We start from the raw sequence: 72,089 nt of genomic DNA, 5'->3' as shown, positions 1-72,089 counted from the left end.
CCTAAAAACCTTGACTACACTATCTGAGAGCTCAAGCTTTGCTGTATTTTTCTACTCACAGCAACAAATTATAGGAGACAAAAGTAACTTGGGCTTGGAAAAAAAATAACAGACAAAGCTGTGAGTGGTGGAGAGAGGTAGCAACCATCCTCCTCTTCTCCAGCAATCTGCTTTTCCTGTCTACCAGTCCCTTGTCCAAGGTGAAAGTGGTCACAGTTTGGAGAGGTCCATTTTCAACTCCCTGCAGATGAGCTGTTGTAGTTCTTGTTGTTCGAGCACTGAAATTGCACATCCATGGCCATCCAGTATAGGGATTTGCTGTCCCTGTAACTGTCCTCCCACTTACATGCTCTCCTCGTCTTATACAGAGTTGCCACCAGCCTTCTGCACTAACCTCCAGTCCTTTGCATTAATACAGGCTCTCCTACCATGATATGATTGCTACAGTACATTGGGGAATCCTCTCTTCTTGGGAGTGGTGAGAAGCAAGGTGTTCACCTTAGATGTTTAAAGTCAGCTGCTTTTTGTAGTGTAATTGTGGGCAGGAATGGGAATACCATGCAAAATCCTCCATCCTACATATAATCCCATATTGCAGCCTCTGTTTTAAGCCTGAGATTGTGTGTCTTCTCTGTTTTTCTTCTCAGGGTCACTTTGACTGAGAGTGCAATTCCTAACTTTTAAGAAATTCTGGGCACCCTTAATCATCATGGACTTGTCTCATAGACTCTGGATACTTACTGTAGAAAAGCTGCAGTAGCTCAGCCCCAGTAGCGTGATAAGAGCTTGTCAGAGGGAGTTGAGCCAGATCCTCCTGCATCAGGCTAATGTGCACTACAGAGCAATGCAAAGTAACTCAGCAAGACCCAGCACACCCACTGCAGAACCCAGAGCCCTGTGTAGGACCCTGCACTCTGTCCTGCCTGTCCAAACTACTAACACTTTGAGCAGTGGGGAAGGCAGAAGAGACCACTGAAATTAGCTTGTACAGGGCTGCAAAACCTGTCTTTTAATAGTAACTGTCTAAGGGAGAGAGTTTGGATTATTGGTCCCAGGCCTTCTGGAAGGTGTTCTCACAGTTGGAGAGGATCAGTTTCTTCTGTGCCCTTTCCTGACTCTTTTACTCTGACTTGTAACCTGCTGGGAGCCTTGGACCAACACTCCCATGCAATAAGGCTCCGAAAGGTAAGGGGAACCCATCAGTGAGACAGACAGTCTTCATAAGCATAGGCCAGACCCCAATGATCCAGAGTCTGCACTCTGAGAAACAAAACAGCACCTATCACAGTGGACTGGAATATGAGATGGGATAGTTGCCTCAGGTGCTGCTCCTGCTTGCACAAATAAGCCAGATACAGTGAAAACGATGGTAAAGATGTGGTTAGACCACAGCTAGACGCAAGGGGGAGATGCTCTGCCACAGATGGTCATCTCGCAAGCCCTCGACTGCAGCAGCTCCCTGGAGTGCTGGCTGCAAATCCCAACTCTGCCACTTCCCTTAGGAAGGGGTATTGCTTTCCTGGAGAGGTGTGAGAACAGACAAACAAACAAACAAACTCATTTTGACTTCATTCACTGATTTATTAACATGAAGAATAACGTTCTTTACACCTGTTCCAGGAGTCTGTTCTTTCCAAACATTAAAACTTTTTTCTTCTTAAATATTTTATAAAAATCACTGGAGGTTTTGCAACCAAGAACATTTGAGAAATATTCCCCTTCCATACACCACTCCAAAACAACCATGTTAAAGACCTTTTCTCCAGCCTTCTGGACAGAAACCAGAAGGGCCAGTAAAATCTGTGCTGGCAAAGCCCCCCTGGCTGTATGGCGCCAACAGAAACGGCAAAGGCAAAGATTAAGAAAAAGCTTTAAAGAAACTTTGGAAAAAAAAAAAAGATGTGGAAGAGAAAAAAGTAGGGAGGGACAAAACAAAACAAAACCAACTCTTCTTCTCTTTGAGCTATTCAACACTGTGTAGCATGGCTATCTTCACACTGGTGCTGGATCCCACTCAACTGTAGATGAAAGAATCACAGATTATCTCTGGAGCAGCCTTCCAGCTTCAGTGCCCCTCAGAAATGTTAGGCAGAGCTGGCCTAAAGAGGTAGGCAGGGAATTAAACTCATTGTCACAGAATCACAGAATATTCAAGGTTGGAAGGGACCTCTAGAGATCATCTAGTCCAACCTTCCCGCTCAAGCAGGCACACCTAGAGCATGTGGCACAGGGCGGCATCCAGGCGGGTTTTGAAGACCTGCAGGGAAGGAGCCTCCACAGCCTCCCTGGGCAGCCTGTGCCAGGGCTCTGTCACCCTCACAGGGAAGATGTTCCTCCTCACCTGGAGATGGAACTGCCTGTGTTTCAGCTTATGCCCATTTCCCCTTGTCCTATCGCTGGCCACCAATGAAAACAGCGTGTCCCCTTCCTCCCTGCATTCTCCCTTCCTGAACTTATACATGTTAATCAGATCCCCTCTCAGCGTTCTCTTCTCCAGAGAAAACAGGCCCAATTCACTCAGTCTCTCCTCATACGAGAGATGTTCCAGTCCCTTAGTCATCTTGGTTCCTCTTCTCTGGACCCTCTCTAGGAGCTCCACGTCCCTCTTGTCCTGGGGAGCCCAGAACTGCACACAGTACTCCAGGTGCGGCCTCACCAGAGCTGAGTAGAGGGGCAGAATCACCTCCCTTGACCTGCTGGCAACACTCCTCCTGATGCAGGCCAGGATCCCATTGGCCTTCTTGGCCACGNAGGGCACACTGCTCACTCATGGTTAACTTAGTGTCAACCAGGACTCCCAGGTCCCTCTCCGTGGAGCTGCTTTCCAGCAGGTCGAGCCCTAATCTTTACTGGTGCCTGGGTTATTCCTCCCCAGGTGCAGGACCCTGCACTTGTCCTTATTGAACCTCATGAGGTTCCTCTCGGCCCAACTCTCCAGCCTGTCCAGGTCCCTCTGGATGGCAGCACAGCCCTCCAGAGTGTCGGCCACTCCACCCAGCTTGGTGTCATCTGCAAACTTGCTCAGGGTGCATTCCGTGCCTTCGTCCAGGTCATTGATAAATAAGTTGAACAGCACTGGGCCCAGCACTGACCCCTGGGGGACACCACTGGCCACAGGCCTCCAACTGGACACGGCCCCATTTATCACCACCCTCTGAGCTCTGCCATCCAGCCAGCCCTCGATCCACCGCACCGTGCACTCGTCTAGCCCACTCTCCCGGAGCTTCTGTATGAGGATGTTATGGGAGACAGTGTCAAAAGCCTTGCTGAAGTCAAGGTAGACAACATCCACGGCTCTCCCCTCGTCCAGCCAGTCTGTCACCCCATCATAGAAGGCTATGAGGTTCATCAGACATGACTTCCCCTTGGTGAATCCCTGCTGACTGCTCCTCTACACCTTCTTCTCCTCCATATGCCTGGAGATTCTCTCTAGGATGAACCGCTCCATCACCTTTCCAGGGACGGAGGTGAGACTGACCGGCCTGTAATTGCCCGGCTCCTCCCTCTTGCCCTTTTTGAAGACTGGAGTGACGTTGGCTCTCTTCCAGTCCTCGGGCACCTCCCCTGCTCTCCAGGACCTCTCAARGRTGATGGAGAGAGGCTGAGCAATAACCTCGGCCAATTCCCTCAGCACTCTTGGGTGCATCCCATCTGAGCCCATAAATTGTCCTTGCAAGAGAAGAGAGAATGGCAAGAATATATGTGTTAAGTTTTTCAACAGATGGGCAGGAGCAGCAGGGAGACTCCTCTGCATGGTCTTTCTGTTTACAAGCCACGGGACTAGTGACAGAGGACAAGGCAGTTGCCTCACTGATGTGGACAATTGGTTTGCACCGGTAGTAACTTCCATGTAGGCTGTCACTGTTGAAAGCAAATTGGATCGTCTGGGCATTGAGCAAGTTCTCCCATCAGTTTTCACTGCCCACTGCTGCCAGTTTGACTCTTCCCCTTCATGCTGCATGTGCCAAATGTCTCACCAAGCCAGCTGAAATGTCTCCTGGAAGGACGCAAAGAACAACCACAGGTGGGGAGAGGAGGTGGGGAACAGGGGCAAGGTTGTCCTGCCTCAGTCTAGGCAGAGCACGGGGTTCTCCAAGAAGACCGCCAGCTTGTTGGCCACCAGGTCCAGGTCGCTGGTGTTGGTGTATTTGAGCAGGTTGGTGTTCTTCACAAAATAATGCTTGAGGAAGTGCTGGCTTACACACTTGTGCAGCTTCCGTACCAGCCTCAGAAAGGCTTCGCGAAAGCAGCACCAGTCCTTGGTGCGTGGGTATTTTTCACACGTCCAGAATAGCACCGTCTGTAAGAAGCAGATGGGAGAGAAGAGGTGTTAGAGGTTCTGTTGAGGGCTCACACAGCTTACTAAGGAACTGCTGGTAGATGGTTGACAGGCTTTAAAATTGGAGATTCACAAGTGCAAGCTTCCTGTGTTAACTAATGTTCCTGAGGTAAAAGGATCACAAATAGGAGCCTAAGGCAAAGCCTTCCTACCCAAAGCCTCCCATGGCTGTCTCCTCATTGTCTTTGTCTTGCGACCTTATTAAGGCAGAGAGAAAGTCTCCTCCAGGGATCAAGCAGGGCAACTCTGAGATGTTCCTGCTTTCTTTCCTCAGAGCTACATTGAGCCCAAGAACTCTTGTCTTGCTAAGCTAATGTTAGCCTATTTGCCCAGCAGCGGCATCAGTATAAATGCCAGGTATTTTAGACTGCAGAAAATGGCCAATTATACAGGTTTAGAAGTCAATATGTGCAAGGAGGAAAGAAGAATCAGACTAACATAATTCCTTGTTAGCTTCAGTGCACTTATGCTGACCTGTGTCCCCTGCAGATTGAGATCCCAAGCAACTCTCGCGGTTATAAGGCATGTTTTCTGGTATATATTTATGGCATATGATAACTTCCCTGTCCCTCCAAGTTTATTTCACAGAATTTTATACTTGAGACTATCCATAATTACAATAATGAAATGCAGATGAGCATTCCTTTTATAGTGCTTTTCTTACACTGCCCATGCTACATTTTTACAAACATTTATATGGCTGAGAAGAATCCTCTGGAAGTGCTTACAGTTACTGTACCAAAAGTGCCACAATAACTGTTTTTGTCAAACTGCAAGTCAGTTTTAAAAGGAAAGAATCATCCATCATGGGTGTAAGGATTCCATTAAGTTGCCTGTTCTCAGTCCCAATTTTATTTTGGAAATTCAGTACTCCAAAGAGACTACCAAACCTTGTGTGAAGTGGTCAAGTCCCTAACTAGAATTCCATCAAAATAACTCCCATGCTTCTGGATTGCCTATATTTTCCCTCCAGCTGGCCTTGCAATAGTTGTGGTGCTGAAGAATTTCTTCTCAGACAGCTCTTGAAATGTGAACAAGTTTTTGTTTGCAGCTGCAATAATGACTCTAATGTTGCCAGGTAACAAAAGATTTAATGCGGAATTCAGGATAAAACTCAGTGAAAAACACTCCTTTTTGGTTTGCAGACCAGCTACCTTTCCTCAGTACTAAAACTATCTCAAAGAGCTGCAGGGCCAGCCATTATAAAGGAAGTTTTGGAGGTGAAGAAAATAATGTTACTTTTTCAGTCAGGTCACAAATGGATGATCTATTCCTGGCATTTATTTAAATACCATAGTATATAGGGGACATGGAGTTGCTTTTTAAAGTCATGTAGGTCTTTTGGACACTCAGATCTTGAACTTTGTTCCTATGGAGGACACACTAAGTGTGTTTACTCTGTCCGCTGAAGCTTTCTAACTACTAGGGGAAGGTTTTATTCTGTCATAGAATGCCCTGTTTTTCAGGTGAAGTCTTGTTTCATTGTCATTGTTGGATACTTCAGATGGGAAAACTTAATAATGAGGAAAATCTAACACAGCTTCTCCTCAGCTGCTGATTTATTTGTTGACTGTATCTCCTCATAGTTTCTTTTATAAGTGATATTGAAACATTCCTACCATTTGGTCAATCAGTTGTCTCCATAACCATCATAACCAGCCTAGACTTTTTTTTTTCCTTTCAAACTCTACCTTGATTTAGATTGGTCCCATAACTACTACAGCATTTGATGGTCGCAAGGTCTAGGCAGCTGCTTGGCATTGCACCTGGTTTTGGGCACCAAAATATTGCAGAATAATTATTGCAATTATTGCAGAAGCCTGGTAATTATTGCAGAAGCCTGGTGGCTTGAGACTTGAAGGACAGGATAGAGCAGCCTCTTCCTGTCAACTCCAGGAAGATGAAGGCCCAGAAAACAGGATTGCTTTAGCAACAGACAAAAGGTGTTGCTTTTCGTCCATTGGTTTTTGTAGCTGTAATATGGAGGACACAACCTCCTATACATTCCTCACAAACACTGTTTTAGAGTAAAGCCATCCTAAACCCTAAAGTATGTGTGAGGAGGATGCAACTGTCCCATAACCTGCTCCTTCATCTCTCTTCCTACATAGAACAATACTTGAAATGTCAATTTGCAGTTCACTTATAAAACCACATTCATTTAAGAGAATTTTGCTTGGTGTGCACCCAGGAAGAAAAACAAACAAGTTTCCTAGAGATGGATCCATCTGCTGTTGGCTGTGCATGGCTAGCATTGTCAGGGAGAATGGCACCATACAGTTAAAGACTGTACTGCAACACCTGTGTGAAGTACAACCAGAGCAGGTTCTTCAGTTCTGACATTACTTACACTGCTGACACCATAATGGTCCTACAGGTTTCTTGTCGAAGTAAGGACCATACCTTTACTAAACTTCCTACCACTGTAAAGCAAAGAAGTGGCACTGCAGTTTTAGAAGTTATCTTAGAAGTTGCATAGGAGAGACCAGAGTGTTTTTTTGCTATGATATTACAACATTGTTGGATGGAAGTCCTGGAGTCTCTCCCTCCCAATATTCTGATGATGCCTACCTGAAGGTGATAGGCTGTGATGACAGGCTTATTCCCAGCACACCAGACATCTTCCTTCATCTGCCTCATGACTCGGAAGCACTTCATGCGACAACCACCATCTTCATCGAGCCCCTGCATGAGTACGTGCTCAGCACGGAAGAAGCACAGCTGCCAGTGGTAACTGGAGCGGGCCAGGAGGTCAAAACCAAGTGACTATGGACAAAAGGAGAACAGGAACGCAAAAGGATGTTATGAGGAGGCTGTGTGATGTCTTTCGAAGTGGAGCACTGTATTTTAAACAGCTTTAGCTGAGGCAGCAAACTTGGGTTGTATTCCCATCCTAATTCCTAATTAAATGAACGTTCGATTTATCTTGTTTCCTCACATTCTGGCATCGGTTGCTCCCAGGAGATGCGGCCCTAGAGCTGCCAGATTGCAGCACAAGAGGTACTACCAAAGCAGAGGCACAACTCTGTGAGCACCGTGCCATGGAGCAGCCCGTCAGGAGTGAAAGGACAGTGGGACTCAACGGAAGAAATGGACCTGCTGAGAACATGGCAAATGGGACTAAACTGGAGGGGCAGTATCCAGCCACAAGACTTGTAGGGAGACATGGGACTAGGCTGGAGGGGAGACTGCAAGACAATGAGTGGTCCATTTACATGCATCTACATGGGACAAACCAGAACAGCAAGAATGATCCAGGTCAGCACGGAGCTATATTGTGTGGAAGCAGCTCATGCAAGAGAGTTAATTCGGTTTTCTTCCACAGAATTTACCACCACTAGGGAAACGAAAATCCCAGTATTTGGAAATATTACTTTTTGAGCGAATACGTCTTCCAGAACTGTTGAGCGGCAAGGAAGGAGCACTGGCTTTTATTACTTAGCCTGGGAACAAACAAATTGATTCAGAAATTCTGAATCAAAGAAGTTTGGAAACATGCAGATGGCACAAAGAACCATCTAGCTCACTTGGGTACCATTTCTTATGTTTTTTTAACTGAAGCACCCCTTTCCTGCACTGATATTTCTAAGGTATTACTCTGCACTGTGTGCAAATTATTACACAAAATAAATATTTTCAATTGAAAGATATTTTAAAAAAATGAAATAAGCTTTAATTGAGATAAAATTCAGGAACCACTGTCAGACATCTGCAAGGTTAAGCTCCTGCACAGAGATAATAGTCAACAAGTAAACACCGTTTACCTTGATGCACTGCACTTTTTCCTGAGAAGGCCAATGCTTAAAGCAACGGGGCCACTTGGATTTCTTGGGCCAGCAAGTTGGAATCTCCACAGCGGGGGCCAGCTCTACCTCAACTTGCAATTCGGATGTCTCCACAGCCACCCGGACCACTGAGCTGAAGCTCTCCAGCATTGTCACTTTATCTGTGAAGGAACAACAGGGTAAGATCATAAAGGGGAAGAGATCATTTTCTACAAGCCAAGAAAGGGGCTGGCTACTGCCTGCATTCCAGAAGGACTTTGCAGTTCCATCAGTCTATCTAAGCACTCTCTCTTCAACAACATGAAGAGAATGGAAGAAAATCATGGGAATGAGAATAAGAAGATGAACAACTAAGTTCTTAATTTTATTTTCACTTCCTATCTAAAGATTCCTTAATCCTTAAGAAAATCTGTGATCACTGGTCAATTGGGATGTTACATGGGATGTATACAGGTTTGTTTCTGGAGAACTTGCACAAAAGCGGGTGCCAGAATTTATAGGCACACCTGTTTGATGTTCTTTGTTGGCAGAGCAACTACACAAAATGGATTAACTGCTTGTCTGACTATGATTGCTTGATGATGTCAAAAAGAAGAGTTAGTTCCATATTGACTTGGAGAAACAAGATTTCCTCAGTGAAAGATGAATGTCTCAGTTCCAGGAACAACGTTCTTTGAGAAGGAGAGCAAAAAGGAATGAAACTCTATCTAATAGATTTGACTGGATGTTTCCTGTTGGCCCACTTGTGTTAATGGAATAAGTTTCCATCCTCAGCTTTCCCAGTCACTCCGGCAGGATCGCTGTCCCTTCAGCTCTGCCATCTGAACTACTTCTGTACTCGTGTTCTAACCCACTGAATTAAAAGATGGAGCAGATTAGCATAAAGAGTTTAAATAGTAGGTATGTTAGCCTATGTAATTTTAATTGACATAGGCTGGGAAGAAATTCCTGAAGGAGTTCACACAACAGGCTTCAGGGACTGTGACTAACTTTTAGGACAACAACCTCTTCTGTCTTCACAGAGTAAATGCCTGCCTGCTACCAATGGCAGATATAGCATCTCCTCCAGGAAACATGGCTTTATGTGGGCACTGGAGTGAATTACCTTGCAACAGTAGAGTCCATCCCCACAAGAATTTTACAATCCTCAATAGGGATTTCTGGAAGCTAAAAAGCACCACAGCCAGCACTATGTCAGAATGAAAATACAATCACAGCACTTCCAAAAGCATCATGATTGTGCTACCAATTTTTCTACAAAATGGTAAAGTGAAGCACTGAAAAAAACAGGAAAAACTAAATATAACATCAGATGTGTTAATGGAAAAAAGAAATTTCACTCTTCACAAAAAAAAAAAAAAAAAAAAAAAAAAAGGAATTACTCCTGACCATCCCACCATCTCAGCTTATCTCTTCTATATGTCTATCTTCTCCCTACTGGCCGTGCAGAAGAAGCCTCAGACACCAGCCCAGATATCACTGCTTGGGTCTCTTGGAAGTGCCTGTTCTGACTCAACAGCCTGACGAACTGCTGCTGGACAGGATGGCAGGTTTACACCTCAGCATGGTGAGTTCTATATAACTAAAACATGAGAGGTAAGCTCATTCCATCTGATCTTTCCTGTGCATCTCAGGGGTGAAATATCATTCACATCACACTTCTCTCTCCTGTGATCACTAATAATTCCTAGAAGAATAGAATGATCTAGATGAGCTTGACTTAAATGCGTCTTTCCTTCTGTGACTAAAATTCAGAATGTGATCAGAAGAGGAAATCTGGAATCTATCTCTCTGGAATGTAGGAAGTCTCATTATCATACGAGACATATGTGTACAGTCATCCTGGAAACATCCCATCACAAGAGGCATTAAAGTTTGAACTTGACCATACCATAGTATCTTAACATGAAAAGATGGGCATAGATTATCTATCATGGACCAAACTTTATCAGCTGGACTCTATAACATGCCTCTAGTGTGCTAATAACTAGGTATGAGGATCACTTTTCAGGCAGTAACTTGCTGTAGATGTCACAGCTATGAAGCAATGCTAAAAAAACAGAAAAACAGTACTTGCCCAACAGGTTTTGCTATGGGCAGCTCAGGATTCCCTTTTCTTCCCTATATCTCCAACCACTTTGCACTCCTCCCTCCCACTTACACAGCTTCCTCATGTCAAAATTTCTTATACTACTTTTCTGGCAAATCTAGACATATTGTGTCTGCTATAGAAAAAAAATGCTATTTGTATGTTGATGGGACTGTGAAAGTTATATTGCTGACAAACATACTCAAATTGCTAAGATATTAGCAAAGTCTTGAGTCTGGAAAACCACTACTCAATTCTATATTCAATCCAGATGCAGATTTACATCACTGCCATGGCGTAGTAACTCCTGGATTTTGAGAGGTTTGGGTTGCTTTGATTTCTGGCTGTGTAAACTTGCCAACCAACCAGTCTGTGCTTGCGGTGTCTTCTGCTCTATCAGTTGCTCAAAACAAGCAGTTCCCCTTATACCTGTCCCCACTAAACTCACTGGAAAGGTTACAGGAGATAATTGACTTCTCCACCAGCTCCCGGAAGACGGTCAGGACTTTGGCTGGAACCAGATCCCCTTCGATGTTCACGTCGTTCTCATGCCATTGTGGAAGGCTTTTGGCGAACTGCTCCACCTCAAGCCACTGGTGCAATTCCTCGGGGTCCCGCACGGAGGAGTGGAGCTTGGCTCCCTGCACGGTGTAGTAACGCCAGTGCCGTGTCTGGTGTTCCCTGTAGCCAAACAGGCCACGCAGAGGGACGGTGATGACGAACTGGCTGGGTGCTAAGACCTAGGAGAGTTCAGAGAGAAGAGACTGAGAGAAGAGGCAAGGGCAGATTCACGAAGCCAAAGCAGGGAGGGGAGGATTAAAGAAGCAAAGGGAAAAGTCAGGTACCATGAGAACAACTGAATACGTGTAGGACCTACTCCTTGGAGTAGGTGGGATCTACTCCATGCCTTTCTGAGGGTTACTTTGGAAATACACAGAATAAGAAAAATTTGTCCTAGAGGAAATATAAAGTTACAGCCATGGTGCATATTAGATAAAGGCAGAGTCAGCTGATTTATCACCACTGCTGCTACATTATTTTTTTACATTATATATCTCCTCATTATTTATTACTTCTACTGTGCAAGTGCATAAGAGGTAATAGGTAGCAATTCCAAGAATCAGAAGAGCGTCAGAGAATGTGCTTTGAAATCCAGCAATGGGAGACAAAATAGTGCTAGTTATTACATCAGAATTGTTATTAGATATGTCTTGAGTTTAGCACTAGTAACAACTTTAGGAAAAGGTGCACTTTTCTATTCTCCCTCAAAATCCATTAAAGATACTAGTAAAATAAGACTTTGGTCCATTAATCAGTGTTTCGTTCCACATCACTGGAAATATTGTCCTAAATATTGTCCTTAAATATAATTAAGAGACATAAGGTACATAAAATGTAAGTGATGTTCCCAAGGCTACACAGATAGCAGTGACACAGTCATACATTAGTGGAAGTCTTGGCCAGCTGTGCTGTATGAAATCTTATCTTCTGTTGAGTGGAAGCCAAAAACACTGTAAAGATGGAAACAGTAACCAATGGATATCAAAACCACAGGTAGGCTTGTCTGCAATCAATACTGGCTTCTTTTTGAGGATAACCATTCATCAATGAAAACAGGGGCCACACAAACATTTTGAAGCCTCACGTGGGTTTAGAACATCACCAGACATCTCCAGATGTATTGCAGTCTTCAGCAATCTTAGCTCCAGGTGCTCAGATATGAAGCTGAAACTCATTCAGACTTTTACCATGTTGATTCAGAAGCTTTTCAGCTTCACTTCTCAACAAGCCTAACTTACACTGGCATTAATAAGGTGTAGCTGTTACATAAACAGGATGTGAAGTGACAGCAGTTGCTGTAAGGTGGTTACCTCAACGTAAATTAAAAACTCTTGTCATTCACCAGTAATAATCCAATACGTTCTTGTAGTCCTCCTGGTCTTCTAATTTAGAACATTACTGTAGAGGTGCCAAGGCCCTTAGGGCTCTAACAGACCAATGTTTAGGGCAAAGAAAAGAGTCAGTTCTTTTCCATAGCAAGATTTTGACTTATATTCAGTTATACAAGCTGCAACAGTCCTATTCAAAACCAGATGGGCTTGGGTGCTCCACAAGAAATGCCAGTCCAGCTAAAAGTCCAAGGAGAAAGGTCACAGGACATAACATGAAATTGTACACGACACAGATAAGCAAAAATCCTGCTTGACCAAGCTAAAATATTGCTTTGAGAGGCTGTGTTTGTACCAAATACAGCTAAAAGGGAAGAAAAGACCAAATCACATCCCTATCAAGTGACAGTAAGCAACAAAATAGTACTGTTAGTAGAAAAATGGTTGGTAATGGCTGTTCAACAGATTTTAAAGGGAAAGCTGCTATATGAGTACAGTTCAATAAAAATATGAGGTTGAAAAATAATTAGAAAACATTGGAGGCACTTTGGTATTTACATGCTGATTTCCAAATAGCTAATGATATTCATTCAGATGACTTCAAAAAAATCCAGCCAAACAAAACTTTTTTCTCCATTGCCATAATAGAGAGAAAATCCACCAAACCCTTCCAACGTTATTTTTAAAAACTTTTGCTCAGCATCACAAGGCTTCCTGTTTGTGAGGAAACCCCAGAAATCACAATTCCGGTGATGTAGCCATAAAGCTGGTTTACCATGGAGCAGGTGGTGTCCTGAGCTGAACAAACCCCTGTCCCACGCTCGTGCTCTTGTCACAGAACAGCGTTATGAACCCTATCAAGAGTGCAAGCCCCCACAAATCACAGAGCTAGCGGTAGCAAACAAGAGCCTCAAATTCAAGGATGTGCAACTTATGGCTAATTCTATTGTAATAACATTGTAATATTTGAGCAAATAAGGAAGTCTGTTGTGGAGAGGCTGAATGGTCATGGGAGGTGAAGTTGGGTGGGTGGAGTTGTCTGGAAAAGAGGATGGACGAGGAGGGAGCAGGCACACCGATCAGCAGGAGCCATGTGGCACGAAGAATTTGTACCTGGATGGATGAGTGGAACGGGCGCTTTCCCTGAAGCAGAGCTGACCACTTGGCCTGTAAAGCTGGCTGATCCTGAGAGTAGCAGAAGGGAAAACAAGAGATACACAGAAGAGAGAAAAAGCACACGCTGGAGCAAAGTTGCAAACCTCCTTCGAGCCTGATGGTAAGAAGAAACTCCCTCCTGTCATGGGTACAGATTTAAACACTTTACAACACTGTGCTAGTAGCTACTGTGGGTGGTTAACCTGCTCACTATGCCTTACTGAAGCCCACACAGCTCCTGTCTCAGTCCTGCATGGACCACTACTACCAAAATGCTGATTGAAGCACATCTTCCTGAGTGATGCCACTTGGACTGGGCTTTTAGGCCATCTCAAGAGTTTGGCATCCTTCCACTCCCTGTTTAGGGAAGACCATAACAGATCCCCCATGTGTGCTATCAAATATCCACAAGGTGTAGGCAATGATTCTGGGAGCCTGGATTGGTTTAATCTGTCAGAATTTATAAATTAAAAACAATACTATTTTCATTCCATTTCTCCTTACATGTACCAGAAGAATAGAAGCACACACCGTTTTCTTTGGCAGGATCCCTTAATACACTTGAATTGAATGATTTCTTACTGAAGCTGGAGTAGTTTTCCATTGAAAAGTATGTAACTACATGGAAAGGAATTGGATGAGTTTCACACTGAGAAGAGCCACAGTGTTTGAGTAAGTTAATGCACAATGAATACTTTTGACATATTTAACACTTGAGAAAGTTGTAAATGTGTTCACTGAAGTTTTTGGCTTTGATTTTGATTCCTAGAGTTGCAGAGAAACTCTGAATATTTAAAGAAATTTTCTCTAATTCCCCATCCAGCCCTGTATATTTAAAAGGAGGCTTATAGCTTTGCAATAGATCTAGACTCTCAGCATGCTAAATTAAATCCTCTTAACCAGAAGGCGGAAACTCTGAAAAGTCAGTGTAAATTTTTGTTGTGTTTTGTTTTCCAACAAAGATTCCAAGTAATCTTACATTGACCCTTATCTTGTCACACCGCCTAAGCCACGCAGAAGCAATCCAGTTTGAGCAGTGGACGCAGAGCACAGCAATAAGGGCTGCGCATGGATAGGATGTGGGCACTCTTACTGGTAAGGTTCATGCCATGAATTTCATGGTATGCCAGGAGAGATGTAAATCCGAAGGGCTCAAAGCAATGGCCACATTCCAGACTGGACGATCCCATTCTGCACCCACCTCAACATCCCTCCAGCACGCTGGTGCACACAGAATTCTTTCCTTTCACACCTAGACTGTTGCAAAAGTCGCCCTACGCTGTTACCTACTTGCTGTGCCTTGCTCCCCAGCTGCCTGCATTTCAGTACAAGCACTGGCATAGCTAGAGCAGGTAAGCTACTCCGGGTGAAAAAGGTCTTTACCATCCATGCTTTGATTCGTTCTTATATCCTTATACTAGACACTCTTGCCTAAGTAGACACAGGAAACAACCAGTCCTGGCAGAGCTAGGACAGGGCATTATTATTTTGGATCTGATTGTTTAAGATGAGGAAATATTTCACTTCTCCCACTAGCAACTGTATTTCTTTCCAAGAAAAAAAAAAAAAAAAAAGAAGGAAAAATTCAATCCATTATCAGGAAAAAAATACTTTTTTTTTTTCGAAGATGCTTTCTAATATTCTTAGTGGCAAAGTTTTTTTTTTTCCTTTTTTTTGTTTTAGTAAGCTGATGGGTTTTCCACTTGTGGAAAATGAGTTATAGCTCATAAAAGCACAAGATTTTTTCTCTTCTACTACTACTACTATATATTTTTTTCTGCCTCTCCCAAGGGCTTCATGTTCTGCTTGTAGATTGAAAGTTCTCACTAGAGAAGCTCTTCGTAAAAGAAGCAGTTGTAAAAAGAAGCTCTGTCTGATTTACCCAGCCCCCTCTGATGCTCCTCAAGCTGAAAGATGTCCATGAGTAATCCTCTACAACCCAGTCACCCACTAAACCTTCCACAATAAATTGTCAACTTATTATCTGTGGTGTCTTGAAGGATAGATGTATCTGTTCATTACAGACAATAAGGCAGTTAAAAAAACACTTTGCCTGCAAGCTAAGTTCACTAAAGCTCTTGTTCGTACCTTAATATTCTCATTATGAATGCCAGAGTTGTAGATAGGCTGGAATCGTGAGGCCTTACGGCTGATTTCTGAGGTCAGTTGCTGGACGATTTTCTGCACCTCCTCCACTGCTTTGGATACCAGATAGTGCCGTGGCAGGACCTGTCAGTTCCAAGCAAGACACTTCACATTACAGATAACTGCAGTCTTTATCTCCAGCTGGAAACAGTCACTCAACCTAGAGCATATTGAAACATTTGTGCCTACCCACCCTGCACTGATCGTTCGTTACCAACTTCCAACTTACCATGAGACAGAGTTCTTCTTGGTGAACACAGAGGGGCCTACACTCAAAAATGCCAGGTTCCAATTGATATGCCCACGCTGATACCATTGGATGGAGGAAGGAGTTTATTACATAGATATTTTTGGTAGTAAGCAGCTCTAGTCTCAATCTTGAGCAATTTTGGATGGACTGTCCTGCTACTCTCCTGCATATACTAGTCACCCACAGCCTCAGGTGTATTATTTTCTATGAGGTGGCAGGACGTCAAAGTTTACAGATCTTCTGTGTGCTAGATCACTGATATACATGGCAGCATCTAGATGCCTAAATAATGTGTCAAAAGCATCCATCTTCTTTATTAGTCCTCGTATCTGAAGCACGGGTGAGAGGCCATTCCTCAGTGCTGAGAAGCTGGTCCCACTGGGGACAAGGTGGTTGTGTGAGTTGCTGGATACATCTTCAATTCAAGCAGTAATAATAGAATTGCTTATTAAAAATATTTAAATGGAAAATCTCAGTGAAGGATTGAGATGAACGATGGACAGCTCAGAAAAATAAATATGAAACTGAACCTTCACATACCACTGGAATGAATGGAACCTAAGGGAAGAATTAAAATCCAAACACAAAGATTCATACAGAATGTTCTATTCATAGAAGAATAGAATAGAATGAACATGGAGGAACCATTTTAGTAAAGGACATTTACATATTAGCCAAAGGATCTTAGCATATTTACCAAAATGAGGACAAAATTCAGCTACTCTTAATTCAGTTCGTTAATATGTTTTTCAATGTTCTATCTATCTAATCGAGAACTACCCAGGCAGAACTACCCCTGAAGATCGCTTGCTGTCCTTTTATACATCCTGATGCTTTATCTCATTTATTTGCAATTCTTGCTTTCGTTTGTGCTTGGGTTTTCCTCATCATACCTCCTTGTTTGGAGCACACAATAAGAGCAAAAGAAATGCAGAAGACCAGAGACTTGGGATCAGAGAAAATGAAAACCTACTCCAGTTGAGAAAACCCCAAATGGGCAATTTGCAAGAGCGTCAGGTCATTAGCAGCTTGGTTAAGTCAATGATCAAAACATTGCTAAATACAATTGTTACAGTCTTATTACCAAAGAGAAAAACTCCTGCGTCCTGCTTACTTAGCTCTGTCTTCAGTGTCTAACAACATTTTTCTCCCTCTTAGGAAATTCTGGATATCTATCTCAAAATGGTGAACTATGAGAAAAATACCTCAAATGCATGTAGACTTATTTTCATGCCTTGGGAGATGACAAATAGCTGCACATTTTTCCATAACAATGGACCATACTACAACCATTAAAAAGACTAGTGCTTGCATAAGGCCAGTTAACCAAGTAAGAGCGATTGACACTGGCCCTGAAAATGAGTAAAGCTGGATTAAGTTTTTTTTCTCTCTGGCTATTAACAGTAACAATATTTTCAATAAGCCTGAATAGTACTTGAAAATAGGAAATACATCAAAGCAGCATCATATTCCCTTCACTGAGGTCATCTGCCCTGGACATCTTGATTCTTTGCTGTTATCTATATGTAGTTTCTTATGTTTCTAGAGTATTATTTAACATCCTTAAGAATTCTCCATCCTCATCATTTCAATTCAGTCTTGTTCTTTGAGACCAATTTTAGATAGCCTGCAATGGCTTTCTCTTCTCTTCTTTTTAAGAAAAGTTATTCTGATTTTCTTTTTTTAGCTCAAGTTTGTTCTCGTATCTTTGTTTCAGATTTCATTTAGGTCGCTTCTCTATCTCCAGCAATAGCTATTTCCTCTGTAATTTTTACATTTGCCCAGAAGCTGAACTGCTCGACAAATCTGCTAATAGTTCCTCCAATAAGCAAATAATATGAGAGTCAGAGTGGGCCACCTCTAATAGCTTGCAGACACAAAAAGCAGACTCTTTCTGTATATAATTACTATAGGTCACCTCAACTTGAGGTCCAGGAGTGCCCCTATATTCCTTGCTCGCACCAAGTTTTTTCCAGTGCTACCTCCTACACTTTCTGCTACCTCCATTTCCCGAGGAGAATCCATCCAACCCAACCTGGCTTAATTTAATTTTGCCTTCATCACCGACTGGCCAGACTGCAGCAGTTGGCATGAAATCTTTTTAAGAGTACGGACTCTCAAAACACTTTCTATAGGATGTATCTCAAAACAACTCCTGCACCTGCTGCAGGCACCCCTCATGATATAAAGGAACAAATGACAGGTGACAGATGATGGTCGTGCCACCTAATCTACTGCTGTAAAATACAATCCACTACTGTAAAATATACCCTTCCTACAGAAGGGAAGGCATACAGATCTGAAGGGGAGAGAGTAGAACCAAGGCATTTATCTAAGATTTCTTTAGCATCAGCATGGAAATGCTGGGAGAAGAGGTAGAATCAGCCATTTCTGCCACCTATTGGAATTCCCATTCCCAGACTTAACTTAAAGTCATGAAAAAAAAACAAGCAACAGCAACAGAACAACAACATTGATTAACATTTTGCTCTAATGAGGAAAAGAGGAAGAGACTTGACTAGGGATTCAAATGAAAACTTGGGTTTGTTCCTATCTACTCTACTCAATAAATACTTGAGTTTTCCACTGCTGAATGAGTGGTTTAGGGCAGAAATCTCTGGTATCGGAGAGATTTGTTGCAGCTGATAGTTGACTCAATTTGAAAAAATGGGCAAAATTTTACAGGTAGAGCTAAGTTGACTGAAGTTTGGATAGTCTTACTTGCACAGGAGACTCAGCGGGCAGAAACTAAGGATCCATCAGAGCCAGAGAGCTGCTGGAAAAGATACTCTTGGGGTGGGCAACTTTTGGTAGAACCTAAAATGCTGGCACAATTGAACCTCATTTAATGGTACTCTGTCCATGTTCCCTGTACTTATGGCATTCTTATGAGCATCCACCTGTGTGTGGTTTCCCTCTGTCCTCTCATTCGTAGCCCTGCATTAGAAATATCAGAAAAGTGTTCACTGTTGTAAGTGGCTGAAAATCAAAGTTTTTAAAGGAACATACCTACTTGTAACCAAAACATTTCCACAGACAAAGCAAAGCTTTGCTCACAGAACTTTCATGGTACTGGAACATTTTATCCCTTTCAGAAAATAAAGCCCTACAGATTTTCATACTGACCTTTTTTTCTTTTTTTTTTTTTTACATTTTATAGGGAAAACAGACTATCAAATAGAAACTAGCTAAGCACTGTGATGAAGCATATCAATTTTAATAAAATTAAATATTGCAACTAATTTAGAATAAATTTTATTTGAAAGTAAAGCTTCATTCATGATTTTTATTGTGTTTTGCTTAATTTCACTGTGGAAAAAATACATTAGCTTGCCAGAATACTCCATAAAACAGAAGATGGGGTTCCCACTTGCCTCCACTAATGAAACTTATGCTATTATGCCGCGGGTATGTAGAGAAGTATCCCTAGCTGAGGTGACAGATTGGTGGGACAATTCTAATTGCGTCCATCTCAGTCCAGTTTCTACATCTTTCTGAGACACAATTCCTATTGTTGTGCTTTTGATCTTGTTTTCATCAAGCCAAGACAATTGGGCAGGGAAGGGAGCAAAGATCTTTCTTTAGATTAAACATTTACAATGACAGCTAGCTTCCTATAAGGAATAGCAACGTGGGGAGCAAAAATTTGAGAGGTAAAGAAAAACAGGACAACCACCGTAAGAAATTAAACCACCAGCTAAGATCCCTGACAACATTCTGTACCGGAAACATGGAAATCTCACTAGACTGAGAACTCGTTAGATGAGAACTAGAAATAGTTCTCATGAGATCTCACCCCGTCTCATCTTGTAGAGGAAGGCAGCAGGCAAGCAACTAACTCGGCATCCTTCAGACACCTCTTCCAACACCTAGTGTGGAAGAGGGGGAATCTGGACAGATAAATCTTACCTTGCTGTGGATGTAAATTTCTACATCATCATCTCTGAATGGTTTCATGGCAAGATTTTCTTCACCGGTCTCTAATATGTGAATTCACTCCGCACTCATTCGCCTGGCTCTGGCAGCAGAGGGACATTCAGGGCTTGCTTCTTGTCCTGTGAAGCTCAGGCCACTTAAGTCCTCTGTGAATGAAGAGGAGAGAGAAGAAAGGAAGCAAGGAGAAGCAATGCCTGTTTTCTTCTGGTCTGAGTTCCAGCTGCCTAGGAGAACTAGATTCAAATATTATTTGTTAAGCTCAATCATTATTATTCATATTACCACTATTTTTAAATGGTGGGACTTGCAGGAACTCACAAAAATGTCCCAGTTCCCGCTTGGTCTCTGGGCAGATCTAGAAGCGTGTTTCAGAGTCACTGTGCTCCAGCCCAGCATTATTATTTTGTGTGCCACAAGTACTTCCCTGGTCTCTCTAGTCTTTCTCTAAACCATTTGTTAAGCACTTAGGCTCTCCCTTGTTGACTTCAATCCACCCACTTTCCTTCTGAAACTGTATGGGTATTTTTACACTCAGATCATTCATTTGGGTTGCAGTCTGCAGTCTCTGCTCCTGTCTCCTTATAGCTCCTCTCTCTCTCCGGCTGTATTGACAGTAAATATCTTGCAGCCCGTCCCCTCCTGTAGCTTGCTTAGCTCCCTTTACAGTAAACAGACAGAAAGCTGTCGCTAGTTAACTGCCAGCAGCTCAACTAACCACCCCACACGGATCATTCTGAGGGAAAAACAATTGATGAGCACTCATTGATCCAGCGAGGGTTGGTGGATTTTAGAAGAAAGGGTACATCGGCATATGGAAAGGAGTGACAGAGGGGAGAGATGATATTCCAAGCTGCAAAGCAGCCCTTGTTAGGGAAGGCAGATGCCACTTTTTAGAAAAATCAGTGTTCCCCACCCTCCAGGAAACTGAGCTCCCTGAGATCCCTTGACTGATTTATTAGTTCCCCAGCAGCTGACAAAGCAGCACTGTGGGTGCTGTCCCAGAACAGGCCCTTTGTTGCTGGTTATTTTTTATGACCGTGGTCATTAACAATGCGATGCTAACTACATCAACGGCATCTGATCAGACATCTGATCCCCCAGGATCTACAAACCAAGCTTTTCTCCATGGCTCCCAGGGTATCTTCTATTGTCTTTTCACTGAGATACTTAGTGGCAGGTTCACAGAGACTTGTTGGCATTTGCTTCCAACCAGCTTCCAGTGGAATTGAACACTGAAAAAGATTAGGCCCCAATTTGGGTCGTCCCTTACCCCATCCTTGTTCACTGCATAACTTACCTTCTACCTTATCTTTCACCTGAGCATTTAGCAGCATACGTTACGTTTGCTGGGGCAGCCAGGCAGCAGGAACTCTAAGTTCATGGAACAGTAGATTAGGAAGGATCTGTACCACCAGACTGGATGGGTTTAAGCCCAAGCACTGTGTTCAAGGGAGGAGAAAAAGCCTTTTCCTCAGGCTCAGCCTTAGGTCAGGCTCGGTTAGAAGTATGCCCTTATTGTGTTAACTCTTTGTACATACAGAAGAAAACTTCCTTAATGTTTCTGACGCCATTTATTCCTTTCAAACAGAGAACCTCAGATGTGTGTTAGGAAGCAGAGAGAGGTTAGTATTCTCTCTTTCTCGTACCTGTAAGGTCTCTCCTCATAACAGCTGTCCTGAGCCACAGGTGCTGGTAGATGCATGAGGAATTCAGTGTGCATTTGCTAGTATGCAACAACACACTTCATGTCACCCTTTTCAAGACACCCTTTTTTACTGGGAAGCAACTCCAGGAAGGTCTGGAGGGCCCCAACTCCCCCTCCCATAGTGAATGGGGGTGCAATTAGGTCTTGGACAAGGCTTTTCTTTTGTTTCTAAGCATATTTAAACTTGAGTCCAAATTTATGTTTAAGTACAAGGACCTGAGCAAGAGTTCCTGCCTGGTCCTGCCATCTAATAAGAGTAAGTAACTTTCCCTTTGCATCATTGCAAAGGGAGGGCAGAGGGTGAAAGACAAAAAGAAAAAAAAAGAAGAAAATCAGTATCAAAATAGTATCAACATCAGGTTCTTCTCAACCCTGAGCACTCCTTGCTCCAGCCATAAGGAACTGCTCATTCTTCATTTGTTCAGACCTAAGAAGCGGAGGCAATAAGGGTATAAGAATTAGCTATAAGGGATTACAAAGGATGACAGCTAAGCAACCTGCCCTGAGTCCCTGTGGATTTGATTACGCTCATCCTGGGATCAAACGATTACTGTTTGGCAGATAGGAAATACCACATCTGTCAAAGGCCCATATATCAACAGCAAGATACAGTACAAATTAGAATAGCCCCTGCTGCGAAAGTAAAACCAGCGTGGTGTTATAGGAGGTAGCAACCCATCTTGACTTCACTATGGAATAAACTCATCACAAGGGTTTTTTTCCAGTTAACCACCAAAACTACAAAGATTGTTTCTTTTCTAGAACTTCTCTCCTGACAGTTTTCTCAGTTGCTTACTGATGTTCCTCCAAGGGGATTTGGGCATTTCCTATCATCTCCAATTTTATGAAATCTGTGACATTTCATCTTCATTCACGTCTTGGCAATACCCAGAACTGAATATGACTGTGGAGCTGGGAAACCTACAGAAAAATATTCTCTAAATATTGAACAGTATGAGATTTCCTTTGTATCTTCTGAAGCTGACAGTGACTGATTTTTCTGCTTGCTTTATTTTCCTCTTTTCACTATTTAGTTTTGCAGTTATGACAAATATGCTTCAAATCTAAAACCAAAATCTATCTGAACTCTGAACGGCACAATAAAAAGTCACCAACATCAAGCAAATACGTGCAGAAGTATTAGCTATATTGAGAGGTCCAATATTGTGATATTTTCTGTTTGATAACCATCTCGAGAAAACACTCATATGGAATTGTAAGCATATATTAAACTATCTCCCCTATGTCATACAAATGAGCCAGTCCAGGGTACCACTTGTGACTCAGAGAGGATCTGCAGGGTAACAAATACCCAGTTGAAGATTCGGCCTTCTAGATGAAATATAACTCTTAATTTGCAGTTGTGACTGATGATCCAACACGTTTTGCTCTAATTATCAAAAGCATTAAGTCTAAGGCTATTAAGGCACTGGCTGACGCTGTACTTGGCCCACGAGAGACTAGCAAAACAAATCATCCCAGTAGATTTAATAATCCCTGACAGTTCTCTTGCTTTCTTCAACTATTTCTCCATTTCCCCCATTAGTGGATTAAGTGACTGTACAAAATAAGTGTAGTTTGGATCATCTATTACATTTATGCTCTAATGGTTTTTGGCAGTGATGCTTCGATATTGTTCAGAGCCACAATTCAGAGGACACTAGCATAACATAATCAAGGCTTTTGGGGCCACAAGTTCTGTGAGTTTGTTTTTTTCACTTTGTCTTTTAACAAATAGATATGGCAAAGGGGATGCTTCAATGACAAAAGCCCGGGATGGACTAGAGGGAAATGAAAGTGCTGCTAATTCACTGTGACAGATGAGACTCATGCATGGACGCCAAATTGAAATGTTCTACTCATTCCTGAACCTCGCTGATCAATACTTGGCAGGCTCAAAACCTCTCTAAATGCCTGTGCTGCTTGTTCTCACTGCCAAACATTCTCACACTAGCCTTGGGCCTGCACTTCACATCAAGTAAATAAAAGGTTTATAACCTTTCCAAACTAAGCAAAGCACTTACCGCATTGGATCAGGTCCAGGGGGTTATCAAGCCTGGCATCTTTTTTTCTTCCATTCATTGGCTAGACTAGACATGTCAGAGAAAAGCAACTACCTGCTTCCGGAAAAGGAGTTACCTCAACCTGTAGAGGGCTTTGAAATTCCCACCAAAATGCTTTACAAACTGAATCTTTCCAGGCTGTAATTTGGCATTTCCAGAGAAACTATTTGCTGCAGGATCACTAGCTGAGGACATGGGAAATTCTGAAAACTAACCGAGATTATGATGCTGTTGCTCACCACTGACTAGCCTCAACTGGCAAATTCACAAGAATCCAGTCAGTTTTGCAGCTGCTGTTAAGAAGCCATCTGCAAGGTAGCAAAGGTAAAACATATACCTGTTCATAGGTATACATAAAACATATACATAAAACATAGTAGCTTCTAGTATTGATTGCTGAGATCTTTAGCAACCAGAGTGGTGAGCTCTGACGAGCTCTGACTCAAGAAGCCTAGAAATTTCCAGGTCTGTAATGGTCAACACAGTGGGTGGCAGGGTGACCTGGGAGTCCTGACAGCATCAGCTCGAAGGCTCTTTGTCAGATGCCTGACGTGATGAGCAGGAAAATTGATGTTTTAAACTCTAAATCCATTTGCAGCTCTCTGGAAGTTTACTGAAACTGGGCAAGTTTGATGTATCAGCAAGATTTAAACATTTCATCAGACTGTTTCCAAGCACCTGCAAAGGATATTTTCTGCATTGCTGCTACTTCTCTAAACTACAGGTTCATCAAGGACATCCATGAGGAAGGCAGGGCCACAGCATTTGCAATAGTTGGTATTTTGGGGGGCTGTCTTCCCAAGCACAAAGAATACAAAACTGTGTTATTATGCTTTGCTGTTGTGCCTAAATTTACCTGATTCAGAACTGACTGCTCGAGTCTACATTAGTTAAGTAAACCAAGTAAGCTGGCAATAGTTAATGAGAGTAGCAACTCCAACACATACTCACTTGACTCCTCCTTTGCGTTAAAGAAAGGTCTGTAATGGTCAACACAGTGGGTGGCAGGATGACCTGGGAGTCCTGACAGCATCAGCTCTTTGTCAGATGCCTGATGTGATGGATAAACTCCAGTAATCGATTACTTAAAAACACAAAAATGTTCACTGGAACAAGCAATAGAAAACAGGTATCATATCTCACTTTCAAATGACATCTAGATGGCCATGAGATCTCTCGCTTCCAAAATCTGAAGAATTTTAGAATGAGATGCCTTGGCTAGCACCAAACAAGAGGCTGAAGAAGATACAGATCTCTGAACACTTAGGGAGTAGAGCATGTCTAAAACCCCATGTTCATACTCAAGGAGAGGAAAGAAACAAACAGCACTGCTAGCACAATTGCTTTGGGCAGGACATGGTCCTTTCCCTTTTCCTCTCCCTTTCCTTTTCCCTTTCCCTTCCTTTCCTGCCAAGGGATCCTGTCCAAAAGGGGTAACAGCAAGGAAGGGGATGCATGAGGAGCAGAGCCTGGCACACTAGTTAAAACTCAGCAGAACAGAGTACTGAGTCAGGCAGGAGGGTACACGGGGAGATTCCCCCATGCTCACCTGCACCCAAAGGCACAGCTTTCTCCAACTTCCTTTCCATTGTTATCATCTCCAGCCTCACCAACAGTGAAGCCTTTTCAGAGCTTTACCTGGATTTGGGGGTGCTTAGCCTCAAGGGGCAGGAAACAGCATTCCTGGGGAGATGCAAGCTGTTAATTAGCCATGGGTTTAAGACTCTGAAACTGCTAAAGAAAAGAGATGGAGGTTCTTAAGTACAGGGCAGCAGGGAGAGGTGCAATAGGGCAGCTGGACGGCCATATGGCACAACATTCGTCTGAAGGGTGGAGGGGAGCGAGCAGCAACAGATGGTGGGAACGTGGAATAATAGTTCCTTGCTTAGGCTGACTGGACATTGAGGATAGGATAGACAGGAAAAGCTGAAGGTGGAAGTAGGTTAAAGAAAGGTTTTAAGAGCAATACCCCCTGTAACCAGGTGCATGGCAACCACACATTTATAATGGGGAAAAAAGAGGGGAGGAGATAATCATTAAGAGACTATAGAGTGAGGAGCCTTGCAGATAGGCCTGAGGGAAATAGTTGCGATGAGGTAAAAATACAATATAGAAAAGAATGAAAGCATCCACAGAATTGAAAAGCAAAAGAGAGACTCTTCTTTAGAAAATGCACATGCAGCAAAGCAGATCAAGAGATCCAACAGACAGAAAATGTAGTTAGTGAGAACCCGCCTTGTGTGAGAGCAAATCTCAGCAGTGGCTTCACTTAAGTCTTTTCAAATAACATCTAGACAGATCAGCTCATGACCTGCATTGCTCCTGCATGCTCTAGCTTCAGCCACCGGAAAATGAGCTAACAGCCTCTAGCCCAAGCAATACCTGGCAAAAACATACACCATTATTTATCTATTTTTACATTAGCCAGCATCTAAGAATTTATCGTCAAAAGTAGGCAGCAAGAGAAAGGACGGGGAATGTAAGTGTGTTTTTAAAAAGCACTTCCTCCTCTAACTTAGTGGGTAAAACTCTGTGGCTTCCTGTTAATCGCTGTAATCAGCTGCCCAGCCCTTTGTTTCCACTTTACTGGCTGCTTTGTGCAGTCAAAGGCAAATTGCCAAGGGGAAAGGGTCAATCATTGACACTGCATCAGCTCCAGGCAGTGGCAGGACATAGAACAGACATTCAGGGCGAAAACTAGCTAAGCAGAGGAGAAAGCAATGGTGGAGTAAAAGCCCTGAAGATCAAAGAGCACTGGAGCTGTGTGGAACAGGACCTGTGTCACTTGGCTAGCTGCGGGCTAGGAGCAAGACACCTGCCTGCTCCTGGCCACTTCTGGAGAGATGGGAGGGAAAGCACGGCAAAGAAGTGGAAACAAGGAGAATATACCTGGCAATCTTTAGGTAAGAGAGGACAAGGATGCTTCTCCCTGTTGTACTGAGTTTGGGCAGAGAGTACAGAGTCATTCAGCCCAGTCCCACCTACTATGGACAAGAGATCTCGTTTTGAAGGCTTCAGAGAGCTGCTACTCCATTTCTCTAACGATAAGGCTGGTAGGAAAAGGTATCAAACGCCTTCAGCTGTAATACAAAATCCTACGATCCTCAGTTCAGACAAGCCAATGTTCCCAAGAAAATGCCTCTGTGTAAGTAAGGTTTTCTCCTTGTGTATATAATTTCTGAGAAGAGAGCTCAAACACCATCACAAAAGCTCACCCTCATATCACATAAGTATCACAGCATTCAGAATTAACTTCCTGGGAATCCTTAGTTTCTCTGCTTGTCCTACAAGATGCAGCTATCCCTCAAGAATGAATATGTCACCCTACCCTTTGGGATCTGGTCTATGCTTCAAACCAAAAACTAGAGCAAAATAAAGTTGAACTAGATTTTATCATGACTCCTAAACTTCCAAATTTCCAAGTAATCCCATGTGCACAGATCGGAAGAGAATCTTGCCTCCAATTAGTCCTGATGACATTCCCCAAAGTATAATCTGCCCAGTGGCTTGGCAAAGCTGCAAGCACGGTGAAAAGAGCAAAACTGCCTACTTATAGGTGTGGAACAGATTGCAGGTTTGTCAGATCGTAACTACATCTCCGTAGCAAACGTGTTAGAGGGGAAAATGAGACCAAAAGGAATGCTACTATCTTTTCCACACACCCTCTTCTCCTGAGGATGGAGCAGCTTTATCATCTTTACTGGGGGAAAAAAATGTCAAGAATAAGAAAAAATGTCAAGTAAAAAAAATGTCAAGAATATTTGCCATTATCAAGGGTACAGGAGTACTGGGTCAACAAGAAATTGAGGTTCCCCCCTCCCTGAAGGGAGGATCATTCATTAAAGATGTTCTTCATTAAGTAGCAGATCAAGATTGGAGACATTGCTTCACCAAATCAGAGACAATTTGGCCCCAAGACTTTGTCTTGGTACATCTCCGTGTACCCAGTGAGATGAAAAATGACTCCTTCAAAAGTTGACTGCTCACCTATTGTTTCTTACTCAGAAGTAGACTCCACTTCAGTAATTTGCACTTAATCCATCTTAGAAGAGAGTCATTTTGCCTGATGGGTGCCTGGCAGCTAGTGGTTAGTACTGCTACCACAACTAACAGCAGAACTGGCTTTCATTGCCAAGGGACAAACTTAATTTTTCCTTCTGCTTTGAAGGGATGGCATTTAACAGTAGTCCTCTCTTGCATGGTGACTTCCAGAGATGTCTTGTCATGGCTATAGGACAAGGAAGTTCATGCTAAGAGTTATATAGACAGAAAGAATGAAACACTGACGCATGAAACGCTATCCTTCCCTTGCAGTTTCCCCCATTCTTGGTCTTTCACCCCATTTTCCCTTATCTTGGGCCAACAAACTACACAAACAGGCTCCAGTTAGAGCAAGACACAGCCGGTTTCTGCACAAAACACAAGCAAAGCTGCCTTTAACGGCAGCCCAGCTGAACCCAGTTTGGAAACAAAGGTGCGTCAGTGTAACGCACAGCATGATCTGCACATCCAAGGGCTGGTGCAAACCTTAATAATCCCAATTATTAATATGTTAAACCTTAATAATCCCAATGGCTGCTCCCAGATGCCCTCTCTAACCAAAAAGAAATGTCTGCTGGCCAACTCTCAGGCCAGCAGTCCTCTGCAGCATGCAACACAGTAGACAGGAATGGGAAACTTGAATAGCTATAGACAGAACTGTGCTGATCCCATAGCTAGAAACCTGCCTCTGGGAAACACAGCTTGCAAGCACTAGCTCCATTATGAAAACAAAAGTAAAATACTAAATATTCCAAGTCCTGGAGATAAGGATAAGTCATAAAATTGTCCATGACAAGAACAAAATATGGCATTTGATGAATTTAAATCAAGGGATGACGACTTTGGATGTTGATGTATGTACATTATTGTTTCTAATCCTTCATGAGGCTGCTGATAAAAATGACTGGATCTGAAAAGGTTTCAAAATCCCCCATTTAATGTTACAGGGGCTTCTGAAATGCATATACGAGAGAAGAATCAGAAGAGATACTTAAAGACTGTTGCATTTTTCCTTTGCACTAAATGAAACAAGAACAAAGATCATGTCTGCAGCAGTCTGTGCCCAGCAAGTGAGAACAGGCTTGAGAAGAATAGCTGGACTACTCTTAGCTCCATTTTGAGAAAAACACAGCCTAGCACAAGGCCTCATTCCAATACCTGTCATTTGGACTACTTATCTTTAGAGTAAGTTTTAAAATACTCATCCCTGAGGTACTCTAGCATCTGCCCAAATGTCTTGTTATTTAAGGAGAATCTTTAAGTTATTTTTTCTTGATGAAAATGCCAAAGTATGAAAAGTCCTGTTACTCCTCAATTAAAACAGAGCACTGGTTCCCATTCCCCACAGCCACATTTATTCAGATTCAGACAGTATTTTGTCACTGGACAGAGGACAGGAGATATAATCAAGCTACTTATATCACCCTACTTCAGTTAATGAAAGCAAATATTCAAATTCTTTCAATTTCTTGCCAATACGTTTGGACAGAACCATTGAGGACAGGGCCTATATTGCTCTGCTTTTGCATTTCACCACAGAGAAGGGGGTCCTGAAGCACCAATAGTTTTAGGCTATTCCCTTAGCACACGTGTTAACAGCAACGCCAGCGACATTTTGCTAGGTTAAACCCCCCAAGTGTTTCCAGTCTTTCAATGTCAAGCACCGCAACGGAAGCTGGTAGTAAATTGATTCTCACATTCCACTGGCTCCATTTTTTTTTGTTAGAAATGATTTGTGATAGATATGGTGGAATATATTGATTGGTAGTGACAGTCCCAGTTTCCCAGGCGCTTTGTAGCACCACCGCTCCGAAATGACCTGCTTTCCACCTTGTCAATTTTCTTCTGCAGAGCTAGTTATAAATATCTATTCTATTAGGAGTTAGCTTCACTCCCCTCCAGAAAACAAAACAAAAGAGGGTCAGTTAAGTAAAATCAGTACAAAAAAATAGGTTTGCAGTGTTCCAGAAGAGCTTGTTTTTATTGAAGGTTTTTGTGTCAGGGGAAGAAAAGGCACAAAATAAGTTACAAAGACATTATATGAACAGTATGAGGCAGTGGCAGTACCAGAGCTGTTACAAATCACCTAAAAGTTGGCTTACCAACGTACAACATTATCTACAAAAATCTTAAAAGAAAGTACTTTAAATATTCAAAAATAATTTAGAAATTAGGAGTGCTTCCCAGAATGTAAAGACCAACCACATTAATTTTTGACTATATTCACCCTGACATTCACCTGGGCTTACCATCACCACCTGAAAATGTTAAATACATAAAATATCACTGAATTACTTCTGATAATTACCTGATTCTGATAATTACCTTGTATACCTCCAGTGAGGTACAACAACTATTGCAAAGTATCATGCTTATGAAGTACATAAAAAAGAAAAGAATAGGCAAGTAATTTTTCCAAATATTTCTACATTTTTTAGTATCGCCCCTCATCAATAGTTAAGGAAAAAAAAGCCACTGACAGAATATATGAATATTACCACTATTTAAAAAAAAAAAAAAAAAAAAAAAAAAGCTTATGCTGATTTTGGTAGTGAATTCTCTAAAATTCCCAAAGCACAGACATTTATGTAGTACAGCTGTGACCTAACAACTGTGCATTAAGAAGGTGAAACAACAAAACAACAAATAAAGGAGAAGGAAAAAATCCACTTCTGAAATTTGTCAGTCCTTGTGGAAAGCTCGAAACACTCAGTATTCAAATAATCCAAATTAAATATTGGAATACACACCCAAACGTACCCCATCTATGCACAATTGGATTCACTGCCACAAACAAAAATCAGCTGCCCCGATTTCCTCGTTCCCATTGCTCACCTCGCAGCTGACAAGGACTTTTGGTCATTGGTTCGAATCAAACATTGACATGAGGAGATATAATTCTTCAAGTCTATAAGATGTAGAGACTATACAAATATTTCCTGTCGTGATAATGAAAAGTTGAGCAGAGAGAATGAAGAGACCTAAATACTGTCCTCTGAAATCCATGGGAATACAAATATAGAATCATTATGGTTGGAAAAGACCTTCAAGATCATCGAGTGTAACCATAAACTCACCATTACCAGGCCTGCTAAGCCATGTCCCCAAGTGCCTCATCTACACGTTTCTTGAGCACTGCCAGGGACGGTGACTCCACCACTTTCCTGGGCAGCCTGTTCCACTGCTTCACCACTCTTTCCATGGAGAAATTCTTCCTATTGTCTAACCTGAACCTCCCCTGATGCAAGGTGAGGCCATTGCCTCTTGTCCTATCTTGTCCGGAGAAGAGACCGACCCTCGCTTCACTGCAACCTCCTTCCAGGCAGTTGTAGAGAGCAATAAGGTCTCCCTGGAGCCTCCTCCAGACTAAGTAACCGCAGCTCCCTCAGCTGCTCCTGGGACGGTCTCTGCTCCAGCCCCTGCACCAGCTTCGCTGTCCTTTGGACACGCTCCAGCACCTCCATGTCCTTCCTGTAGCGAGGGGCCCAAAACCGAACACAGGATTCGAGGTGCGGCCTCACCAGCGCCGGGTTCAGGGGGTCTCCAGGAGGCCCGCTGCTGTATAGACTGGTCAAACCTCCCCACATTCAACTGAAGACACCAGCCTCTTAGCCATGTGTTGAACGGGGTTATTCCTGTTCCTCTCAGCATCCTCCCCTGGTGCTGAGGGCAGACCGGGAGAACAGCGCCTGCCCTTCTGCTCCCTCAACCCATCTCCCCAGTGCCCTGAAGCCCTGGAGTTCCAGGGCCTCATACCTGCTGCATAAGGTCACCTGGGAAGGCCAGATAGGCCAGGAGAGGGATTCGCCAGTCACCAGGAGCAGACCAAATGCAGAACTTGGCTATGAGCATCAGCTTCTTATATCCCTACAAGTTTCATTTGCTCATCACAACCGAAACCCAGAGAGGGGGTTCAGCACCAAGTCCTGTTCTGTCAGTCCTGTGCAGTCACAACCTCAGCTGAGGCTAGTTTTGGGCCTTTCTAAAGCCAAACAGGGATACACAGAAGAGACTTCATTCCTGACGCACAAGCCTTTTAACTAAATTTAAAAGACCTCTAAGAAAACGCTTTAGAAGACACAAGTCATCTTTTCATTGAAGTCATGGATTGCAATACAAAAAAAAAAAAATTATGTAGTTTCCTAAAATAAATTAAATACAAATAAAGTTAAAAAAACAGAAAGAGGTAAGTTTGAGGGGGAAAATTGTATTTTAATTAAGTATTATTAGACTGAGAAAAGAAAGGCAGTGCAATAAAACTCGAAAAAATATATTTATGTATTTGCAATGACTATGTTAAGATTGGTATAGAAGTCACAAGAACAGAAAGAAGAAAAAATGATTTAGACTTTAGGTGGCAGGGAGGATTAAATATTCAAAATCAACCACTTAAAGGACAAGCTAGAAATCTCAGTGTTCCCAACAGACTGTTTTATTAAGAATCACCACTTTTTTTTTTGCTCTATACTACAACACTCGCTTTTAAATCAGTTCTGATTTTTTCCCCTACTAAAATCTGAAACTGTCTGCCTGTCTCCCAGTGAAATTTCCAGACCTTTAAAACATATTATTCGATCAAAGTCTAGTGGATTCAAAAGCTGAGATGGATACTTTTGTTTCGCCCTCACTGGGCAAGAGCCATTTGCGCCCTTTGACAAACCTAGTTCAGCATTCAGTAGCTCCCCGTGCTGCCCCACTCCTTGCCCGCTTCCTGACAAAGCGGGTGCAGGGTGAGCGGCTCAGCCCTTTTCAGGGAAGCAGTAACTTCTAGCGCATGCTAGAGACCTCCCCAAACCTTCTGCATACTGGGATGGACACTTAGTTGGTTCAAGGTGACGCATTCTTTAAGTTTGCCATTAGGGGAGGACTGTGACGCTCTCTGGTTCCACTTTACTGCGTGCACGCTTGGCAGTGAGGATTACAATCCTCATTGGATTAATCCTCATTGGATTATATCGAGAGGATATAAACTCTGAGGGCAACCAACTCCCACGACACATTTCAGACTGGGCTGTGTGCTGGGAAACAAGCAGCCCGTGGCAGCACTGACTGGCTCTTAGTTTTTTGTCATAATGGGATATTTCATCAGATAGCAAAATTTCAAGCCCACTATGACTTTCATATGAATTTGATGAATTCTACAAAGTTCCCTGATCAGCAGCAGTCTCTTCTTTTTAAGGCCAGCAAATGAACTAAAATTCCAATATGCAGTTTTATCAGCTTTTGAACGTGAGCTTAAACATGTGCAAGTTGGGCTCTACAGATTCCTCTACATGGCCACATAGTGCAGTCTTCATAAATCCTAAATTCTGCATTCTTAATTTTTTTGGTTTGTTACTGTTTTTTTAAGATAGTAAAAAAGTTTTTTAAAAAAGGTTTAAAAAATAATTTAAAAAAAAGGTTCAGAAACAGGAGCTACTGAAGTGCACAGGGCACCGAAAAACCAGCAAATGAAGATAACTCTGTCCCCTAAAGCTTCACACAGATGCTTGCAAATACCAGTTTCAGCAGGTCACACGGAAGAATTCCAAGTGAACACACCTAGAACTAGTTGGGACTGTTGTATTCCAGCAAAAACTCTCTTTGGCACTTACGTCATCTAATACTGTGGTGTTATTTTATACACAGACTCATATCAAGCTGATTGAGGACACTTAAAACATTTAAAAGGCCTTTTAAGATACAGGCACTTCAAATAAATTAGAGCAGAAAAATCTGCTTCCTATTAGGCAATACAGGAGCTTTTTCAGATGATAGAAGAAGCCTTCAGTACTAAAATTATAAATAAAGTATAAATAAATTCAGTAAATTGAAACAGTTAAGATATATTTATACAGCTCTGTTAGACTTTAAGAAGCCATTTCCTGAATAATTTGAAGGCTGCAATACACTGGACAAGGCATTCAGCTATTTAACATGAAATACTCCTATCAATTTCTTCACCTTCTGGTTTGTACCATTAGATCTACTACAGAAAATTCTTCATATGGGAATCCTTCCTCCACTAAACATGCCCTGCATTAAGATATACGAGACTCAAAATCCAGCTTCACCCCACAATATCCTGGTTGGAGAAGAGGGGGAGACAGATATTTCTGTCACAGGTGCATGCCTGCCAGGCCAGCCTAAGTTCCACCAAAGGGCAGTGATTCTCATGTGCTTTTCTGACATACTTACTGCCAGGCTGGCAACTGGCGTGCAAGAATGCCTAGATTCAGCTGTGCCAAACAGCACGATCAAGAAAGCTCAAGCAGGCACGGAAAAGGCTACAGACTATATACCATCCCTTCAGCTGAAACAATTAAAACATTAACCAAACCCACATTATGAAATCACGAGGAAAAAAAAAGAAAATTTGGAACAAGAGCCATAGCCCAGGCCTTTTCATTAACATGCTCTAGGACAAGCGAGCATCTCTGTGCCTTCCTTCCACCCTCTTCCTCCTTAGCACACTTGAGGAAACAGTAGTGATGTTTTGCAGACTGCTTTGACACCCTTAGAGGAAAATAGCCACGTTCTTCATGGTTCTGCCAGGGATAGATGGAGAGATCACTAATTTCAGTGCAGTTACGCCTGTAGCCCTGCCACAGTGGCACACTGCAAGCAGATCCACATGCCACCGCAATCTTTACAGCCTGTACCATAACACCAGAGGTGGCATCTAGCAAAAATCTGCTCCCTCTTGACTCAGTGTCACTGGAGAGAAGCTGTGTTTGTCATTTGGCACCCTGACCTAAACACCAATTGACCTGCAGCTCTGCTTTGATGCAGAGATTCTCATTTTGTGCTATGTGAAGGATCATTCAGGGAATCCCTGAAATGCAGCACTTGCCCAGGCCTTACAAGCTGATCATCTTTGCTTGTTTAAGGGGAGTGGTTTTAAAAAAATATATAACATGTCAAACCACTCCACAACCTACCAAACCACTCTTCAACCTACCAAAACAAACAGCCAGGTAGCAAAATCCTTCTATGAGGCTTCTATGTATCAAATACTTGAAATCTTCCTACCTTTTTCCAGAATGAAGTTGGTAAATTAAGTGATGCCTAGTTATGCAGTTCTCTTCATCAGATGGTTTAGAAATTTTAATAATTTTAATCATAAAACAGTTCGTAAAAAAGATGAGTCCAGAAGAGAACTGAGAAGTGTCATGTCTATTTTATCTTGATCAAAAGACAAAGTTTCATCATTAAAGCAGCAGTGCTGGCACAACCTTGGCATTAAAAAAGGAATGATGAAACCTGTGCCCGTGACAGGATATTCTGGAACCCTTGCTAGCTCTGAAAGGAGGAGCTTCAAGATGACACAAACAGCATGAAGCGCTTCTCTCCCTAAGAGCTTGTGTCCTCTGCGTTCACTTACCCTTGCTGCTACTCACTTCTTTGAATCCACTATTCTTTTGCAGCCCCTTGGCTATTTCTCCTTCATGTCGTCTCACACGACTTGTCACCACCCGTCACTACCTTTGCCTGGACTCCTACCTGTATCCATGCACCGCAGGTGGGCTCTCCCAGGGACACGATCCCAAACACGTACGAGCTGTCTCTTGGTAAGAGACAGCTAGTCAGGCTTGTGCAGAAGCTCCATCTCCAACACAATCCCAAATAAGCTGTCCCAAAAGGAATGACTTCTGCCAAGCCAAAGGAGCCCAGGGAAGGTGTTTCCCTCTGGTGATGTCCTTGGGGCAGCCCGGTGCAGGGAGCACAGGCTGTTTAGTGCACAAAGCACCCGGGCAACAAGCCTTGGGATTCTGGGGCCGCGCTTCGCTCAACGAGGGCAAGGACAGCGGCTCTCTCCCAGTCTTAGTCTTACAGTAGGCCACGCACAGTGACATATGTAGTGCTGAAGCAGCCTCAGCTCCTCAGCAGCATCTCAGCCCGGACTTACTGTGCTGGACCTACCCAGGCTGCATATATATAGTGTGAAAATCAGGTGTTTCCTGCTCTTCTGACTCGGGCTTTTCAGGAAGCCGATAATGAGACCCACAGTGGCAGGGCACTGTCCAGCTGAAGAACTTCTGCATAACAGCAAAGGGAAGGAAGGTCCCTGCTTTGCTCACCCCCAATGCCCAGATCAAGCTCCGTCCAGCAGGGCTGCTGCGCGCTAAAATCGGAAGTCTCTGGGCTGCTCTCTGCTCTAAACAGTTGTTGCACTGTGCTCAGCTCAGTGCTACAGATTCCAGGGGAACAAAGTTCAAGCTGCTTGCTGTACGCTTCAGAAAATGTTTACTCTCGTTTCCTTTCAGAGTAAAGGAGCTTCCCTATTTAAGTGGAATAAATGGAGCAGACTTCACTTCTGTTTCTTTATTGTATTTTTAATTTAACCCAGGTTTAAGCTAATATACACAAAAATGTCCACCAACTCTGACAATGTACTTGCAGGCACTCTGTATCACTATACTTGGAACTCCAAGCACAAAAGCTACAAGTATTTTATGGAAACCAAACTTAATAAATAGCACAGGTTAAATGATGAAGAAGAGTATAAACAAGAAAAGCTTGATCCTTATAAAAAGGCCTCATCTTTGTAGCTGGCCATATTTCATATGCTTATGTTATATATTTCAGGATTTCATGTTCCTCTAATGAAGCATTTATAAGAAGTTCAGTGTGAACAGGAGAATAAAATTTTCTTCCTTAGCAAGCTCAAGTAACTAAATAAATGCTGTCTCAAATAGTTTTAAGAACTATCTACACACAATAAGTTAAAATAAATAGTAGCAGCGTCCTGGCAATAACCCCCAAAATGTAGCAGCAACCTAATTCTTCATACCATGTCAGTGTCAAGTTTCTTCCAGAAATAATGACACAGCTTGTCTACAGAAATATGAGCCAAATATTCTAGCACACACCTCATTACATGGGATGCGACAAACACCTCACTTGTGTTCCACTTGCAAAGCTATTTCTTCTAAGAGTTTCATTACACTGCAAAGACAAAGACATTGCCCAGCTTCAAAACTCATGGCAAAGCAAGGGAAAGGTACCATAAGCTGAACTACGCAGCAGCAATTTTGAGATGTAGGAACACATGGCAAACCCGCACATAAGGCAGCCAGAAAAGAAATGCTTAGTGAAAGGAAAGAAAAAGAAATCAGCAATGCCCTGTATGTCTACAGATTGTAAGGCTGGTCTTTCCCATAGCCCCCTTGGCAGCATTACAACTCTGTGCACATCTCATGACTAGGCAGCTGGACCCAGTAACTTTAGACAGTCTCTCCAAGTGCAGAAGGAGATACCTTATGTTCACTGTTTGCCTCTTCCCTACCCAACCGCCTGAAACCATTTCAATGTACAGCTTCAGGAATTTGTTCCCACTGGAGTAGTGCACAGTGCACTGTGACCAATGTTGTTTTACAAAACAAACAAACAAACAAACAAACAAACGGGATGTTTTCAGGTTTAGCTATTTATGCTGACTCAAAATAAACCACCTTGAAAAGAAAATGCAAGTGTGTGCATTGATGATCTGCCCAAATGCTGAATAACTTTGTAGGTTTTTGAAACACATTATCCCTCCCTTGCCATCTCATCTGGCCTCAAACGCAGGCTGCACATTGTCACTCTGAACCACAAGAATTTGAACAGCATGGAGACCATCACTGGTGTAATGAACCTGAACAGTACTCAAAGCCCTTTCCTAGGGTAGGAAAGACATAGGCACTTGTCCAATTATGTCCCCTGAACAAGTGGTCCCCAGTACTCTTTGTCTTACAGCTGGACTGACTGGACAAGTAAGAAAAGGCATCAAGTAGATCATCATTTCTTCTTTCCATTACTTGATCATATGGGTTTCTTCATCAGCATCGTAAAACTCCTCATCTTCGCTTCCACTGCCTGCAGAACTATCTTTGTCTCCCAACTAGAAAGACAAACAAAGACATTGGTTAACAGAGAAGTCACCAATGAATGTCAAAACAATATGCAAGCATGACTATAAAAAAAAATAGATCAAATCACTTTATTAAAACAGCAAAAAAAGAGACTTTTGTGAATCTTAAACTTTTGTGTCCTTAGTTCTACAGAATCTCTTGGAAAGAGATTGGCTTCTACTGAATGGACTCTGTGCCCTTCATCAGCACACTAGCGAGAATACACGCAGGACAGACACGGCGAGGATGGTTCCAGCCATCTCCTTCCTCACTTTTAACAATTTATATCTATTTCCCAATGATCTACAGGAATAAATGTGTTGAACATATAGATTACTTCATCAGGAAAAAGCTTTTCCATCCTAAATTATGTTAGCAAGTGTAGCATGGAGATGTTGCATTTTAAAAGATCCCTCTGCAATACTAGCTAAAAGTGTTACAGAATGGGGAAAAAAATACTAGGTCATATGTTCAGACTGCAAACTTCCTATTATAGGCATATTTTACCCCAGACAATCCTTTTAACATAATTTATATGATACGCATAACCAAGAGCCAACTCTTGCAGCTCAGTCATTTCTTTTGGCCACTGTAGTATTTGTCCATTGACTAGCTATCCAAGAAATGCATGGATTATTTTGCTAATCTAAACTGCGTCTAGTTCTAGGATTTTTTTCCAGTATGTCTACATCCACCTTAAGACCTCTGGCTTTCTCGTTATATGTGAGGAGTGAAAGGGAAAGAAAAAAAATGGAAATCGTATTCCTGACTGACAGAACTATGCAAGCAAAATCTGTAGCTTTTGATCTGTCTTCAGAGGAATTTTGTTACAGCAATGTGTTAACTGCAAAGGAATTTCAAACAGTTTGAGCACTAAGAACTGTCAGAAGATATAAAGGGAATCATGTTACATTTTTTTTCTCTGAATTCCTAAAATTATTCAAGGAGAGTCAGGCTATTGCTGGATGCTGTCCAATTTGAGCATCACATTCATGTATGTTAACAGGGACAAAACCCCCGTTCTGGGCAAGCAGAGCACATGCTATCCTGAAGGTGGTACAAAAGGACAAGGGATTCCACAGGGGAATTCAGGGTATGCCAAATAAATTTTACAACCTACTTATGGCAGCTCCACAAGACATCTCCACGGCCTTGTCAAGTAGGGTTAATGTTTAACAGCTTTCCATTTTCTCCATGCGTTCTTTGTTGGTAGCTTTAAAATAAATCCCTAGTGTCACAGACATTCCAGATGTAACTTCACTGAAGTTACACTATCACTGCGGGCTCCAAACTGGCTCTTTCTGTTTCATTTGGTTTCAATCATTTGAATCCATCTAAGGGAGAAGGTTCCTGAGGAGCATTCTCAATTTTTTGTTTCTTTGGGGGATCATGTTGAGGCTAGGATTTTTTAAAAGCCTGCAGAAATTCAGGCAGGGAAGATTTGAACCTGAGAAGTCTGTTTGACATCAGTGAACCGAGTTGTGTGAATATTGATACGCAGACAATACTGGTTACCCCAAAGGGCTGTACTGACCTTATTTGATTAGAAATGAAAATAAAATGTGATTTTTCTTCCCCTCAGTCAAAAAATCTGCAGTGTTTGCTAGAATTGTTGCTGGTCAGTAAGCCATCTGCAAGGTTAAGTTGTAATAACAACGTAATCATGTAAATAACAGCAGGTGTAAACTTGTTTTAAGTGTGTATGGTAGATTTCTGTAGCGAGCAAGCATGTGATGTCCCAGCACATGACCCCGTATGGTTAAAAATGCTTTATAAAATGTGCATGTAAAGTAGATAAAAGTAAAAAATTAACAGTTAAAGGGCTGCCTCTTTCAGGCTTTCTTAACAGAAGCTTTTGTCACTGAACTGTGCTGTCTTGTCAAGAATTATTACAGCTAAATTTGGTAAACAAGGCAACATCTTTGTTCCTTTGAAAGGAAACAACTGCTCCAATTCTAGAAATAAATTTCATTCTGCCTCTGATTTCTGTGAAAAATATATCTAGAATTACCTGTGAATCTTAAACTGTTTTACTAGAAACTTAAAGGGCTCCTGTCTCAACTCAGTCTAATGGGATAGATAACATCTGTTTTCATTAAGACTGGCCCTTCCAAGTGTATTGACCACTTATTCAATCTTTATCATTCCTTTCACATCTAGAATTTAGGAACCAGGATTTAATATTAAGCCCTTATCTAGATTTAAACATCCATTTCCAACTTCAGAGCTACTTTTTTTCCCTATACTCATTCCATTCACAAAACAACAATAATGAAAAAAACTCCACAGATAACTGCTTATCCCCAGGGGTTTCATAGTTCCACATTTTGGAATAATCTTATTTTCCGGAATAAGCAGTGAGACAGATTCAGAGGTTAATCTAGCTCTAACCCATTTAGAAATTCTACAGAACAGCCAGGGCAGAACTGAGTAGAAACACAACGTGCTGCCCTTAACCAGCCCCTCTCAAACAGACTTCTGTTCTTTTTAACCTAACACTTCTCAGAAACTTCAGTGGTCAGCTTGGCATGAAGCATGCTGCAGCAATCCAGCTTAGAGATGAAAGATGCAGTGACATCCGTGTCCTTTATTCCAAAGGACAAAGGATCATAAGTTTTTGTCGTTGAAGGGATGAATTGGCTCAGCTATGCTCCAGCCTGCATTTCTAGAGAACATTTCAGATGCAATGGTAAGATTACTAAGCTATCCTGTGTAACTCCTTGGGGCCTATCATCCACAGGCCAAGAATCACTGTCCTAATCTAGTTGAGTCAGTGGCATATATAAGATGACAGGTGAATGTGCTTCTCCAGTACACTGGAGAAGTACAAGGAAGAAAAATGAACATACCTGGGAGCCATCCAGTGCTTGCAAGGACATGGCTTCGTCACCCAGTCTCCAGTATGAGCATACCTGCAGGTCTGAAATGGTTTCTAACAAAGGGCTGTTTAATGTCTCTGGCAATAACAAGCTGAAAAGCCCAGACAGAAGACCAGTCGCTCCAAACACAATGTACGGCAGAGACCACTGCACAGATTTCTGGAAACAAGAGCAAATGGTTAAACAGAGGTTGACCCTTACAGTTCCTGGTGTTTACTCAAGCATTTAACCTTCATAGCCATTCTACCTGGCAACTGTGATTAAAAAAAAATGTGTATTTCAAGAAAGGAACTGTTATATTCTCAAAATCTTTGTGTTTATAATACAACTTACTACTTCTTACTGATCTTACCAATTTGATCTTATTGATACTTATAGAGACATAGATTTTGAGATGGATTTTAAAAGAAATGCATGAGATTTATGCACTCAAATCCTTCTGATTAAAAAAATAAATAAAAAAGACAAAAAAAGACAAAACAAAAAAAAAGACAGAAAACAACAACACCAACAAAAAAAAAGGACAAAAAACCTCCCACACATTTTGCCTGTATGAAAGGGAAAGAGAGCACAGAATCAGCCATGTTGTTAGGAAGGGATCTCTGAAGGTCATCTAGGCTAACCTTCTGCTCGCAGCAGGCCTAGAGAGAGCCTGCAACCCCCAAGCCACAACTTGAGGGCATTAATCCTTGTAGAACTATTTTCTGCTGCTGAAAAGAGTGCATCTCAGACCAAAAGAGCGCTGCTTGCTCAAGCTCTCCTACATCTTGTGCTTTAGGTCCACAACCATCTCGGTTGCCCTCCATCAGAACCTCCACAGCCTTTCCACATCCTAGTGCAACTGGGAGAGAAGTTGATATGTGCACCATGTGTTTCCAAATCTAGCTCAGTGCAAAGTTGGACTTACCATCCACCACAGCCCCCCGGTTCATTCCGGCATAGACATTACTCAACCAGTTGGTTACCACCCTGTATTGACTATGGATTACACACCATAAGAAGCCTGTACTTCTTTTTCACCTTCATGGAGTGGAAGGCCTGTCATTATTTAAGCTTTGCTATTCACAGGATGTCAAATTTCCTTATTTTGTCTCATTAGCAAATGTGCAGATCACGCATTCTGTCTCATCATTCACTTGTTAACAGCCACCAAACAAACTCAGAGGCTTTGTTACTACCCTTTTCAGCCTGCTCATGCATACAGTGTTCAACACTCATCTACTAATTCTTTCATTCATCCTGTATCAGTTTATGACACAGCATCTAAAACCTTACAAAAGGCTTCCCTCCTCTCCACTTTATCCATGCTGCTTTCAGTGACGACATGGCTGGGTATCAAGCTGATATCCATAGCAAGAGCAAGAACTATCCTTCCTTACTGTTCCTGATTATCTTCTTGACCTTCACATGCTTAGAAATGAACTCCAAGTGCTTGTCTCCAACGACCTTTCCAGAGGCAGAGTTTGAGCTGATTAGCCTCTAACTCCATGGATCTACATTGTGACCTTTCTTAAAGATGCCTCTAGCATTAGCTTTTTTTCAGTTTATATAATAAAAAGCAATTCTAAATCAGGAAAACAATAATGGGCTGAGATAAAATGTAAAAGCAGCATTTCATATCTTACTAGGAATTAATTTCTCCATTCTCACCCTTTCTATAAGCCCCCAGACAAAGTAACTGAAAACACATTAAAATAGTTGAAGAAATTCTAAAACACAGAAACAGCTATTTAGAAACAACTATTTTTTTTTTCTTCACGTAAATGTTCTTTAAAATAAAGAAATAAACAAACAAACATTTTCATGAGACCTCCTCAGACACAATGCTCCAAGGCTAATGATTCACATCTCCTGCAGTTCCAAATCCCCACTGGAGACCATGCAATATAGATTCTTGCCTTTACACTAGCCTTCACTCTGTTAGAGTAGCCTGAGAGGTGCTCTTACCTACGCCACCTTTCATGCTACAGACTAAAAGGCCCCACACAATTACCTGCTCTCTGCCCGCAGTAATAAAATGGAAGATGTCCCAGAAAAGTATTCCAGATAAAATCTCTGTCACTTTATAGGAATTCTCACCTGGTTTACATAAGCAATTTGAAACTGGGCCTTTATTTTACCTGCGTACACACCTGCCTATAAATACAGGGGGGAAATAATTTTATGGTTTTGCTTCATCCCCATATTTGGTTCTCTGCCTTGAAAGGCTGCTGAAGTTTTGCTCAGAAGCCTTGAGGGTATCTCAGGTCTCTAAAGCATTATCTTAACTCAAAGATTCAATGCTTTGCTGATAATTATAATCCACATGTAGTTAAGGTAGTGACAGCAACAGAAGCTGACCCTGCCTTCTCAGAAATAACAGTTTTGAACCTTTGTGCTTTATCATCTGAGGCATCAAGTCTCCCAAATATTTTCTCTTTCTTTCTTTTACTATTGGTCACTTAGGTTTTAAAATTGGAATCACCATCTTGGTATCTTTAACTGACAACACTGCTGAAGTGCAAAGGCTAAGTGCTCACATTTTCATAGGGCTAAAGTATCTTCTGAACTAAGTGATGGCAATCCTGTCCGATTACACAGATTCCATCTCAATGCTGTTGGCCTACCACAATACTGTCAAGTAATAATAGACCTTAGATTAAATACATAATTTGTCCCCACCTCTGCAGTTCTCTGATACATGAGACACACAGAACAAAAATATAAATAAAGCAGCGAGAAGTTCAGACAAACCAATGAAGGGACGAAAGGAGCAATGATTCCACCAACACGGGAAAACATGGAACAGGCACCCATTCCAACGTTCCTAAGAAGAAAATGACAGCCATTAATTAATTGCATTCACATAAGAGGAATAAGGACTTTTTTTTTTTTTAAGAAAAAAAGAAAAAAATCTATCAACAAGGAAAACATCAGTTATGTCTCTGACCTCATTACCTGGCAAAGAAAAGGGATGTGCAACTAAAAGTAATCCAGTACAGGAATAATCCCCACACTCTGCGCTTACAGAAGCGCAAGTCCTGAGTGTGATCATAATTCTAGCACATGTATACACAGAAAAAGACAAAAATCATGATTCCAGTCAAAGCATCTCACCCATATCTAAAAGGAAGGTGACTTCCCTTACCCCAGTTGTATTTATCAGCATATTTGCTAAACCATTAAACGCACTATAACACACCTTCATTGCTGTATATTCCTGGTCATACCCAGGAAAAGCATCCAGGAAATATTGCACCTGCAATTTTTACACCTGCATAAAAGATGCTTTTGTCTACTCTGTCACCACAAGCATGGAGCAGTTCTGTCTCTAGCCAACAAATCCTTACTCCCTTGCTCATATGTGCTTATGAAGCATCAAGTTACTTTTACAAAGCTCACTGACTGGTCGTCTTCAGTGTTGGTAGTTATATGAGCATGAATGTCTAACAGAGTCGTCCATCTTATAAAGCATTTAGAAAGTTAGAGATGTCACTCAAATTAATTTTAATATCATTCTCATCCTCATCACTGGAGAGATGGCTGTGTGCATACCAACCACACAAAAAAAACTATTTTACTGCTTCACATGGAAGACAATTATTCTGAAGAGAATCATGTAAATTTGAGAGAGGCATAAGAAGGGAGAAGACAACAGAAGCAGCTTAATAATGTAAGAGTCTCCATGCAACCACGATATTTAAGTGAAAACCTCAAAGCAATGCATGTAGTTAATATTAAAAGACACAGAAAGTGGGATCACACAGAGGAACCAGAAACATGAAGACTAACTGCCATTACCTGATCACTGTGGGATAAAGCTCCGACGTGTAGATGTAAACAATGTTAAATGCAGCACTGATTGTCAGCTTTCCCAGCAAAGACAGAGAGCGACTATTCACCACGGCAAACACTCCTGCGTCTGACAGAGAAAATGGGACCCTTGTAAAGACCATACAGAAATAGGTCTCAATAAGTACTTCAAGCACACAACAGTATGGAGTGATAACAAACCTACTGAAGAACTTGTTATGAAGAACAGCCCAGCATATTTCTATTGAAAACAGCATTTGTCACAGAAGATCTGTACTTTCAGGAGAACTCTCAGAAACTCGGAGAATCCAAAGAGGCTTCTTTGAGACAGCAATGTCAGAAGTCACCCAACAAAATTCATATTCTGTATTTAGGGATGTACTCTTTATTCACATGATTTAATTTGTACAAAGAAGAAAATTCTCCATAAATCACACTGTGAAATGTAATCAAGAAAGTATTTCAAACTAAAGGCAGACTGTCAGTAGCCTAATTGCTAGTGAATTGTTTGCATTCCGTTAAATAAAATCCAACAGTGAAAGGCTAGATTAAACAGCTGGACAGACCCAAAGATTACAGTACTGAACTAGCACTCAAGGTAGAAGAGAGAAGCTGTTTAAAGCATTTTTGTTCCTTATAAAAAGATGTTACACATGTTCAAATATTACTGAGATTCATTTGTGAGTTTTGCTTTCAAAGTCAAAGAGATTCACTGTATCTGTATTTTTAAACATCTAAAAACAAGAAGTGAACATCAACATGTCTTTGGGAAAAAAAAAAAAAAAACATGTTTTAGTATTTCTTAAAGACTCCTTGATTCAGGAAATTTCTAAAATGCTCTCTGAATGATGTGGCCATGTAGAATGATGTAGCTACAAAACGTAACTACAAACTTCTTGAACTCCATAGAGCAGTGAGAACGGGGAAACCTGCCCAAGGATTTAGTTCTTGAAGTCTTCTGACACTACTTTTACCTAGAGATACACAAGACTGATGGGTGAGAGAGATATCCCAAGCAATATCATTCTTTGGGATTAAGCAAGATTCAGACACTGGAAAGGAGTGACTGATTTGATCAAAATATAGGGTACAATATGAAGTCAAGTGGTAAAAATCCAAAACTTTTTCAATAGCTTCCTTTAAGCTCTTAGGACAACTGCTTATTCTTTGTCCTAAATTCTCTGGCTTCAAAGTGGAGACACTCATGTGCATAAGCCAAGCAACAAACTCTTAAGAGCGTAGGATGATATATTTACAACTTCTCACCCATTTCAGAAACAAAAGGAAATATTTACCTTTCTTTTCAGGAAGAAACATGACAATAAGACAAGCCAGGCCTCCCAGGAACAGAAATGTACTCAAAGTTCGCTTTCGACCAAACCTGATGAACAAGAATGGATAACACACACCTAAGAGTTTTAGTCTACACTGCATCTGCAGATTTCAGACATCTAGATCTTTGTAGTCTTATTATTTGCAATTGAAAGGTGCCAAATTCCAACTCCCACAAAGACTTTCTTTCTTCCATATATTTTTTTAAACTTCTATTCCTCTCTTAAAATCAGCACTATGAAAGCTTCCTGTAGTAGCTGACAATCACTAGAATTTTGACTTGCCTTCTGCTTTTTGTGCCTGTGTGTAAAATTGGTCAGAGGACATGCAGAGGAGAAACAAGGAAGTGAATTGCATTAAAGTGAGAGACAAGAGTTCCCTGACTCAATAAAAGACTAAATATCTAAATGAGCAGTTCTGCTCACCTAGTAAAGCATGCTGGAGCTATTACTGGACAACACAAAGCAGTCCCATTCGAGTTTAGTAGCAGCAGATTTGACTTAACAGCGAGTGTTACAAAAGAGAGGTGGGAAGAATGCCATCTTGTGTTAATACGGAGTCAGCACGACTAAGCGTGATTGATCTTTAGGAATCAGCCTCATCTTCTGAGTCTAACTTGGATTATTAGGGAATGATAAATGAACTAGTTGGAATAAGAAAGTATGTGATACAAGAATCTGTAACTGGCACTTTCACATAGAAATGCATTTCCCCAGGACGACATAATGAACTAGTTAAACTAAAGCAGAGAGCTGCAAACAATGGAAATAAGCCAGGAGAGCTGATATGCAGGGAATTTATCGCGAGGAAAAAATGAAAACAAAACCCACTCTGAAGGGGTTAGTGTAATTACATACTCACCATTTTTGATTAATCAAGTAAATACAGATTGGGTATGCTGGAATTTCTATCAACCCTGAGAGGGCTAAATTGGCATAAATACTTCCACCTAAGTCACCTGCGTTCAGGGTAAGGCCGTAGTATACCAAGCTGCACACAAACCTGTAAGAGACGGAAGAGAAAATAGAGTAGTAAAACCAAAGCAGCAGCTTTACCTGACAAATAAGGCACTGGTTTGGCACAATGTAGTATAAATTATATTTAGTATTTCAGAAGATAAATCTAAAAAAGCTTCTACACAAATATGTACTGCTTTCCATGGAAAGAAACCATTTTCTCAACATAAAGCCAATTCCTGGGTTTTTACTCAGTTAAACATAAGATTACACTTTAGATGTATATATATCTCAATAGAAAGTTACAGTACGATCATGAATGCATGATTTGACTTGTGAAGCCTGATAAAACAAAGGACAAATATGCAATTTCTCTTTTGCCCATTCTTGCCCAACTATGTGTAGCCACTTTTTCAAACTTGTTAGATGACTCCTGCCTTCAATTTTTCTACTGTTGTCCAGTTTTTATTAATTCTCCAACTGTTTTTCACTTTTTTGTAACTCGTGAATTCTTATTTGAGAAAGAAAACAAACAACATTATTTTGCACTAAGCATTTGGAAAAACAGCAGAAATATAGTTGCATGTGGTCTGATGACAAAATGAATTTTTTCCCCCTTTTTTTTCCCTTCTTTTTTTTTTTTCTTCTTCTTCTTCTTCTTCTCTATGAAGACCTCTTTCCCAAACATGCGAAGAGCACTGCCAGCAGACTCACAGACCATGTTATCCATTAAGCTTATTTTAAAGTGGCAGCAAAAGAGCTCGGAGTTAACTTAGCTACCCAAAACAAAATGGACACTTTTGGAGAGTTATATTCTAGATACTGAGTTTAGGAAGCATTATACAGCCCTCCTCTATAATATAGCAGCACTCGGAAGCACTTTTAAGAAAATGCACACACTCATTAAGATGTTTTAGGCCACCCACTTACTAATGCCTTCCTTATATATATTACTGAATGACTAATTGAGGTGCCTGGAAGCATTGACACATAACCCTGGGCCAAAGCCTAGGCAGCATGACTAATCTCAGCAGCCTGCAAGGATCAGAGAAGAGGTAGTTCTTAACTATATTGAGGATGGAAAAGCACAGCAGAAATGCGAAGACAAAATATTTCAGGACTACTTTGTAAAAATGCCTTCAGGTTAGCAATGCACTAAAGAGTTTTTATAAAACAAAGATATTTTTTTTATGCACAGTGTCCCTAACAAAGATTGTGACTGTATGACATGCAAGAGTTGATTCTCAGCAACACTTTCTCACAGATTTTAAGAAGCAAAAGCAACCCAGCAGGGGCCTACGAAGTATTTCAAGTACCAGATGAACATCATGATCAAAGTGCGTCCCAAGAGAATTCTGTAGCGGAAGAGATCCAAGAAGCTGCCGGCCTCTCCGGGGCTCCTCTCTCCTGGAAGTTTTAAGGAAAAAGTGCACTTCTGCTTACGGTTCCTCTTCGCAATGAGGTAGAGCGCATCTTCTGCTTCGCTCAGCCGACCTTGTGAATACAGCCAACGGGGGGACTCTGGAATGAATCTGAAACACACACACATGCACACAATGCAGAGCACTTTAGGGCCCTTCTCTTCTGCAAGGCTGGACTTGCCTATGAAAACAAGGCTGAAATATCTTCCTGCATAACAGTATTTTTCAAACAGCATTTTGGGTTTACAATTCACTTATGAAGAAATTATGAGCATTTTTACAGTATACTTTGTCTAGATTTATATTTAGCTTGTACGTATATACCCATTATATTATTCTGCTGAATATTGCTCAAGTTAGTTACAACATTACCAACACTCTTAGAGGAATGTAAAGAGCCACCACACTACTAAAAGTGAACAAAGGGGGCTTTTATAACAACAACTAGTCTCATCATCCTCATGTTCAAGTACTGTTCTGAGCTCCTGCCCACAGACAGCAAGGCAGCAGCTGCACAAAGGCCACAATCTTGTTTCCACGCGCAAAGTTCATTTGAAAGGTCTATCCCTCCAACACTGCCTGCAAAACAAATCATCTTCTACTGTTTTCAAAAGCCCAGAACTATCTTATACTTCAGGCTTTTGACAGAAGCTAAGATTTTTGTCTCTGCCCAGAAGGGGCATTCTTTTAAATTTGAAGTGATCAGTGCTTATTAAAACAAAACAAAACAAAAAAAACCCCCACAAATTAGCAAGGAACATCTTTTTCAACTAAAAAAAAAAATCCAGTAACATTTTCTTTTCAAGTACTTTCAAGCAAGGCAGAGAGGGAGGGCAGTGTGAAATTTGGATTTAAAAATTGTTACCAACAATAAGATGGGTCTCTGAGGACAGCTTTTAAGTTCTGTGCATAAAACATTAAAAAAAAAAATCATACCATAATCTGAAAGTTTAGAGCCTTTTTAATTTTTTTTTTCCTCTCCCAAACACCACTTCAGTTTTAAAATTTCAGAAACATCAACTCTGCTTTCACCAAGTAAGCATGCTCTGAGATCTCTCCTTGGCTGGCAGGCCTGAGTTTGGATGGCTTCTGGAAGGGTATGTTGACTTTTTAACAAAGATCTCTGCTCTACTCTGGAAGTTAGTTAGTTACTGAAGTTAAATAGATGTTGGAAGGGAAAAAAGTCTCAAGTTCTCAAGTTTAAACACTAACTAGAGTCCTTTTTTTTTTTCTTTTTCTTTTTTTTTTTTTTTCCTTCTCTCTCAGTTACTGGGAAGTTTGCTCTAAGGAAGTTTCAGCTACAAGTTTATGACAAAGGAAGAATCACATCACACACCATTCATTGCAAAAACCCACAAGCACAAAAACCCCACTCCTAAATAAACAAACTTTGCATCCTATTCCTTCCCAAGCACTAAGTTCAGATAATAAAGGGAGCTGTCCATGTTCCTTTTGCACATCACCTTTAAGACTGTATGTACACTGTTGATGCTGTTCTTTCTGTGTAAGCTGGGAGCTTAGTAGAGAAACATCATGTTAACACAAAAATCACCAAAATGCTTCCATATCATTCAACATGCATCCATAGTTTGTTGTTGCAGATATACAGCAGACAACAGCTTGGAGCATCTACACACGCCAGCTGAAGAATAGGACTATCACACAACAGGTAGGTCTACAGGAATAATGCACATACAACAGAACATTTACTTACGTTTTCAGATAATGCAGCACTGCTATTTAAAAAAAGAACAGAATATGCAGTGGAGGTTAAAAGAAATACTTTAGTTACATCACATCAGATTATCCTAGAGAAAGTCCTTGACCTAGTTGGATTTTCTCTCATATTTCACATCTTTCCTGAGGAAGTCCAGTTTAATAAATAACTTACAGAGAGAGGAGGAAGACTACGGTTCCTTCCAGGTTAACCACAACAGCCAGAGTCCTCCAGGACCGAATGAAGTAACCTAACAGAGCATACTGGGCGATTCCCACAGCAAAGAATAAGCCGCCAATGGATCCTAATACATCATGGGAACAAACAAAACAATCAAACATTATCACTCCTCCAAGCAACACTGCTAGCTCTCAATATACAGGATCAGACACAAAATACAATTTCTTTAACAAAAATCCACTCAGTAACAGAGGAAAAATAATAGCTATCAGACCAAATACATAATTTTGCATGCAAGCACTAAACAAGGTCTGTTCTGCAGAGTCCCAAATGCTGATAGACAGAGCTCAACCATCATGAACCACTGACAGGTATTTATCTGTGTAACAGGCCCAGTGGATTTGCTTCAACTGAAGTACATTTGCCCGTGTGAGTGATGCAGAAATCTGAAGGCCTCAAGCCAGTTGCTGTGCTTGTCTAAGGTTCATATTAAACAGAGTAGGGCTCAAAGACTGTGGTCACACATATGCTCCAGGGAGCACATTTAAATTTGCAAATGTTATATTAAGCTTTGGTGTACTACAAGTACTACAAAAGGCAGAAATCTCTAAAATCTGGCAATAAACACTGTGACTCAAACTCACCTGCTAATGCCCAGTAGGCAGTACCCACACACTCATTCAGTAGTACAAAGGCCACTAGTGACATCCCACCATTCATCACTCCTACCAAAAAGCGAGTGATGGCAAAGAATTCATAGGAGGGCGAGAATCCATTGGCAATGGCAAACAGGATGTCAAGGGCGAAACCTGGAGAACAAGGCATAAGGGTTCAGATCAGAAGAGTATCCGAAGAAAAACAGAAGCATTCATCAGTGATTTCACTTGATGCTCAGTGACATCTGTCTTAAGTAATCTCATTGAACTATAGAATGCTGCTGCTTACCACAGATTTGGGTAGAAATGTACCCCAAGGCTATGCCATAAAAGAAGAGAACACAAAATGAGTGACTGCTGGTACATGATTTACAGTGGTAAACTCCTGCATTCACTTCATGGCAGGCAATTTTTCACATCCTCTAAACTACCACGTCTTTAGTTAAAATGGTTTGATATTTGTCCCCATACAGAAGTCAGAGACTAAACATTTCCCCTCATTCTTGGAAAGCAGCCCATCATGGGGTAGCACACAGCTCATCAGCACTGCATAAAGGCTGCCCTTTATTTGCTCTGAATGAAGAAGTTATTCAGAGTAATTTGCTTATTTCTTTTAATTGCAAGTGCACACTCACTGAGTAACGAATCAGCTTTACAGATAGGCAGATATACAGAAAACATGAAGCTCCAGGAAGTTTTAAGTCTGAAGATATCAATAAATCTTATCAACAACAAAACACACTGAGGCTTCCAACTACATAAAAATATATCATGTAGACAGGAGTAAAAGGTACAGCAAACAAGTCATACATGCTAATAAATTAGTATAAATAGTAACTGTAGTCTGCAAAGATACTACGTGCATGACTACCATCAAATGAACTCAACTTTATGGTGTAAGACCTTGTGATAAGGTTACTAAATCTAAAATAATTATTCAGATAAAATAATTATTCAGATAACATTCAGATGCTCATTCAAATAGACAAATATTAACCACTTGTCCTTATGTTCCTTTGGTATATGGAAGAAGAACCACCAAAAACAGAGCAGATGATTCACTGCTATGTATGAAGCTCTCTCCAGAAACTGGGCTCTTGCCATGGATCGTCAGAGACGAGACACCAACACATTTTGTTAGGTGGCACTGGTTACCTGTGAGATAGACTTTCTTCCTTCCGAAGCGATCCGAGAGCTGGCCAAAGGAAATTACTCCAACAAACACACCGCTGAAGAAGAAAGAACTGGCGGCACTGACTTTGTACGACGTGTTGCCAATTAAAAACCACTGGACGGAGAAATAAAAAGAACATTAATTGAAGTGCTGAAGGTTCACAAGAAGATCATACTTGCTAAAGCATTACAAACTTTTAAGGACATCAGACTCTGGGGAAGTCTCCTATCCGTTACATTTCTTCAATTAAATTACAGCCACTGAAACAACTTCAGTCTTCAGACTCACTGAGGGTATTAACCAAGGGCACAGTTCCCTCTCTGATTCTGAACTCAAGGATAGATTCCTCACGAAATACTTCTTTTTCCTTCAGTGAAACACAGTATTTCTTGCTTTGCAGGTAAGCTGATGATTGTATCATTTTTCCCTTCAATAACATCCTGTAATCTCCTCCTCAATCTTCATCTGCTCCATCAAAATCCCTTTAGATATCCTTCCTAGCAAAACCCCTATGATTTCAACACTCAGTCATAAACTATCTTACCACAAGGGGCAGAGCCATACAATTAAAACTCACAAGATCAGAGAGCTAGCAAAACAAAATCCTTCAACAACACTGTGCAAATAACTTGCCTAACTTGAATTTTTGCTTAAATGGTGAGGTGTTTACTAATATGGTCCACAACGCGGCCATAAATCAAGACTGACAAAATCCACTTCTAAAACTAACTATGTGATCAAAAACATCAGGGTTTGGAGCCTCTCAAGATTTAAAACACAACTGCCAGAAAAATACATTTCTATAGTAATGACATATGATGAGAACAATTTTATCTTGAAACAACATAGTTTCCTTTACAATAGCTACCTGAACCATGCCCTCATTTTGATATAAACACTCAGGAATGCTGCCAACACTGCAACTCAGCCATGCTAGGTATTTTCTGCACTATTCTAAAAACAGGGGATAAGTTTGTTTATAGTTAAGCAGAATTTATCCTATGAGTTTATTTCAATGGCGAGGAGCCCTTAAAGGGACATGCTTCTATATGAAGCGTGCTTCTATATGAAGCATGTTGTACAAATCCTGAAGAGCTCATAAATCAAGTATTATAAGAAATATTATCAAAATATCTCAGAGTAATTTTCCAGTTTCACAGAACTAGTGAATTCTGAACAAAGTACATTTTAAGAGTTGAATATAGGAGAGACAATAGGATTTTACAAACACAGGCCTTACAGAAAAGCATAGATTTTATTTCCAAGTCCCAAACATACAAAATAGGCAAATTTTTTAAAAGTTTGTATTTTTAAATTAAATTTTGTTCATTACCTATGTTTCACATCTATGCAAGTAAAGCACATAAGAAACTTTTCAAAATTTATGCCCTAAATAGTGCTAGATAACAAGTTCAGATATGTTTGTGGTAAGTTTAAGAGAAGATTCTTGGATAAAAACTAATCAAAGAAACGCACCCAATTCCAGAGATGACGACAATTGGTTTTAAGTTATGTTTAAATAAAAACCTGCCATACACTAGGCTTTTAAATTCAGTGGAGGCGTAAGTACTCATTCTTTGTTACCAAGAAGAAGAACCAGTGGCTGTTGTACACAAAATGCTTGTTCGGTTCTATTCCAAAACTGGACATTATTACTACTGTGATCTTAACTAATAAAGTTTGAGTATTTCTCAGGGCGAGTTCAAATAGCAGTAATGCTTACGGACAACAACCATAAGCTTTCAAATTATAGCACAATAGTCTTAACTGAAGCTCTAATTCAGCCTAATTCAATCTTATAACCGAGAGGAAAATCTTGCACAGAATAACTTAACATTAGACAATTTTGTTGGCCCCAAGAAGGGCAGGTGCTGCACAAATCACAGTGCACGAGTCAGGATCACTTCCCTGGAGACTGTGGCTAGACTACAAAAAAGGAGACCTACACAACACAGAGGCCATGCTTATAAAAGATAAAGGTTGCTCAGGGATAGGATGGAGGTAGTTATTTTGTCTAGCCAACTCTCTATCCCCATGCCACTCCCCATATCTGGGGTTGCAAAAAACTTGCAAAAGCCACTTCCTCTGCACTTCCTCCTCCACTGCTTGCCAACTGCATCGTGGGTCACTGCATTCATCTGACCTAAGGGAATGTCAAAAGCTGGTCAGAAAGAGCTCAGGCTCCCCGCAGATTTTTGAACACATTAATAGGATGACACAATTCTAACACAGGTCTGGAGTCAGGCGGCAGCATTCAATATGCAACTCAGCTAGGAAAAAGGTCAGAGGTTTTGCAGAAGAACTAAGTGGTCAAGATCTACATCCAAACAAAAGGTAGTTCTTTGTTGCCAGTAAACAAACAGATTTTACTTGTTCTCTTCATGGGCTATAGCACCCGTTTCATTTGCTAAGCAAAACATGCACTGATACGGAAGAAAGAAGCAGCAGTGGCAGCCCCCTTACACCTGGTGCCATGAGATTCATACTGATGCGCAAGATGCAGTGGAAGACGCTTCGTTCTTACCTCGGAGGCTATTGACGTGAAGCTGCTGCTGAAGTGCACGTGCTTATGGACCTCGCTGCCGTTGGCAGTGAGCAGCCATTCCCCAAAGGCTCTCTGCTCGCTCGCTGACTGGTTGCCGTGGCTCTGGTTGGCCGAGAGCTCTTCCAGATCCCAGTGGTAAGGAGGTGTTGCCCCTACCAGGGCGATAAGGATGGCTTCAGTGGCCACGTAGAGCTGGAATGAAGCACATGCAACCAAAGATGTTAAACATACATCCAAACATGTTACCACCTAGACCATTCGAGAGAAAGAAACTCGCTCCTGACACTTCCTCTCAGAGATCTCATATCTAATCTATCTTCACATCTAACCTTTCCTAGTTTCACCATGAGGAGAGAGTCCAGCGCAGGGCTACGAGGATGATCAGGGGCCTGGAACATCTGCCCTGTGAGCAAAGGCTGAGGGAGCTGGGCCTGTTCAGCCTGGAGAAGAGGAGGCCGAGGGGGGACCTGATCAGTGTCTATAGATACCTCAAGGGAGGCAGTGAGGAGGAGGGGACGGCCTCTTTTCAGTGGTGGCCACTGACGGGACTAGAGGAAACAGTTACAAACTCGAGCACCAAAAGTTCCACAAGAACTTAAGTAAAATTTCTTGACAGTGAGGGTGACAGAGCACTGGAATAGGTTGCCAAGAGAGGCTGTGGCATCTTCTTCTTTAGAGATAGTCAAGACCCACTTGGACACAATCCTGTGCCACGTGCTCTAGGTGACCCTGCATGTGCAGGGGGGTTGGACTAGATGACCTCTAGAGGTCCCTTCCAACCTTAGCGATTGTATGATTCTATGATTAACTCTTTCCCCTTTCTTATCTTCTGTTTTACTCTAAAAGAGGAATAGATGAACACATATATATGTACATATATACACAAAGAGTATATTCAGTGATTAACAGCTGCTTTTGTTCAGGAAAGACAGAGCAAACAAACCCACTGGTCTAATCTGGTTGAGGGCAAGGTCACACTGGCTTGCCCAGAACAGCCACAGGCCACCGCTCTTTTCCCACCCCACCTCCTGTTACACCTCCACCTAAACCCCGGAGTTTTAGACTTCCTTTAACAACAGAAGCCCCATGAATTCTGTAATTTAAAAAAAAAAAAAAAAAAATGCTTAAAGTCTTGAGAAAGAAAATAAGTCGGTAGCAATACAGAGACACCCATTCTCCAAAGAAAAAAGCTCCCCGACTTGGGAGAATCTCAGAATTGTGCTGAAAGCAAACTGAAAAGCCCTTTTCAGCTCTGTGCATCAGCTGGGCAGTCAGTTATATCCAGCTCTAAATGAGAATTACTACTAAAGTAACATACAGGCTTGATTTATTGCAAAACACCATTTTCTGTCCACCAGCTCCTTGATGTACTCCACACAGCAAGCTCCTATTGCTGTGGTAAAAGGTAAATAAGTATTCCACAAGTTCATTCTCTTTCTTATTTTTTAATATAAAGCTACTGATACTCAAAAGGGATTTGGACGAAGAGAAACAGATCTGTCATGCAGATTATTGTTTAAGCTGAAGAGCAGCTTTTAAAGGAGATAAAGATGAAAAGTAAAAGGCCACCTGGGAGTGAAGACCATGACTAATATTACCTGGGGACGGAGGAGTGAGAAGCAGAGGGGCAGTGCTGCTAGTGATGGGTGGAAGCAGCAACAACAAGAACACTGGAGAAATGAGAAATAAGGGTCATGATCTGTGTGGGGCATCGCTGTGCTCTGAGTAGCTCAGGCAATTCTGTGCCAGGACTATGCAGTAACATCTTTCTTTCATCTTGTGAAATAACTAGGGTATTTTTGAAACAGTCCAGGAAATGAAGTCTTCAAGGCTTAGAGAAACAAAGCACAACATCAACTTTTCCATTTCTTCTCTAAGTGAAAATTGCCCCAGCTCCAGAAGACTCAATTTAAAAATAAACAACTGCCTGCAGGCAAAGAAATACTACAAATATTTTTTTAAACAAAACAAAACACAAAAAAAATACCCCCAAAGCCTAGAAACTTAGCTACACCCACACTTAAACTTATAAATCTGAATCCTGGAATTGCGGAATTACACACAAGCTGCAATTTTTGTTTTTAGCTCTAAAAACCAGAAAAAGTTTCTAGACGTATTCTTAACAAACAAGCAAATGCTAAACTTAAAAATGACATTCTGTCCCCCATCCTTTTTTTTTAATCCAAATTAAAGTCAGGGAGGATTATTAATGAATCTTGAGGACTCTCCCTTAAGAACTCTAAATTATTGTGCTTAGCAATAATAAAATTTACATTAGTGATCATAAAATGCTATCAAATCAGAATAGAAATACTGTATAACAATTTTATAAGGTACAAAATGGTGACAGATGTACAATGGCAAAAAAGCCTTTTATTTTCCATTTGTTCTATAACCCATATACAGCAAGGCAAATCAAATTAAGTCATTTAACATATACCTTCTTTTCATATAACATTTTAACTGGCTCTGCATAGATGTTAAGGGCTCCTCAAAGAATTCCCAGCACTTATCCATATTAATCCAGAGGAATGCCAAGCAGAGGAGGAAGAGGCAGCAACTCGCACCCCTTTTCTGATCTGTGACAGATGAAGTAAAGCAGAGGGTTTTATTCCTAAGGTTTAAGTTTCTCCTCCTTTCTGTTCTTTGTAGGTTAAAATTTTGTGGTCTGTCCTAGAAGTCTTGGGTGTGCAGAGATTTATTGACAAGCAACATCTTAACATCTTAGTAATTTGGAAGCTTTCACTTCCAAAGGAATTCACTTCCAAGTAATTTTAACAATTCTGTTTCAAAAACTACTAAGTGACAAAAGAAAGAGAAAGTTTTATTAATTTCACTCATGTGCAATGGAAATACACATTAAAAACAACTTTTAAGAAACTTCGACCTATGTTGTTCATCAGGAAACACACAAACATATCAAATAAACAAATAAACAAATAAGCAAGCAGTTTTGTTAGGAAGCCCTTTCTCTCACACATTCACTCTTCAATCAGCTCATCAGCAATTCACAACCAAGCCTCTTTTTCCAGACAAACATCAGCTGCAGCACGTACTGCTGAGCAAAATAAGCAAGTCACTAACATCTGACTTTCCAAGCACAGCTGTATTAAAACTGTACCTGGAGGTAAGATAGAAATTTAGAAAGAGCCGTGAATGGCCTTGCTACGGGAGATGGCTATGATGAAGAGATGGTTACATTTTAGGATGAAAGTCATTTCTCTTGAAAATGTGACAAGCAGCCAAAAAACTGAAGGCCTCCCTTATTTTTGAAAGACAGATGATCTCATCAGCACTGAGTTACTGCAGAAGAGTGATCTGCCTTAAAATCCCTGTGCTGCCCTCCCTTTCTCCCCCATTTCCCAGAAGAGTTTTTTCTTAGAAAGCTCTATTTCCATGAACGTAACCACTGTTGCTCGCTACCTGTGCGGTGAAAGAGCAAGAACATATAGTGAATAAAGCACGGAAACCAAAGATGGATGATAAGAAAGGTGCTGTAACTAACCCGTCTAACGTTCAACAATGGTTTTAAATAGGATGTGCAAGTCACAATGATCCATGGGTGCTACAACAACTGCAACTCCTCCAACTTCTGCAAGCTCTAACAAGCTTCATTCGCCTCTTAAAACTGTGTGAAGAGATCCAGGATTCCACATATTCTGCAAGAATTCAGAGTTTCTCTAGCATTTTATTATCTCGCATTTTAATTATGAAGTATAGAACTCAAGAATCCACAAAAAAAAAAGTCAAAGCTCTGTCTAACCCCAAACATCGCTTTATTCTAGGTATTCTTCAACATCGACACTGAAATCTTCAAACTGTACTGAAAAAAAACCCTAAAATAAATAACCACAATAAAAAATCCCAAACCCACAACTCAGAGCCTTATTTCTTACAGTTTTATGACCAAGTACTCATTAGTCTCCCTTGTCCAACCTTCTTCTCTGCCTCAAATACACACTCAGCTCTATTCTGTGCTCAGTGTCAATGCTGGTGGGCAACACAGCTACGGGGACTTGTCACATCTCAGGTTCAGACAGGCCACCCAGCACATCCAGGCTACTTAGACTGTGGGCTGCTGCCGCCAAAGAACATGTAAAACAGACCTGCTCTGTGTATTTCCCTTCAGCACAGGCATGAATTTAGATCTCTTTCATAAGAACAAATAACAAATAACAGGCCTATCAGAACACCCCACCAGAACACCCACCTATTATTGCCTGTACTTCTGCATGCCTAATGATGAAGAAACATGTGAGCACTGGGGCTACCATTGTAGGATGGATGTCTAGGTTCTTACCTCATCAGCTCAAGTTGCTTAAGGAATCAGTTTGTACATAATAATAATAATAATAACAACAACAACAACAACAACAACTGTTTGACAATATCACAGAACAGTTGAGGCTGGAAGGGACAGCTGGAAATCACTTAGTACAACCTATCTGCTCAAGCAAACAGTGTCACTGTAAGCATGTTACCCAGGACCCTATCCAGATAGCTTCTGAACATCTCCAAGGATGGAGACTCCACAACCTCTCTGGGCAACCTGTTCCAGTGCTCTGTCATTCTCACAGTAAAAATGTTTTTCCTTACATCCAGGTGGAACTTCCAGTATGGAACTCTCACTATTCCTCACACACGACCAGCAATGAATTTAACTCCAAATATGCAGACTTCATGAACCTGTTGCAATAGCACAAGTTTCTTCCCCATCAATCTCTGCTCCCAAGCACTTGAACGTGCAAATAAGAAAACCTACCATCAAACAGCAAGTTGCTATTTTTACTGGGCATGCTGGAGATAAACACCATGCAATATATACAGAGGTAACCTGCTAAAAAGTCAGCTCTCACTCTTGCACTGAAGGAAAAGTCTTCAAGACAATTACCAATAATGCCGACTAAGGGATGGAAGGAATTGAGAAGAGTTTGATGGAATTCTCACCTGTGCTACACCAGCCCATTGAAGAAATCTGCCCCTAGGATGCTACCTACCACAGAGCCCTTAAAGATGAACATAATATCAGATATTTTTTCCACCTCAAACTTAACATAGGAACACACGCAACACACAATGTTAATAACACCTGGGATTTTTGAAGGAGACGTAAATCGGAGAAGCAGGCCACCAGACACATTATAAAGAGAATACTTAACCTGAAAAAAAAAAAGAGCCACAACCTTGCCCTACAAGACATTAAGTTCAGTGACAGAAATTAACAGAAGTTTTATGATATATTTAAACAGTTGGCACAGCAGCTGACTACATGCTGGTAGACTGAAAAATGAGGCCAAAACTGCTTCCAAAACTGCTTGTGCCAGTGTGGCCAAAAACATTTGCACTTCAAGAGCATGTTGGCTTATGTGCAAACATATATACCCTGTATGGGCTCATATACAGCAGCTGGGAATTCTGGGACAAGCCCCTAACACTGACCCCGAAGAAAGTGGAGGGGGGGAAAAAAAAAAAAAAAAGAAAAGAAAGAAAGAAACTTGCATAACAAATTCACAGAAATTGTGATATAAAGTATTATTTTCCCTTTAAAAACAAAAGGCATAAAGAACACTTAAATCATTTATTGAAATATCTGAATGCAGTCCTCCATTTTTTTCTGCCAAATGTTTACACAGTGGTAAGTCAGAGAAACAAACTGACAAACTAGAACCGAGAACCAAAATTACAAAACACTATAAACATCACAACTCCTTGATCCTGAATACTCAAGAAGTTTAAATGGCAGTAATGTTTAACGAGTGCCAATGCTCTGCAGCTGAACACAGGATATACAGCTACAAACTACACTGGAAACGCCACTCTGCTTTTCTTATATAAGCAAGGATTTATAGTTGCCAGCTGTTCTTATTCCAGTTCATGAAATGACTACCAACCAATCCAGGGCTGAGTTATCTAAATAAAGCATAGGTTAATGTGACAAAAAGCCTGCAACTGCTGGCACAGAAGCAGATATTGCAGGCTAGGAGGTATCAGACAGAAGCAAGTGCATGATTATTTTTCAGTCTGCACTTCATTTCTGTATCTTCCAGCCTGCTTTGGACTTCAATGTGTCCACAAGTCTCAGCCAGCATCACAAGAGATCAATGGGCCAGGCTGGGACCCCGCCAAAGATTATTGGGACGCTGCTTTGATCTAAAAGACAGTTCTGCTAAAGCTATGAGAAGAGCACGGTGCTTTGCTTGCTAAGACCTCCTCTCTATCAAATATCTGAAGTGTTTAACCCCATAAAAAGATGCAATAAAATCACATGCTGCTCACTTCAGATCTTTCTGCTGTTTAAGATCCAGCCCAAAATACATTGCTGTCATTTCTATCAGCCATTTTCCTTCATTTAAGCATTTTAAAGGCTTACTCAAGGTCAGCAAATGGGTATAGATTTAAGTCTCATATTTACTGCTATTTCAGATCAACATGATATTCCAGGACAGAATTTTTGTGGAGTTCCCCTTTTAAAACAGTGATTTTCAACCATTTTTTACAGGCCCCAACAACTCTCTGCAATACTTTCAAAAGTTCTTTAGAAAACAAGAAACAAACTTTTATCAGCCTTAAGTTTATTGCTTAAGAATCTAGTATCTTCAATGGGAGGTCTGTAAGGATCTGCAAATTGAAAAACAGCTCCAATCTCTATTACAAAAAAAAAAAAAAAAAAAAAANAAAAAAAAAAAAAAAAAAATCCTAAGTGACTAAACAGACCATCACAAATTAATGGGGTAGTAAGCTAGAAAAAAAAAAAAAAGTATATGAATACACAAAACTTTTAGGGGGTGAATTACACGCAAGTTGGAAACATTCATTCTGAGTTAAACTACACATCTACCGGTTAAATCATCTGAGAGAAAAGGAAATCGGTACCTCTAGAATGGAGGGAATGTCAGTGAGGAGAGCATTGGTCACTTGACTCATTAGTGGAAAAATACAGGTAATGTATTGCCTACAGGTCTCAGTAAAAAGAGAGATTGTGTGCACAGATGGGTGGGGAAGATGGAAAGGAAGGCTGTGTCATAAAATAAATATTTTAAAGCTCATAATCTTTATCAGTAAGTACAGATGTGCCTCTCAACTCTCAGGCTTGCCTTTTGAAGCTGCTCAGAAAACACACAGAAAAAGCTGATTGTTTCAATGGAATTTGCCATTGAAGCTAAACTCCACCGCACTGCACAAGATACTGTATGTAGCAATAACTTCATTGCTTATAATCTGAAAGCATCTCCCCATATGTTTGTCTCATATGTACTACAAAGATGCCAGCTACCACTGCCACAGGGGTTCCTGGATGGTTCTTTAAAACACATCCCAAAAGCATGGGCTTCAGCAATGGCTGGAATAACAGTCCCAAAGTGACTTCTTTCCATCTTTGCTTTTGACAGGCAGCTTGCTTCTTGTATCATCTCTGCTCTAGAAAACTCAGAACATCCCTGTTGAGAAGCTTGTCACCCAGTAGTGCATGGTCTGCGGTCAGAGTGCTCATAGTGAATGAAAACTATAGGATGTGATAGCAAGTAAAAAAGGGGTGTTCTTTGGTTTTGGACAGGCACAGCAGTTTGCTTGCTCCCCTCAGGTGCCAGGCCCTCAGGACAACCAGCTCTGGATGTGTTTTTTTTCGCCCCTCTCAAAAACCTCAAGCTTCTTTTGTTGTATTTGTAGCAGCAATCAACAAGAATTCTAGCAAGGTCTTTAAACAGCACGTTGAATAGGCATCTTCTAGAACTGAACTACACATAAATTGATAAAAGTGTGAAAATGACCAAGGCGTCTTACATTGACAGCAAGTTATTTCTTTAAAGTTAATCAGCAAGGAAACAGTTACTAGAGTTTAAGACTGTGTTAGAGCTTAAGATTGTGTCCCTGTGCCACATGCTCTGGGTGTCCCTGCTGGAGCAGGGGGGTTGGACTAGATGATCTCTAGAGGTCCCTTCCAACCTTGAATATTCTGTGATTCTGTTATACCTGAGAGTTAAGAACCCCATTGCTAATGACGCAGGTCACAACTCAGCATTATTATTTCAGGCTTTCTGCAGAATATAAGACAATGTCTGTATCAGCAGCATTCAAATTTTCAAGGCTGTAACTATGACGTGAAGAAAAAATGAGCAATTGTTTCTTTTAAGGAACAGTTAAGTAATTAGAGAAAGACAGAACACGTGGGGTTTTGGCTAAATTTCTCTTTCTTCTGGCAAGTGTTTCATTTACCTAAGGTCAATCCCTAAACATTTCTTTCTTCTTTTCATTCCCATTTTATATGAGATACAAACAGTTTTGCACCAGGGAGCCTTCATTAGCATCTAAATATTTACACATAAAGTGAAAGGTAACATGGCTCTTGTAACTGTAAGCATTTTTTCTATAGATTTTTTTTCTATCCTTAAGCATATGGTAGGACTGCTTTCGATTTAGAAGTTCTACCAATTCTTAGATAATGGCATTAAGTAAATGAATAATTGCATGCTCTATTTAACATACATACATCCACCTAGTCTTACTTTTCTTTCCAAACAAGAAGCTACACCGGAACAAGGAGTTATATGCAAACACAGCTGCAATTGTTGTAAAGGTCTTCACCACTTCTACTACAAGGAAAGCAACAGGATTCTTGAGTATAAACTTGCCTTGAATAAAATATATTGCACAAGGTAATATGGGAAAAGCAGCTTATTTGGAGAAATAAAAATTGTCACTCCACAGTATGTCTGTATTCATGCCACATATGAAACCATCTTTCTGTATAAGTGGCTGCAGATGTCTAAAGCACGCATCGTGCAACTGTTTTTAAGAAGCATTGGGCGGGGAGGAAATGTTAAATTTTTACTTTATTACAAAATATGAAGAAAAATGAGAGACAAATAATGAGGTAATCATAGAGTAGAAGAAGGTTACACAGCAATCCTGTGGAGCCTTTTTTGTATTTGTCATTTGGCTTAAATACCACACATTCCTGTAGTTGAACTAAGTCTACATCACAGTGCAAGTCATCTGGATTAGGTTAACAGGGTATCCGTGAAGAGGCACCCCAGCACTCTGGGCTAGCAAGTATAATGCAAATCATGTAATGTCAATCTCTTTCCTTCATATTAAACAATTCATCACATAAGAGAGAGTGCAAAGCAACAAATCTGCTCAAGTACAAGCATAATTACTACACCTCATCAAGGACCTGCAATAAGCTGTCCTACTTTATGATGTCTATGATTTACCTAGTTCAAAGAACAGCACAACATCCTCAAGCAAATATAATCACTAAAAGACTCACTGTCAAGATATTTTGTTGCTGTTGTTACAGCTAGAGCAATGTCTTGTGTCATTTAGGATCCAACACTTTTTATACCTCACCCAAAATTCTGCATCAAGGAAAAGAATTTAAAAGCTTGTGTATGGGATGACACCCACATGCTATCTGCATAGAGGCAGACACTATTCCTCTTGCATTATTTCTAAAGGCTCAGGTAGAACCTACTTTACCTTGGCCACATATCCCAGTATCTGCTATCCTCAAAAGATCTGAGGTGTTGATGAAGGTGTTGATGAAAGAGCAGCTTCCCACATTGGATATTTTAATGACAGAAATCACACTAGGTCATTCTGCCTATAGTAAAGTGACGGTAGCAGTATCTCATTAGGTAATGCTGCATGAAGAGTGCTTTTGTCTTGAGTCAACATGAACTATTCTTCAAGAAATTTCATTTTATCATCTGGAATGGATGGAATAATAATTATTATTATTCCATCTTCCTGCCAGGTAGTGATAATTTCCCATACTGAGGAGAAATGACACCCTAGCTAATCATCCACAGCACTGTAAAATGCACATTCTACCTAACATTAGGTAAGGGTTTTTTCAAAACTTGTACAAGACCTCCCTTTTAAATTCCAGAATCTTTTAAGGACCCTTTTAACGAAGACATAGTAGCAATGTTTCCATTCTCAGATTTCTGAGATAGGTTCAGGTTGGACTCCAGCACTCCTGAAAATCAGGTTCACAAGTCCGTGCAAATCACCTTCAACTATATATGTTAAGTTACAAGAGACCACTAAATGTTCTTTGATATGGCTGTACATTCTCAAGCATCTATATCAAGATAAGAGACCTCATTTAATGTTGCTTTGTATGTGTTAAACATAAACATCAAATGTTACACCATTCTGGGAAGGAAAACTCTGTGTTTCTAATACTATTTCTTCAAAGGGTATTGAATACTTTCTAGTAGTCAATAACTGCCAAGCATTTATTAGTAATTTAGTCAAGTAAAGCAGATGCTATTTTAAAAATTATGCACCCTCTTTATTCCTCCCTCATCGTCTTAAAAGAAAAAATACACACAAACATTGCAAGTAAGGGATTACAGCCTCAAATTTAGATCACTAGCCTGACCCCACATTTCCAAAATAAAGTTCTAAATTTAATCTCTGAATAGTTCCGTAGATTTTAGGATACGCATTGGTATCTTTTCATAAATATATTTCTCTGCATTAGCAATCATCACTCCATTAAAAAAAGCTAGCAACCACTACTACATGACATTCCCCCAAATCCTCCAAAGTCACATTATGGTGATACTGAATAAACCAGACAGAGCATAACACAGTAACAGTTTCCACAAGTTAATGAGTAACAGCAGCAGGCAACGCAGAAACAATACAACCAGCCAAGAAGTGAAAATACTTTGCAAAGGTGAAAAAACAGCAGACTGCAAGACTTGGACTTAAGTTAATTTTACACTGACAACATGCAAATACAGTGTTCTATTTATTCTAGCACAGATACATACAAAGTCTTTAACTTCCCTGTAGACAAGGCAACCCTGATTTTTTCTGCCAGGGTCACCACCCTCATCCCATAGGTCTGTCAGCAGTTCACTTGAGCCCATGTGAAAGCTGGCTGCCTTTTTCACCCATACAGACAGGAACGCTTGGTACAATTTGTCCTAGAAGAGGTCTGTGATCTCTTCACAGGTAGGGTAGGTTCATATTTATTCACAAAGACTTTATTCTGGCATATGAATAAATCAAGGCTATATAGTAGTAGTAGTTGATTGCAGAAACCTAAATGGAAGAATAGAAAGACACTGGCAGATAAAGGAAGTAACTATAAAAAGCCATATCTTTAAAGGACAGAAATGTTTTAGTGTAAATAGGCCAATGCAAACACACAAGGAAGCTGAGAGAGCATGTGGGAGGTTGCGGCGGCAAAGGAACAAGCAATAAATTGGACTAGTCAGTAAATGGTAGATCCAGCAACAGAGAGAAACAGGAGTTTGTATTTGCCAGCCAGATGCCACATCTAATCCAGCAAAGGGACAGGAGACCACAATTAGCTAATTCCACATCATACACACCAAAGATCACTTCACTTTGGATCCATCCTCCAAAGACATATGAAAAAGTAGACAGAAGGCTAACATTGGTCATTGCACCTGCCTTCAATCTTGCTCTGCCACCTGCCAGTGGCACAGTATGTAACTTGGCACCATAAAAGGAATGCAGAAAGCAATCAGCCACCCAAGCAGGAACCACTGAATGGCAAGGAGCTTCATAACTAAATCCTTGGCAAACTCCAGGGCCTAAAGGGATGTGATGCATACAAAGCATATCATTCAAGGGATGATAATCATCAGTAAAGTTCAAAGATTAAAAATGGCACAAAAAGACAGATCTGCACCTGTTCTTTGTTTCTTCTGTTATTTGGAGTTATAAGTGTATTTATAAAGATATGTCTATTTACTTCTCCCATCAAAAAGGCAAGTTAATCTATTACAACTATATATATAAGAATCAGTGAGAAAGGGTACAAAGTTGCAAAACAAAGTTGACAAACAACCACAGGATTCCAAAAGTGACACAACTGGAGATCCATACTTTTGGGGCATCCAATCACGTTTCTTACAATTTGGCTTCTGATCACGAGTCAGTGCCCAAGGTGTCAGGAGAAAGCACTTTCAGCCCCTCACAGTTTGTGACCAAGTTCTTCATTGCACACAAGATACCGGTCAGAGGAACACTTCAGTCCCCCTCCTCTTTCTGCAGCTGCTGAGTTCTCTCCATCCCAGCTGGTATATTTCCATAGCAACAGGAATCTTGTATTTGTCAGTCTAGTTGTGTTCACTACAGTTGGGTTTTTTAAGGTTAAAATGGAGTAAAGCCAGACTTCTGTCAAATTTGAACTTTACCTTACACCTAGATCAGACCATGAAGATATACATATACACACAGTGTTCTCAACTTCTCTTTCACAGAATCATTATGGTTGGAAAAGACCTTGAAGATCATCAAGTCCAACCGTAAACCCATCACCACCAGGCCTGTTAAACCATGTCCCCAGATGCCTCATCCACATGCTTCTCATCATTGCCAGGGACAGTGACTCCCCTGCTTCCCTGGGCAGCCTGTTCCAATGCTTCACCACTCATTCCATGCAGAATTTTTTCCTAATACCTAACCTGAAGCTCTCCTGGCACAACCTTTCTTCTCGTATGGGTATGTGCTCAAGAAGGAAGCAGAGCAGGAAGAATGACCTCGTGGCAGAGCACATGACTGCGTCACGCAGTCTCTGAATACTAAAGCACCCTACTGTTACCCAGGGCTCCACTTTTATCACTGAACTGACAAATATTCCAGTTTTGAGCCTCACAGCAACCTAAAAACACAGAGCAGATTGCCCAAGAAAAGCAAATCCTTGCCCAAATACCTGGTGCAGAGGCTCACAGAGAAGTTAAGAGCTAAGTCAACACGATTTGGGTACTGGCGCAGTCACTGCTTATCAGCTATTCAGTTCTTGCGCATAGAGCTGCCAGTTACTACCAAAGTTCTCCAAACATTTCCATGGACAACCTAGACAACACTGTCCTAGGCCCCTATGGCTCAGCTGGGTAGGACGCACATCCAAAAGTCCAACAGAAGCGCCAGCTTCCAGTCTACCACATGGAAACACCACCACACTCCTGCTCCAACCAGCCCACCATCTCCCCACTCCTGGGAGAAGGGGGCAAAGGAAGTAGCAATCTTTTGCCCAGTGTCTTCCCCGCTTAAATTCACCCACCCTGCCTCAGAAAAGGAGGTCATCTTCACCCTAGGAGCAGAGTAAAGGTCACAGGTCAAAGCCAGAGCAGGGATTCAGGGATTCAGCCAGCTGACGCTCCAGCCCCCAACCACACACCACATCCACCCGCTACTCCCGGCTGCCCCCGCACGGGTGCGCAGGAGGCAGCGTCTCACCTGGAGCAGCACGGCGAGCAGGATGCACAGGTACACCTGGTAGGGCCCCATCTGCCCCACCAGCGGGAACGCCTCCTCCACCTCCATCCCGCCGCCCGCCCGCCGCGCGGCGCATCCCCGGCGCCACCCGACCCGGCTCGGAGCGCAGAGCAACGTCCGGGCCCTCGTCGAGGAGGAGGAAAGGGCGGGACGCGCGCGCCCAAGAGCGCGGCGGGGCGACGGCCGCAGACGGGGACGCACGCGCAGCCACCACCCGCAACGGCCGCCACGGCGGCCGCCGCAGCAACGTAACGGCCGCCGAGCGCCGTTGGGAGCGTTGGCGCAGGCGCGCGGGGCGGGGCGGGGCGGGAGGCTCGCGCGCTCGCCCGGCCGCTATTGGCTGCCGCGAGTGGGAGGGCGGGAAGCGGGCGGGCGCCTGAGGGAGGCGGCGCGCGGGGCGGGACGGGGCCGTTGGGTGCGGGGTGCCGCGGGTGCGGTGCCGGTTTAGCGGGAAAGGAGAGAGGGGAAGGGGCATTCCCGCCCACCACAGCTCTCGGGAGGGCTGTTGCCAGAGGGCTGCTCCGAGCAGGCGGCTCCAGGCGCTGCAGCGTCCCCACTGCACCGCTTCACGCAGTTTCTTCACGAGGGTGCAGCCGAGCTGCGGCGTTTGAGCGGGTTTGCACCCTCCTGGAGCAGTGTTAGCCCCGCGCCTGAGGAGCCGTGAGCGCAGGACCTGCTGCTGGAGTTCTGTAAATGGGACGAGGCTCCTAAACGCTGAGGTTTAGGAGTGGGGTTCAGCAGTGGGGTGTTTGTTAGCATACTCCATAGCATGCCTGCTGTTGGGTGGAAAACATCTTTGGAAGGAGATTACTGCATAGGTGACACTGAAGTTATGGAAAGAAAACATGTTTGGAAGGGGATTACTGCATAGGTGACACTGAAGTTACGGAAAGAAAACATGTTTGGAAGGGGATTACTGCATAGGTGACACTAAAGTTATGGAAAGAAAAAATGTTTGGAAGGGGATTACTGCATAGGTGATGCTACAGTTAAGTTCTGGTCCTACCAGAATCATGTTCATGATCCAGTTCCTGCTGAGGACAGACCTCTCTCTATTTCAACTTGTTCAACTCCGTTCTTGTCTTCACAGAACTGTAATACTATACTAACTGTAATATTATGTGTTTTATGCAAAGCATCTGCTTTTGGAGAGCCTGGGCTGGGCTGCAAGACCAAGGTGTGTGATATCTACTTAGTGGGTAGGTAAACGCATCCATGGCTGGCTATGCGGTGCTCAAAAACCAGTATTCACATAGAGGAGCCGTGAACTTTCACAGTCCGCTTTCATTCCATCTTTGCGATAAAACCAACAATGTGAATTTTTTTTTTTTTTTAGCAAACAACTGCTGCTGGGGGAAAAATGAAGAGAGCTGTATTGTGAGACGTGACCTTTTAGGACCATGCCAGAAGCCTGGGAAATAATATCATTTCCATGCTATAAAAATCTCAACAAACTGACAAGCATCAAAGCAATTTACTCTTAATGGGAAATTCACCTTTGCCCTAAGTACTTCTTTTCATATTTGAGGCTTAGTAAAGATTGATTAAAGGCAAAACAGCAAAGGATTTCTGAAATGTCAGGACCTTTTGGATGTTCATCCAGCCCCACTTGTCTCATTTTATTACTCGGTTAAGATGCAGAGAGGGCTGTTCTGGTGCTCAGGACACTTTCATTGATTCTCCCCTTGTGCCTTTTCTACCCTCCCGGTCAATTCAGCTGCACCATACTGCAATTGCAGCTTTAATTCAGCACCAGGGAAAGCGGTTGCCACGTACTCTCAATCCCATCTCTATCTGAAAGTAAATTTGAGCAGACTTGGGGGAAGGACTATGTTTTACCCACCACAAATCAGGAGGCGGAGGGATGTTGTGAGGCACACAGTGTTTGCCTCCAAAATCTCTATGCTCCTTTCAGCCTCCAGGTGCTTCTCCTCTCCTTTCTCTTGTTTAGGAACAAGGAAACCATATAGCCATTTGGAAGCTAAAAAAAATGCAGTCATGAGAGTGTTTAAACTCATGCATGGCACCACAGTGTCTCAGTTTGGGTTGTCAAAGGTTGTGTGGTCCTCATATATCTGCTCTACTCTAAATTCTACTGATTTTGGTCACACCTCCCGAAATGCTTGATTTGAGCAGGGGTATGGCTTTTCAGGTTTTGCACTAAAGCTGGCTGTTTTCTGACCTGAGTGATGGATGGGAAAAGTCTGAAGGATGGGAGTTGGCAGGAGTGGATGCAAAAATGCGACACTGACCAGAGGTACAAAGCAAGGAACCCTGCTGGAATGTACAGAGAAGAGGAAGAACTATCTGGGGTGAAGTAAAATACCCATTGACCACCACCCGAGACCCCACACATTCAGATTACCTCAAATCACATTGTGCAAAGACCATCTGGTGAACTTGGAAGAAAACAGCCTTTTTCATCTTCCCAGTTTTCACCAACACTGAAAGGTCTCTGCACTGCTGTTTTGGATTGGTTTGAATGCAATTTTCAGAAGTTTCACCACTGACATAATGATAGGGCTGCACTCAATTTGGCCAATGATCCCTCCTCAGTGGAGTCCTCTGATCTTCCCAGAGTGTTACTGTCTGTATAGTTCGCTTGGTCCCTCCTCCTCCACATTAATAACCCCGTCAAACAAGAACAGTCTTAACAATCCTGTCTGTGGGGATTTTTTCTTTTAATCAATGAGTCTGGCTTCTCACTCAGCCATAAATACTGTATCTCCTAGACCTTCCCACATCTCTCCCAACCTCTCTCTATTACTACTGCTTTGTGGTTTTGCTGCACTTTACATGTTTACATGTCAAACACATGGGAGCACCACAAATCCTTACTTGTAACTCATGTAAGCACCACAGAGAGAACCTTATGGCTTCTTTTACAACCTTTCTGAAGTAATTTTCATGTATGTTCAGCCCCTTTCTCTCTGTATATATTGACTGCCCAAAGTGTTTAGAACATAGATCTATGTAAATGCAAAGGAATTACCCTGAGTTAAAATTTTCTCTTAAAAAAAAAAAAAAAAAAAAAAAAAGCTTGAAACCCATTCCAGTCCATTACAACTGTGTTTCCTACTTTTTTTTTTTGTATTCATCTACAGTAGTTTCTGACACGGTTGATAACTTTGCCTTGGAAACACAACCAGTTATAGCTTGGAAAAAAAAAAAAGATCTTGAAAGAACTATTGACGCTGCCATAGTCTAGCTGGGGATATCCTACCCATTCAAAAAGTGACCCCACAGAGGACTAATTCAGCGCTTGGCACAACTGAGGAGCTCTAACTCAGATCTGCTGTTGATACAGAAGTTTCAGCTTGGTTACCCAGGAATAAGCAAGTTGTGATACTGTTTAGCTCAGATGACTGTGCACGCTAGGAGAACCCAAGAGAAGAGACGGGAGAAGTGCACAGCAGGGAAGTCACTGAGGTCTATCAAAGGAACCACCTCTGACTCCAGAAAGTCCCTAAAACACAATCACTGACAGCTCATATTTGGAGGAAATACTTGCTATACTCTTGCCTAGGCATCAGCTTTTGATCAACTGCAGAAGATGAGATGCTGGGCAAGAAGAACTTTTGCTCCTATCCTGCACAGCACTTTTGTGTTTATGTCTTCTTCAGGTTCCCAACACCTCCTGACCTCCATCTCCTTAACCCACAACAGGCTTCAGCTCTGCCAAATGCTGAATTGAATGACTAAGTTCTAACTGAGGCAATGAGAAGTTCTTGAAATAGTCCTGGTCAAGGGCTTTCTGCTTCTTTTCCCTACAGGTACAGAGAAGAGTGGAGGCAAAATCTACCATGAGAATATAATAGGAATATAATTTTTTAAACAAGTTAAAAAAGCAAGCAAAACAGTTACTATTAAACAAGTCTAGAGTTAAAGGAGGATTCTTCCTTTAGGATAAAGCAGAGATTCTCTTGCTCTCCTGCTTGGCCTGTTCTACACCAGCAAACAGGAACAGAGACTTGGGTTTTTTTGGTACCTTCCAGAGTGGCTGCCTTTTCTAGCTTCCTATTATGGAAAATGAAGATTTTTTTTTCCAACCAGACTAATCAGCTGCATGCTGCAGCTGGCTTACCCTGTAGTACTATGCAAAGCTAGCATATGGCTCATTACAATACACCCTGCCTAAGTGTTCAGCCAAGCAATCCACCAAGGTATTTTTGCTTCTCTGATGTGCTGTTTGCACTTTTTGCAAACAAAGCAACAAACAATTCCTTTGGAGGCACTTTTCAGTTTTAGATGAGTCTTGAGAATGCTAAATTTCTGGCTGAACTGTGAATGATGTTGCTATCTGGTTCCCTGTCTCTTACTAGCTGCAAACCAACTCCAGGTCAGGTTCCAAGGGAATCCAGGCTTTCCCACATCTCTGACAGTTGCCAGTCACTCTCGTGGTGGTTCACCTGGCCAGGTCCCAGAGTGTGGATCTGTGCCCAACATCTGCTCTGGCCAGCAGAGTCTGTAACTAGTGTCTTGGTCCTACTCAGTTTCCCATCACTTAAACACTACATGTAGTGTCCAACCTGTCCTGGCAGTCATGGTTGCATCACTACCCTCTTCATGAAGCTCAGGCTGAGTGATGGATTCTCTGGACCCCATGGAGACTTCCCAATTGTTGCTGCTTGCAAATTATCACGGGAGTTACCTGTCCTCGAAAGGCAACTCCAAAGTAAGGCTTTTTGTGCCTTCTGCCTTCCCCAAAGAAGTTAGGCAAATTAGGAAAAACACCTCAGGAATGAACACATAAAGACAGTGAGCCATCAAGACAGGCGTCTTGGGCATCAGGTAGAAATTCAGAGTCAAAATAAGCAAAAGTCTGGAGATGTATGACAGTACTGTAAGAGCAGCATGGAAAGTCTCATGAGGTCCTGCTTCTCCAACCTGCTGGGTTTTCTC

The 72,089-nt window shown here is 41.6% G+C and overlaps 2 protein-coding genes across 2 annotated transcripts; both read right to left on the bottom strand.

The window, feature by feature from the left end:
- Positions 1–4,066: 4,066 nt before the first annotated feature.
- MAB21L3 (mab-21 like 3) lies at positions 4,067–19,609 on the bottom strand. The gene is made up of 6 exons (XM_026050370.1): positions 19,562–19,609; positions 15,346–15,486; positions 10,662–10,953; positions 8,104–8,285; positions 6,911–7,105; positions 4,067–4,300 (listed from the first exon to the last, which is right to left on the bottom strand). Exons 1-6 carry the CDS (start codon positions 19,607–19,609, stop codon positions 4,067–4,069), a joined length of 1,092 nt encoding a protein of 363 aa, XP_025906155.1.
- Positions 19,610–36,823: 17,214 nt separating this feature from the next.
- On the bottom strand, positions 36,824–67,235 carry SLC22A15 (solute carrier family 22 member 15). The gene is made up of 12 exons (XM_026050325.1): positions 67,149–67,235; positions 53,901–54,113; positions 51,358–51,490; positions 50,191–50,355; positions 49,541–49,670; positions 47,545–47,760; positions 46,134–46,274; positions 45,236–45,321; positions 43,929–44,049; positions 42,882–42,954; positions 40,119–40,307; positions 36,824–37,259 (listed from the first exon to the last, which is right to left on the bottom strand). The coding sequence occupies exons 1-12, from the start codon at positions 67,233–67,235 to the stop codon at positions 37,173–37,175; spliced, it is 1,641 nt and encodes a 546-aa protein (XP_025906110.1). The 3' UTR covers positions 36,824–37,172.
- Between the last annotated feature and the right edge of the window lie 4,854 nt (positions 67,236–72,089).

The sequence above is a fragment of the Nothoprocta perdicaria genome, unplaced genomic scaffold (genome assembly GCF_003342845.1).
Source record: "Nothoprocta perdicaria isolate Ctin4 unplaced genomic scaffold, notPer1 scaffold_68, whole genome shotgun sequence".
NCBI lineage: Eukaryota > Metazoa > Chordata > Aves > Tinamiformes > Tinamidae > Nothoprocta > Nothoprocta perdicaria.
The sequence above is the reverse complement of the archived record's forward strand: the minus strand, read 5'-3'. Positions and strand labels throughout refer to the sequence as shown.

Bases quoted from the DNA above. Each gene is read 5' to 3' on its own strand.
- MAB21L3 (XM_026050370.1), bottom strand. From the start codon at position 19,609: ATGAAACCATTCAGAGATGATGATGTAGAAATTTACATCCACAGCAAG. The intron at 10,954-15,345 runs GTACGAACAAGA...GAACTCTCCTAG, and splicing joins TTCATAATGAGAATATTAAG to GTCTTAGCACCCAGCCAGTT. The intron at 4,301-6,910 runs GTAGGCATCATC...TGCTTCTTACAG, and splicing joins TCACAGCCTATCACCTTCAG to ACGGTGCTATTCTGGACGTG.
- SLC22A15 (XM_026050325.1), bottom strand. From the start codon at position 67,235: ATGGAGGTGGAGGAGGCGTTCCCGCTGGTGGGGCAGATGGGGCCCTAC. The intron at 54,114-67,148 runs GTGAGACGCTGC...GCTTCATTCCAG, and splicing joins TGCTCGCCGTGCTGCTCCAG to CTCTACGTGGCCACTGAAGC. The intron at 44,050-45,235 runs GTAAATATTTCC...TTTCTCTGTCAG, and splicing joins GTTTCTTCCTGAAAAGAAAG to ACGCAGGAGTGTTTGCCGTG.